Source organism: Leptodactylus fuscus, chromosome 9 (assembly GCF_031893055.1).
Source record: "Leptodactylus fuscus isolate aLepFus1 chromosome 9, aLepFus1.hap2, whole genome shotgun sequence".
Lineage (NCBI taxonomy): Eukaryota > Metazoa > Chordata > Amphibia > Anura > Leptodactylidae > Leptodactylus > Leptodactylus fuscus.
In genome coordinates, this window is record NC_134273.1 from 63,124,492 (window position 1) to 63,194,268 (window position 69,777).

General features: G+C 43.6%; 2 protein-coding genes across 5 annotated transcripts; one reads left to right on the plus strand and one right to left on the minus strand.

Annotated features, from left to right (window-relative positions):
• Positions 1–706: 706 nt before the first annotated feature.
• Positions 707–27,484, plus strand: CLCC1 (chloride channel CLIC like 1). Of its 2 annotated transcripts, XM_075286735.1 has the most exons (13): positions 707–801; positions 4,068–4,205; positions 6,991–7,098; positions 8,589–8,699; positions 10,029–10,253; positions 12,189–12,329; positions 12,770–12,863; positions 13,184–13,281; positions 14,512–14,658; positions 22,870–23,127; positions 24,330–24,759; positions 25,467–25,510; positions 25,998–27,484. In XM_075286735.1, the coding sequence occupies exons 2-13, from the start codon at positions 4,077–4,079 to the stop codon at positions 26,034–26,036; spliced, it is 1,824 nt and encodes a 607-aa protein (XP_075142836.1). In that variant the 5' UTR covers positions 707–801; positions 4,068–4,076; the 3' UTR covers positions 26,037–27,484. The 2 variants fall into 2 exon arrangements, with proteins under 2 accessions (XP_075142836.1, XP_075142835.1); XM_075286734.1 differs by lacking the exon at positions 25,998–27,484 and having other exon boundaries at positions 25,467–25,783.
• A 3,152-nt stretch (positions 27,485–30,636) lies between these two features.
• GPSM2 (G protein signaling modulator 2) lies at positions 30,637–65,919 on the minus strand. 3 transcript variants are annotated; one of them, XM_075286731.1, is made up of 16 exons: positions 65,840–65,919; positions 57,602–57,648; positions 50,208–50,473; positions 45,862–46,083; positions 44,772–44,907; positions 44,050–44,192; positions 42,713–42,836; positions 39,694–39,809; positions 37,911–38,066; positions 37,163–37,271; positions 36,045–36,174; positions 35,221–35,291; positions 34,769–34,948; positions 32,945–33,107; positions 32,107–32,324; positions 30,637–31,510 (listed from the first exon to the last, which is right to left on the minus strand). In XM_075286731.1, exons 3-16 carry the CDS (start codon positions 50,267–50,269, stop codon positions 31,343–31,345), a joined length of 1,998 nt encoding a protein of 665 aa, XP_075142832.1. In that variant the 5' UTR covers positions 50,270–50,473; positions 57,602–57,648; positions 65,840–65,919; the 3' UTR covers positions 30,637–31,342. The 3 variants fall into 3 exon arrangements, with proteins under 3 accessions (XP_075142832.1, XP_075142834.1, XP_075142833.1); XM_075286733.1 differs by lacking the exon at positions 50,208–50,473; XM_075286732.1 differs by lacking the exons at positions 50,208–50,473; positions 57,602–57,648; positions 65,840–65,919 and adding an exon at positions 46,693–46,892.
• Positions 65,920–69,777: the final 3,858 nt, after the last annotated feature.

Genomic DNA, 69,777 nt, shown 5'->3' on the forward strand with positions numbered 1-69,777 from the left:
TTCCTGAGGAATTTCTTATTTCCTCCATATGTAAATGACTTTCCAGACAGCACAGGGCAAAGGGTAACGCCCCCTGTGCTGTCTGAAAACTCCAGTGACGCCTGTCTTCTTCTCCGAACCGTCTCTTCGCCGGGGTCATGGGCGCATCTTCAGCCAAAAGCACCGACTGCGCATGTCCATCAGGCATTTTCCTGTGGCCTCTTACACGAGCTCCCATTCGCCAGACCGAAGAAGACAGAGGCGTCGCTGGAGAGTTTTCGGACAGTACAGGGAACGCCCCCTGCGCCGTCTGACAGCTCATTTACCTATGGAAGAAAGAAGAAATTCTTCAGGAACGACGGCGTGGATCAGAAAAAGAAATGTAAGAGAAGAATAGCTGTGTGGTTATAAAAAGGGATTCTATTGATTGAATCCCTTTAAGGTTGGGGGGGGGGGGGCTGAAGGATCCAGACATGTCCTGTATAAACAATTCAATACAGCCAAAAACGTCCCTGCTCAAAGGAGCCTTAGTGAGTGTTTCCTCCTGTAGTACGTGCATGCTGTATGGTCTTGTTACACCTCTATATGGGGGGTTGGTTATGAGCAGTATACATGCACAAGACGTCCTCTAGCGGCCGCAGACTGCATATACACCCACACCAGCGCCGCTTCTTCTTCCCTGTTGGCTGCTGCTGGTCTCGGTGGTGGGCGGGGCTTTGGTAACGCCTATGACGAGATGAAAAGGGCGCCCAAACCCCGAATTGTTTCCTGACATTACTGAGGGGAGAATCCCGTGAGGCGGATCCGCCGAGTGCACAGCAGGTGACCGCACAGCATTAACTCTTTCTGCATTGTTGTCATGTAGGCCCATGAGCTGCCGTGGGCAGTGTGTGTGCACAGCACAGGAGAGGGCAGGGCTTCTGCTACTCACGCTACAGGAATTTACAAGTCTCTATTGTCTTCTTACAGCTTTAAAATGTTTGCAATTCTTTCTTACGCATAGTTCACACCTGCAGCCGATGTCTGTGCGTCTGGTATGTCAGAGGATCAGAAAAACGGACAAACTGCTAAAATTGCAGACAGTTGGCGCCTGTTGACTATAATGGGAACCATCAGATACCTTGGAAGTTGGTCTTGCAAGACTTTTCATCTAGATGCACACCGGGTGCAAATGTGAACACAAATTTGGGCTTTATTCACATCTGCGTTCCGGTTTGCGTTTGTGGAGTCTGCTTAGGCACCCCCTATAACGCATACCAGCAGTTTACCTGGGTACGCCTGCAGACTCCGTATTCTATAATGGGGTCCGTGTGGTTTCTGCACGAAACGTGCAGAGAGAAAAGCTTTGCTTGCATCTCCTGTTTTGCACACTGTACTCTGCTCTGTTCACTTTTCGGCAGTCATTTCATCATCATAGTCTTTACGCTTTTATTATAGTGGCTTCCGTGTCTCTGCACATGTCTAGGAACGCCCTGAGTAAACAATAAGTCATATCCTGACTGCTCACTGTTTCTGGCCCATTGACTATATACATCTGGGCAGTTCACGCTTAACCCTATAAGGAAGTATAAATCGGTCCTTGCATGGTTAAAGGGGTCGGCCACTTTCAGACCAATATTGAGCAACAAATCTTATTGGTTGTAAAATAAAAAGTTATACAAATTTCCAAATGTCTGTATTAATTCCTTACAGTTTTCTAGATCTCTGCTTGCTTTCATTGATTCTGCTGACTTCCTCTGAATAAAAATCAGTCCATGATCATGTGATCAACACAAGCGCATGGCTTGTTATAGTCATTGCACCGTAATCAGATATGACTGTAACGAGCTGCACACCTCTGTCCATCACATGACCACGGACTGTCACATGACCACGGACTGTCTGTCACATGACCACGGACTGTCTGTCACATGACCACGGACTGTCTGTCACATGACCACGGACTGTCTGTCACATGACCACGGACTGTCTGTCACATGACCACGGACTGTCTGTCACATGACCACGGACTGTCTGTCACATGACCACGGACTGTCTGTCACATGACCACGGACTGATTCTTATCTACTGAAAGTAAACTGAACTGCAGCAAGCAGAGATCTTGAAAGCAGGGAGTTGGTACAGAAAGTATATTGGAAAATTGTAGCACTTTCTGTTACAAACAATAACATTGGTCTCTCGATATTGTTCTGAAAGTGGCCGACCCCTTTTCGCAGCTGCATGAGATTGTACAGCTGTAAGATTAGGAGCATTGCTGCTGGGTATTTGTTGTGTTAATCACAGACCTGGTGGTTATGTTCCCTCCACCCCTGAGTAGCTGTGGTTCACATCTGTGTTTGGGGGATTCCCTTCCCCTTTCTGCATGAAAAATATGAAGAGAAAAGCGCTGCAAGCAGTACTTTTTCTCTCTGCATTTTTTGCACGGAAACGGAGTGGAAACCACGCGGAGCCCATTATAGTCTATGGGGTCTGTGGGTTTCCTCAGGTAACCGCTAAATTAGGGGATTCATGTCCTTGTTGTTTGAGCAATGCGCGGTATGTTTGTGCTTACAGGGGTTGTCCGGGATAACTAGAAATCCCTACACTAGATTAAACACCCTCCCCCCTCCTACTTTCTAAATAACTTTATTAATCAAAAATGTATAGTTACCCATATCCTTGGGACGGTCATGTGACCGCCCCAGAGACTTTTTCTGATTACCGGGTGACGATCTGTTTCCTCATTTCCAGAAATGGATCGTCACTACTCCCCCACCCCCATCCACCCCATTATACTACAATCCAGGTAATTCTTCTGGTGAGACGGCTCCTGCCTCTGTAATGAGGCTGTCTGTGCGCGCTCTTCTCCACCGTGTGCGCCGCTGCCAGTAAATCCACCTCTACTGGGCATTCACGCATGTGCAGTAGAGGTGGATCATTGCTGGAGGAGGACTGAGTCAGTACAGGAAGAGGAGGAGCCGACTCACAGGAAGAAGCATGGAGGGGGAAGTATTAAAGGGGTTTTTTTTTGGGCAAAAAATGTTTGGTTTTTAAAGTGTCTATTGGGGCTACTAATGGGTTAATAAATGTATCCATATACTTTTTAGTGTGTTTTGTCTGATTTCTGGTTGTCTCTGGGGGCCCTGGTGTCTCCTACTTTTGTTTACATTACAGATGAGCGAAAACTATTTGAAACGGCAGTTTCGAATAGCAGGCTCCCATAGGAATGAATGGACGCAGCCGGCATGCAGGGGGTTAAGTGGCCAGGCGCCGGCTGTGTCCATTCATTCCTATGGGAGCGTGCTATTCGAAACTGCCATTTCGAATAGTATTTGCTCCTCTCTAGTTTACATCCTTCTGTTTCCTGCTATGTAACTAATCCCTCTCACCTCTTGAAGGATGTATTAATGTGTTCCTTGGCTGTTCAGATGGTGAGACGTATTTATTTTCCTTCCTGCATAGGACCTGCCTAGAGGCTTTGTAAGGGCTCGTTCAGATCAGAATCCGCCCCCTCACAATAGAGGTCTATGTAGACTGCTAGCTTACTTTTTTCTGTGAGTGGTATGTTCCCGCTCACGGGAAAAAGAAGCGAGCTGCCCTTTCTTCAGGCGGATTCCACAGCTGATTCATCCCCGGCGTCCGCCTCATGGCAGCACCCTCCAGACTAGGCCAATTCATTTGGGCCTTCTCCAGAGCGGGGAGCCGCGACTGTTGGAAACTGTCCGACAGTCGTGGCAGACACATTTTGGCCCTATTGTGACGTGGCTTCCGGCGTCACAGTCAGGACCAAAATCTGCCAATCCGCACCCCATGTGAACTAACCCTTACTTGAATTCGCTGTCATATGTTACATTGGGACTAAACATCGATAAGTCAGTCTGGCAGTAGAGGTAGTCTCTAACATTGTTCATGACAGTGTTGGTACTATCTAAACTGTAGAGATCTCTTTAGTCAATGCTTTGGCACACGCTGGTGCTGATGGTATAGGATGTGACTGCACTATAGGTAAAAGTAGTATTGTATTTTGAGAATAGATTTTTTAGCCTGTCTTAAACATATTTAGTTTTTACTAGACCTCATTTAAAGATATTCTATTTGTTTTTTTACAGGTCTGTAAAATGTACATGCTCCTTCTGTTACCCCTGTGTGTGACACTTTGCTGTGGGCACCAAGACAATGAAGACTGGACTGATCCCACAGACATGTTCAATTATGATGCAGCTACTGGCAAAATGATTAAAGAGAAGGTATATATATTCCAGCTCCCATATACAAAGTGCTAACCGCTTATAGATGTTTGTTGTCTATGAAATATGTGTTTGATTAATGGGAAATAGAATGACGGTAATTCAGTTTTGCCTGGCATCAGATACTTTATCCTATTCTTCCAACATACTGGGTGTAGTTCTTATATAGTCACTAGAGATGGGTGAGTACTATTTGAAACTGCCTTTTCGAATAGCACGCTCCCATAGGAATGAATGGACGCAGCCTGTGTCCGGCCACTTAACCCCAACTGCGTCCATTCATTTCTATGGGAGCGTGCTATTCGAAACGGCAGTTTCAAATAGTACTCGCTCATCTCTAATAGTGACCACAGTAACTTTACACATTGCTACGATGAATCCTATTTTGTTGCAACCATAGCACAATTTAAAAAAAAAAATACTGCCCTAAGCAACAAAAGAATTAGTTTTCTTAACTCTTTGATATTATAAGTACAGGGTGACATGGATCCTACACTCTGCAATGTTTCAACAGCAGTTAGCAGCAGCAGATACTGAAGCCCATTGATGGACAGTAATGTGTGAATTTCCTGAGCCCAGTAGACTGCGTCTGTATCTGCCAGGCTCCCTGACATATTACGTGCAATAGGGATACCTTGTTCGGGTCACATCACAAAAAAAAAAGACCAGCACTTTTTGTGTTCTTCCTCTCAAAAGAGTGGGGTCTTAGTTAAAGGAGAATGGGCATTCAAAACTTTGTGCAATTCTTCTTATTAATAAAATCTATTGGACCTGTGAGCGCCGTCCTGCCCTTTTCCTCTGCTGTTTCCCCGGTTGACACAACTGGTGCCTTAGAGACGTGCTGCTCCCCATACCTGGTATCATATACACCTTAGTACGGAGTTGTGAACGCTGTCACAACCAAACCAGGTGAGAAGCCACCAGGTCTGATACATTCATTACAATTATCCAAAAAGGTGAATCGACTATCTACACTATAAAGTGTGCTCGGTGTTTTTCTATCTTTTGCAATTAAAGGAGATCAAAGACTCGCAAGAAATGGTTAGTCAAGCCTTTAGCAGAATTGCATTTAGAGTTAAGGGCATAGGATACATTCACACTATGTTCGGTGTATGCAAACGCAGACCAATCCATGGGGCTTCAGTCACCTGGCAGATGTCAATAGTTGAATAAAAGGCCCAATAGATGTCAGGCCCGGTTCACATCTGCGTTTAGGTTTCGGCTTGGGGACCTCCTGAACGGAAACATGTACACATAAAAAAGCAATTACCTAAGGAAACCTGCGGACCTCATAGACTATAATGGGTTCCGTTTGGTTAACAAAGTTAACATGCGGAGAGAAAAGTGCTGCTTCCAGGACTTTTCTCTCCGCATGTTTCGTGTGGAAACCACATGGACCACATTATAGTCTATGGGGTCTGCAGGTTTCCTAGGTAACTGCTTCTTTATGCATATAGGTTTCCGTTTGGGGGATTCCCAAGTGGATTCCCCAAATGGAAGCCTGATCGCAGACGTGAACTGGGCGTTAAGAGGAAACATAAAAATATAAAAGACTGAAAGCTGAATAAGGTTCATTGTCCAGAAGGGCGTTCCTAACAGTTTAGCTGGGAACGCCCCTCTTGACAGTACTGTAGCGTTATACTGTCAGGGGGGGGGGTGTTCCTCACCGACAGCCTTTTTTTTTTTTTTTTTTTTTTTTTTTCTCCTATCAGTATGTCTTTTTATAGAATGGGAGGAAATCCACGCAAACACGGGAAGAACATACAAACTCCTTGCAGATGTTATTCCTGGCAGGATTTGAACCAAGGACTCCAGCGCTGCAAGGCTGCAGTGCTAACCACCGGGCCACCGTGTTGCCCCATATTTTAATATTTTTATGTTATGTGCTATACCTGAGGAGAGGCTTTAAAAAACAGTGGTTTGCATATACTAGGTGTAATGGTAAGGCACTATGGCTCAGACCACACTGACCCTGTGCTCTATTTCTTGCATCGAATCTTCTGCGTTAACGTTTCACATCTGTGTGGAAGTCCGGCACTACACATCTCAAAAACATTACCCCCACGGTAGCTACCATGAGTAACGTCTCACTTAGATGAGTCATTTTTGCAGGTAAACCTTGGCAGGCTATCCAGTGCTATTGTAGACTGCAGTAAAGTGCAAAGTTCACCCTAAAGTTATCTGCATCTGGTAAGGTCCAAAGTTTACTGTAGAGTGGCTGAACTTTATCCAGCATAAGATACTGAGTAGACTGAATCTGACCTGCCATTATGTACCTTCTAACCTCAGGGAGCCTTTGATGTTTGACAAAAGCTATTCTAAAGCTGCGTACTAGATGCATGAACCCCTCCCCATAATGCAGTCATGTATGTTCTGTAAATGAGTTGTATGTTCTTAGCATTTCTTATCACTTGTCTATACTGTCTGGCTTTTTTTCAAGAGCCTTAAACGTGGAGACAAAACAATAACCAAGAGACGCAGTGTTGAGTTATGAGCAGGGTTCATACCCCCAACAACCTAGGAACTACAAGGACGTGGTCACTTTTCATATTTCAAGAGTTTGCTACTTTGATCAACATAGTAGGGGGTAACCAGGGTTCTGGAGTCAGACGACTAAACTACCAACTCCAACTACTTTACTTTCTACATCCCGACACTAAACTGCCGACTCCTTCATAAATGGAAAATATCAGTCTTGGCATTTTTTGTCTTTTTAATTCAGGTTAATGCTGCTTTTTTTAACTGCACTTAAAGGTAAAATCTGAATGTTGAATTATTTTCTCAGCACAACATGGAAGAAAAAGTAGAAGGAGTTTGTGAGAAAGAAGGCGAGGACGCCTGCCTGGCCAGCAATAGTGCACTAGTGATGGAAATAGAAAGAGCCAAACAAGCGGTAAGAATCCTACTAATATTATCAATGTGAAAGTTTGCGTGTTTGTTACTCTTTTCACGCAAAAAAGGCTGAATGGATTTGGATGAAATTTTGCACATAGATAGTTTGTAACCCGGATTATCCCAGTAAATAACATGGCTTCACGACTGTTATGAATTTATGTACATATACTATATTACATCGCTCTTGCTGCCAGAACTATCAGCTAATTGCACTTTGCTGATAAAGCCAGGTCTGTTATCGCTCTATGTAAACACATACATAACACAGAGTCCATTGTGAACAAGTATTTGCATATTATCTGATCTGCTCCAATGCGGTCACAATGACATGGGAAAATCCCTTTAATCCAAATTGGACAATTTTAAACATGCTGGGGAAAAAAAATCTAATTTGTGGCAAAATTCTAAAACAACGAGAGCTATGAAGGTAGCCAGAAGTCACAGAGTTCTCCTCAAGCGGAGCTCAGGGAGATTATGCAAGCTAGGTGTCAAGTGGGTCTTAGAGCAGCTGAAACGCTGGAGCAGGCGGATCATCAACGCCAACAACACACTCAATATATGGCATCCCAACGAGCTGCTGATATGCCGTAACAATCACAGGCATGGTGCGAGAAACAAGTTCAGCGGCAGGCTGGCTTGAGAGCTTCAAAAATGCTGGAGTAGGCGGATTATCGATACCAACAACTCTCATTATATGGCGTCCCAGCCAGCTGCTGAGATGCCAAAACAATCATGGGCACAGTGCGAGGATTGAGTTCAGCGGTAGGCCAGCTTGACAGTTGCCGAAACGCCGGAGCAGGCAGATCATCGATGTGAGGAATTTGCTGAATATAGGCGGATCATCGACACCAACAACACGCAGACGAAGTCGCGGGCAGAGGTTAGTTTAGAATATTTTTGGCTAATATGTTAAACTATTGTAAAGTTCTTGAGTATGTACATATTCAGAAATAATACACATTAAAAAATAATAATTCCAGCAATCCCTACAGTTTCCAACTAAATTGTAATCATGACTGAGAAAAAGAAAATGTGTATATATATCATGTCTGTCTCTAAGACAGCTGGCAGCAGCAGAAGCCTAACCCATTTTTGTCTGTAAGCCAGCCTCGCTCCCTCAGCCATCTGCTAGGCAAAAGTGAAAGAGATTACGGCTTCTACAAGACTGTTTTAGCAACATGTAGAAAATCCAACAGACTGACAAATCGCAACGTTGATCTCCCATTTACTTTTATCGTACACTTGGAGGTTTAGTTCCTTTGGTTGAGAATGAGATACATTGGACATTGCAGGAAACACTGCTCCCTTCTGCTGACTTCTTCCACGAGTCATATCCTTATCTGGGGGTCATTTCTTTGAAATTTTTGTGCACTTCGTGCGTACGTGTGGATCTGCCCGGCTACATTTCACATTCTAAAAACCAATACCTCTGGATTATTGCACCTGTAATGACTTTGTATCATGTATCATGTTCATGTTTTCTTTCAGATTGAGGTCCAGAAACATAAAGAGGACTTAAAACCACCGGAGCGTAACTGTAACCCAGTTTTCAGACGTTACTTGCGCAAGATGCTGTATGAGGCTGAACGTTTTGGGCTCGTAAGAACTTTCTGCTTGTGCATATATTCATATCTGTAACATCTTTCTACTTTTATTAGGAAGATGTCTCAGCAATAATAGATCGCTCGCTCACACTGAAGCAGCTGCAGGGGAGGGGGGTGCAGGATCTCGATTTGAGCCTTCTCAACAAGAAGTCAGAACTTTTCTGTTGCCATTGTCTGCTGTGCTGGTTGAAGCCAATTGACTATGAACAAGAGGCTGTGATTTTTTTTTTTTAGGCACCCCAAACCCTTGATGTATGGCCAGCTTTAGGTTAGGTAATCGGTATGAAATTAGTGCGGGTCCAACCCCAAGCCTCCCATGATCACCAAAACAAAAGGGTCACAGCTCTTTCAAAGTGCAGTCAGTTGGGTCCAGAAGTTTGTAAACTGTTGCATAATTCTTATAATTGAGCTTTTGTACACTTGAGACAAAACCATCAATCTCCAAGAAAAAAGAGGGGTACAGGGCAGCACCCTACTACAGCTCAGGATGGGTGCATGTTCGCCTAGGGAACTGACCAAACTCCCAAAATTGTAGTTTCAGAAAAAAGTTTTGTGACAGCACTTCAAAATTGTATCTGCCAAGTGTTTTATTAAGAAAGTCACATGAAATACGATGTGGTGACCCACCAATGACTTATCGCCTGCTTCCAAAGACCTCGTACTGCTGAAACTTTTTTTCTAAAACCATCAAGATGTTATGGTTCTTCTAGGTTGCTGCTGTTGAGGTTACAGTACCAGCAGCCACATAGAAGTGAATGGAGCATCAGTCACATTGGCACACTGGTGATTCATTAACAAGGAGGCTTTAGGGGGACTCTCGGTTCCCCCTCCTCTTGTTCACTGAAGGATCCTGTGTCCTGTAAATGGAGAATAAGCGTCTATATTGGGACAACCCCTTTAAGACTGCTATTACACAAGTGTTAGCCACCCTTTGCATTAGATCAGATGTAATGGGCAGTTGACTGCTCCTGTATATTTTGCAATTGATGTAGCAAAATTTAGATGCAATCTAAGACCTCATGCACACGACTGAGTGCATAGGCCAAGTGCGTGCTGATTTTTTTTTTTTTTTCAAAGAAGACACTAGGATCACACTGAGATGACATGCAAGTGTCTTCCATGCTTCATTCACTTCTATGCCGGACTCCATCTTATTTGGATTTGATTTTCATTGATCGGGATAGGACCTGCTGTATAATTATCCGGTTAGAACAGAGCATCGGAGCCCTCCTTTGGACCGCAAATTTGGTCTTGTACATGGGGCCTTAGACTGGACCAGAAAAATTTCACTTTTTTTGTACTGAACAACTCTTCTATTCTCCAGCCAGAAGACTCCAGTTCTGAAGTCTATTATAATGCTGAGATGGTTCTTACAAAACAGATGGTTGTTGAGATTAAGAAATTCATTGACGATGAAGACTGGAATCTGGGGGCTCTTGAAGACTCTTTGATCAGGACATTGGTGCAATTCAGGTTTCATAATGTGAAAGAATGGTGGTCAAGAATGTTTGAAGATTATATTGGAATTGATTTCGGCACCACTTTTAAGGTAACAGCAATGGAATCCTGTTCATGAATAAAATACAAGAGCTTATATAAAATATTATCATCCTGTAAGTAATAGGGCAGTCATGGTTGTCAAGGAATTCACTGACACTGCTGTTGCTGAAGTTTCCATTGTGACATGGATTGCAACATGGTTTGTATAGTTTTTGGAGATTTCAGAACTACATGTAAAAAAAGATTCCATAGAAGCTTTCCAGAAACTGCTATCAATACGAATAAAGACGAAGTATTTATATTCTAGCCTTAATGGCCATGTAAATCTTTCACTGAATCTTGCTAGATGATGATCTACACTCACCGGCCACTTTATTAGGTACACCATGCTAGTAACGGGTTGGACCCCCTTTTGCCTTCAGAACTGCCTCAATTCTTCGTGGCATAGATTCAACAAGGTGCTGGAAGCATTCCTCAGAGATTTTGGTCCATATTGACATGATGGCATCACACAGTTGCCGCAGATTTGTCGGCTGCACATCCATGATGCGAATCTCCCGTTCCACCACATCCCAAAGATGCTCTATTGGATTGAGATCTGGTGACTGTGGAGGCCATTGGAGTACAGTGAACTCATTGTCATGTTCAAGAAACCAGTCTGAGATGATTCCAGCTTTATGACATGGCGCATTATCCTGCTGAAAGTAGCCATCAGATGTTGGGTACATTGTGGTCATAAAGGGATGGACATGGTCAGCAACAATACTCAGGTAGGCTTTGGCGTTGCAACGATGCTCAATTGGTACCAAGGGGCCCAAAGAGTGCCAAGAAAATATTCCCCACACCATGACACCACCACCACCAGCCTGAACCGTTGATACAAGGCAGGATGGATCCATGCTTTCATGTTGTTGACGCCAAATTCTGACCCTACCATCCGAATGTCGCAGCAGAAATCAAGACTCATCAGACCAGGCAACGTTTTTCCAATCTTCAATTGTCCAATTTCGATGAGCTTGTGCAAATTGTAGCTTCAGTTTCCTGTTCTTAGCTGAAAGGAGTGGCACCCGGTGTGGTCTTCTGCTGCTGTAGCCCATCTGCCTCAAAGTTCGACGTACTGTGCATTCAGAGATGCTCTTCTGGCTACCTTGGTTGTAACGGGTGGCTATTTGAGTCACTGTTGCCTTTCTATCAGCTCGAACCAGTCTGGCCATTCTCCTCTGTCCTCTGGCATCAACAACGCATTTCCGCCCACAGAACTGCCGCTCACTGGATGTTTTTTCTTTTTCGGACCATTCTCTGTAAACCCTAGAGATGGTTATGCGTGAAAATCCCAGTAGATCAGCAGTTTCTGAAATACTCAGACCAGCCCTTCTGGCACCAACAACCATGCCACGTTCAAAGGCACTCAAATCACCTTTCTTCCCCATACTGATGCTCGGTTTGAACTGCAGGAGATTGTCTTGACCATGTCTACATGCCTAAATGCACTGAGTTGCCGCCATGTGATTGGCTGATTAGAAATTAAGTGTTAACGAGCAGTTGGACAGGTGTACCTAATAAAGTGGCCGGTGAGTGTATATTAGTATGAGATGAAATAAAAGAAGCAACTGATTTGGAAATGAGCCTGTACGTAGTTTACTGTTGCCAAATAACTTAGTAACAACTTTATTGTGAAGTTGTATGCTTCCCTTTGGAGCACTGACCTCCTCTCTGGTGAAGTTATATGCTTCCTTTTGGAGCACTGACTTCCTCTCTGGTGAAGTTGTATGCTTCCCTTTGGAGCACTGACCTCCTCTCTGGTGAAGTTATATGCTTCCTTTTGGAGCACTGACTTCCTCTCTGGTGAAGTTATATGCTTCCCTTTGGAGCACTGACCTCCTCTCTGCTCCTCTGATTCACAGAGTAGTATTTCTTGTATGAAAAGGGGGACAAACTATCATTGCAGGTATTTGACCTTTTTTGTAACCCTACTTCTCTTCAGATTCTCCTGTGCTGTATGTGCGTTGTATCCATTATAGCAACAGAGTTTTGGTCAAGTATTGGATGGTTTACCCAAATAAGGAGACTCTTTGTACTAAGCTTTATTGTCAGTGTGGCTTGGAACTGGATGTACTTGTATAAGGTAAGCCCAAAAATTCATAAAGGGGTTACAGTATTTGTGCAACACTGAAAATCACTTAACTCTTTCTCTGCCAAAGCCTTATGTAAATCATGATGACTATAAATGATTGTTCCATAAGCAAATTTTCAGGTGGGAACAAAAGCAAAGATCAGTCTGTTACTGTCAACTCTGCAGTATAGCATTTAGGTTGGTGGGGGGGTCTTACTAAAGAAGTGAGAATAGGCGTATCATTATGGCTCCATGTTGCAGATAGCTGTAATAGGACTGCTATAGAGGTTCATGGGGCTGCAGGTTCTGCACACTGGGTTATATCATATGGACAAGGGCAATTTTTCTGAATTTGATCACCTGCATGAATTGCCACGTAATATTCCAGGGTCATGGCAATTGATGTAGAAAGTATTCCATAATGGATTACTAGGTTTTACTTTCATTTTCAGGTTGCTTTTGCAGAACGGCAGGCGGAATTGGCAAAGCTGCAGAAGTTTGATATCAGCTGTGGTGAGAAGATAAGCTGGTCGGAAAGTCTATTTGGTGAGACATGGCAATGCTGGCTCGTGAATCTCTGAACTACAGAATTGCAAATATGCTTATTAATTTCATTAAGTTTCAGTAGAATTAAATTTTCTGACTTGCAGACAATACATTAATTACATATAACACAGAACTGAAACTTGCTCTCACTACCCACACAGTAGTAAAGTTCTATGGCGAACTAAACTACGGTAAATCATATGCTGAGCTAACCAAAGCTCACTGCTAATGTAATTGGTGAGACTAAGTATATGGGAAAGTTCTGTATGTTCCTGCTTCCTCAGGAGGTCATATGTATAAATCTTTTTATTCTGTGTCAGAATGGTTGAAGGGAGCGTCTACTTTCCAAAACGATCCCTGTGAAGAATATTATAAATCTCTGATGATAAATCCAGCACTCATGGTCCCACCTACAAAGGTGAGTATTGTGGGAGTCGGCTTTGCATTTACACTCTTACATTCAACTACGTGTAAATAATTCATTTTCTTCTTAGAAAGCCTCTGAGGCGCGGGTTCACACCAGAGCCTGATCCCTGTTTTGCAAGTTTCTGTTTCCTGCCTGAGAAACTGGGCAGGAGATGGAAAGCGGCAGGCAGTTTCCAAACCCATTCATTTGAATGAGTTTGAAGTGTCTGCCAGTGAGCGCCCATGAGGGTCTTCTGCCTCTCTGCAGTGAAACCAGTTTTTTTTTGTTTTTTTTTAACCGGACACAATGTCGGACATGCAGGACTTTGTGTCCGGTTAACAAAAACCAGTTTTGCAACGGAGAGCAGAAGACGTTCACGGGTGCTCACTGACGGACAGTGAATGCCCGTTTCCGTCTTCTGCTAACAGAAAACGGAAACCTGCATAACTGAGATCGGGCGCTGGTGTGAACCCTAAATATGGTGAATTGTTACAGAGATCATCTTTGTAATTCTTGTAAAAGATATAGAGAAAGTGAGAAACTTAGTAGGCTACCGGTTGATGTGTAGAGGTCAGAAGAAGCCTCCATTTGATACCACAAAGTTTGCGCTAAAAAAAATAAAAATTAAACACCCATTTATGAACTTTTTGGAATTTTTTTATTAAAAAAATATTTATAAAAACAAATCTCCTTAATAGAAAGAAGGCTTCTTTGCTTTAGATGAATTGTAAAAAATTTTGTGTTCAGATTTGCATTGTGGCTTTGGTTTACAATAGAAGCCATAATGCTTTACCAAATGCATTGCATAACTAACTGATGACTAGACCCAATATTACATTAACGACCAATGACCTGTATGTACGTCATTGGATGCCGCAGGCAGTATGGCGCAAGCTCTAGATTTGAATCTGTTCCACACCCATTTGTGGCTTTTGACACCCACCACTAGTTGCCACAATCGGCAATAGCATCAGTCATGGCCATCTAACCCCATAGACACTGCAGTCAATATCAATTGCAGGATCTAAGCTATAAGAGTGTATGGGAGCCAGTCGGCTATCTTAGAAGCAGGCAATCTATTGAAGGCTCCAAGGCTTGCCGTAACGGTAGTTCTATTACACAACATGAAAAATGGCAGTGGCATGAAGCTGAAAAAGATGGAACAAAAAATTAGTTGTATACACCTTATATTTTAATATGCATGTCTGACTAGTGTCTTTTGTCTTTATCTTCTGTGTGCAGGCGCTGGCTCTTACATTTACAGACTTTATAACAGAACCATTAAAACATGTGGGAAAAGCACTTGGAGAGTTTCTGAATGGTTTGCTTGCAGAGATCCCTGTTTTCTATCAATTGCTAGTACTTATACTTATAGCAGTTATTATCATGGTAAGTGTATTGTTTTCTGTTACCTTTGCTTTGTTTTGTAGAGAACTTGTTTGTTTTTGTTTTGGTTTTTTTTGCTGCCATAAAAAGGGATTTGTGGGACCTAATGTTTCCTTCCCATTGAAATGCACTCACCACTTGCAGACACTGCTCTATGAAAACCAGCTAGAGGTACTAGACTCCTACAGAAAAAGAAAATGGGGAAAGAACATCCAATAGCATGGAAGCAAGGGGACAACCAGAGAGGAGAAAGAGGATGGCGTGAGAAGGAGAGAACAGGAAAGGAGGAAAAGGAAAGGGAGAGAGGGAAAACTTACTGGGAGAAGGGCGAGGATGGGCCTCTTAAGTTGACAGCATGATAGACTTGTATTCATCAGTCTTGATAGAACCAATAAAAACAAGAACATCAAACTCTCCTACCAGTGGAGTCATTCTGAAATCGATTTCCTGAATATCCAATTACAGGTCAACTCTGATGGCAGCCTCCATTCTGATTTATTCCGTAAAAAGACTGTAACCTATTCCCTTCTTCATTCATCTTCTGCACATCCAACTGGCCTCATTAAGGGGATTCCAGCCGGCCAGTTTCTGAGAATGCGTTACCTGTTCTACAGACCAAACCTTGGAACGGTCAGCAAGAGAACTTGGCCATCGATTTCAACAGAGAGGCTTCTGGAAAACGGGATACAGATAAGCTACTACGAGCTCAATCTACTAATTCACATGACCTATTGAAAACGAAGGGGGCGTTCACACTATCGTTGGTGTCCGCTCAGCAGTGTCCGTGGCTATTGTCCATACAAGATTTTAGCAACGGATACGGGCTGGTTTGTTTGCAATTTCCATTCATTTCAATGGGATTTTATCTTGTGCCCGTTTACAACCATGTCTGTTTTTTCAAGCGGACAAAAAAATCCTACGTGTCCGTTATTTTTTTTAACATTGAGGTCTATGGGCAACAGACATATAATGGACATGAACTGATCGCCATCAGTCATTATCCGTTATTTTGTGTCCATTTATTTTCTGCACATGCTCAGAAAGCCTAAACAGCAGAGAAACCCCAAAAAACGGAATGTATAAAAAAAATGGACACTAATTAAACTACCGTTTTTTTTAACTGATCCATTAAATGTGGGTTTGACTACCCATGAACTATGTCGTTACATTAGAGAACACGTCCTAGGGATATTGAATGCTGGAGATGTAATGGAGACTGATAACCAAAGTAAAATTTCAGGTCATTTTAGAATTCCAACGCATCCCTACTTCGTGACTAAAAGTCCTTGTGGTTCAAGAGCGGGCAACTGGAAAAAAACGTTTGGCCCAAAAAGAAAGTACGGTAGGTGGATTTTTACTTTGAACACTGTTTATTGTTCCCTGTTAGCTTAATGAGAACATTAGTTTTGCCTTTCTTATAAACTGTATCTGTAACCACATTGGAATATATATTTGCCTCCTTTTTTCTTTTCGCTTTGCTTTTGTCGTTATTTTAATTAAAAAATATATACTGCTCAAAAAATGTGGAACAAAAGGGAACACCAAACTATCATATCCTGGGTATCAATGAATTCAGTATTCTAGTTGCAAATCTTTATTCATTGCATAGTGTAATGCGTTGAGAACAATAAAACCTAAAAATGATCAGGGTAAATCTAAATTTCATATCCCTTGGAGGTCTGCATTTACAGTGATAAAGTGGAAAATCAAATTACGTACTTGCAGATCCGATTTCAGTGGAAATGCCTTGAGACAAGAAAATGAGGCTCAGTAGTGTATGTAGCCTCCACGTGTCTGGAGGACCTCCCTACAATGCCTGTCTTGTTCACCCAGTTTTGGTTTTGTTTCTTCTTCTTTTTTTCTTCGCCACAGTAACATACACATATAAAATATATATATATATATATATATATATATATATATATATATATATATATATTTGTAAGCCGATGGCTGGTCAGGTAATGGAGGGGGTGTACATCTCACCCAGACTACTCAGGTGGGTGAGAAGAGAAAACTCCAGGATTGTTTGTTCTCAGCAGACAACTTTCGTCTGCTGAGCATTTTGGTAAATGCTCAGTACTGGGCTGGATTTTTAGCAATGACAGGATTGGTAGTGCGACCTGTCATTCCACCCCCCTCTAGTTCACACTTTGGGGATGTTCCGGCAACGACTCGGCTGCAGAGAGTCTCCTCGTCAAGGAGGCTTAAGAAGCCAGCTCCAGCAGCAACACTTTGGCAGAGCTTGGCTGGAGAGCTGACAGAGAGGTCATATTTTTTGAGCTGTGTACTGAGTGACTCTACTGGCTTTTGGATTTCTGTTATTCTAGGTGAAGTAACCTATTCTATGTTTAGTTAGAGCCTAGCCGGGCAGGGATTTATTTTTGTATTGTTTCCTTTGTTGCCGCACTACCTGTTGTGAGTGAAAATAAATTCTACCTTTTGTTTTGGACTAAAAGAAACTGGACTTGTGTGTCTATGCCACCCCATCTAGCAACCCCAGACCCTGACAAAATATATATACACTAGCCTCTGCCTGCGACATCATCTGCGTGTGTCAATGATCTGCCTATATTCAGCAAGTTGCTACTGTCGATGGTTTTCCTGCTCTGGTGTTTCGGCAGCTCTCAAGCTGTCCTGCTGCTGATCTTTTTCCTCGCACCGTGCCTGTGATTGTTCTGGCATCTCAGCAGCTCGCTGAGACGCCATATAAAGAGCATGTTGTTGGCGTCAATGATCCCCTGAGCTCCGCTTGAGGGAGAATTCTGTGAACCTCTGACTACCTTCATAGCTCTCGTTTTTTGAGAATTTTGCAACAAATTAGATTTTTGTTTTTCCAGGCTTGTTTAAAATTGGCAAACTGTCAATTTGGATTAAAGTTGTTTTCCCGTGTCAGTGTCTCAGCACTGGAGCCAATCAGATAATACATAGATGCTTGTACACAATGTACTCAGTGTTATCTGTGTGTTTACATATACAGACCAAGCTTTATCAGCAAACTCCAATTAGCCGAGATACTACTGCTGGCAAGAGCAGTGTAATATAGTACATGAACATAAATTCCTAACAGTTGTGAAGCCATGTCACTTACCAGGATAAAAAATTTCATCCACATCCGTTCATCCGTTTTTGTGTGATTGTAACACAAAGTAATGGAGGCGGTGTATGAGGATGGGCGAGATGAGGAAAAGTCCAGGAGTGATTGTTCTCAGCAGACAACTTTTGTCTGCTGATAATTTTGCTACATGCTCAGTATTGGGCTTGATTTTTTTTTTGATTTTTTTTTTTTTTTAGGAATGGCAGGTAGGTTGGTAGTGGGACCTGTCATTCCATCCCCCTCTTCAGTCCACACATTGTGGATGTTTCTGCAGCGTGTCAGCTGCTGAGTATTGTCCTCATGAAGGCTTAAGAGGTCAGCTCAGCTGCTGTCCATGGTTCGCCTAATCTGACGTTTCGGCATCTGTCAAGCTGTCCTGTTGCTGAACTTGTTCCTCGCGCTATACCTGTGATTGTTCCGGCAGCTCGCTGGGACGCCATATAATAAGCGTGTTGTTGGCGTCGATGATCCATCTGTTCCAGCGTTTCGGCAGCTCTCAAGCTGGCCTGCTGCTAAATTTGTTCCTCGGACCGTGCCTGGGATTGTTCTGGCATCTCAGCAGCTTGCTGTGACGCCATATAATGACTAAGTTGTTGGCGTCAATGATCCGCCTGCTCCGGCATTTCAGCGGGTCTTACAACCGCGTGACGCCTAGCTTGCTCAATCCTCCTCGGCTCCGCTTGAGGAGAAGTCTGTGACTTATGGCTACTTTCATAGCGCTCGTTTTTTGAGAATTTGCGGTATGTCACTTATTTTTAGTATCCATGTGTTATGTTATCTAATCACCAGTGGCTTGTGGATTGAAGTGTGTACTGGTTGTGCACCGTGCACATTTATTTTATATACCTAGTAGCGGTTTATTTTGTGCAGGCGAGCTTGCCATGCACTATACTTGATCTATTATTGGACCAGCCTGTGTGAGTCTCCCTTTCTGAGCGGCGTTTGCGTTCCTTTGGCACCGCCCCCTCAGTGATGCACACGCTTTACATTGCCGGAACTGATGTTGAACCGGCGGGGGTGTCTCTGCGTGTGCCTATCTACTATTTTTGGGGGGTTTATTTATTTGTATAAAAAATAAATTGTCTTTTGAGAGAGCTTCCATATTGGACTGAAACATCAATACTTGGAATAAAGACATATACTTTTTGCTTTTTGAAATCCATGGAGTGCTGCTGTTTTTTCTTCTCTGTGTGAACATTGGATGTGGCCATCTTACTAGGTCCTGCACCCAGGTTACATTATTGGCTGTGCTGCTTTGGACTTTATTTCTAGATTGACTGATAAATATTTCACAGATGTGAATGAATAGACAGGATAGATATGACAAATAGAGATGGCTAGATTGTTCAATTAAATTGACACGTTGTGACTGGCGCTATAGACGTAGGAATAAGCAATGGGTCTACCTGGAGGCTACACTTACTTCCTCACATCTTCCTTCCATCCCTTGGATACCTTCGAACCTGCGTCCGGCTTCCGTCCGTCCCTCCCAGTTGGCTTCTCACTTCCTATCGATATGGGATAGCCTCTGCCATTCAGCCGCCTTGGCGAGGGTCCCCTGAGCCCCTTGTTTACAAACCCTATGTTCCCACCGGGTGTCTCTGCTCGTTGTTTTCTGGGATGGGGTGCTTCTGTGTATGTCTGCCTGGGTTCCATTTCGGGCTTCTCCCCTCTCTCCCTTCATTCACCCAATTGTAATCTGCTAGCCCGGACCTCACTCTTTCTTGGCTTGAATATCACCAGCTCTCTGATTTCTGGCGCAAGTACTCAGTACACTCTGTCCTCTCCTCTCCCCTCACATCCCTGGAGAATCTGTTAAAGGTGTCTACTCCCGTCCCTCATGCTCTTTCCCTTCTATACGATATCCTGTTGACTGCCGCTGCCCCAGGCCCACCCTCTATATTAGAGCCTGGGAGTCTGACTTAGGAACAGGGCTGCCTGCCACTGATTGGGATCTTTGTTTTCTCCTCTCGCACAAGCTGCCCTTACCCTGTAGCGCTCAGGAGAAAAAATTTAAATTGCTGACCCGATGGTATCGCTGCCCCACCCTCCTCCATAAAATTTACCCTGCGGTCTCTGACCGGTGTTGGCGCTGTGGTGCTGCGGAGGGTCCTCTCTTGCATATTTGGTGGGATTGTGGAGAGATTCAGCCCTTTTGGATGTCCGTGTTTTCACTGTGCGAAAAGGTCTCCGGCCGCTCTCTAACCCCCTCCCTGCAAGTGGCTCTCCTCTCCCTTATCCCTGGCAAACTTTCTAGTGTTAAGGGCGATCTCCTACGCCACTTCCTCACGGCCGCCAGAACGGTTATCCCCCGCCATTGGCGCAGCTCCACCCCTCCCACTCTGTTGGAATGGTTGCAGGAGTTACTCCTTATTCGTAGAATGGAGTATCTGGTGGCGATGGATCTGCCCGACTCCTCCAAGTTTGAAACCCTCTGGCGGCCGTGGGTGGTGTTCCAGGAGTCCTTGGACTTCTCTGCCCTGTTCGCCTGATCTTATCATGTCTTCTCCCTGCTGTCCAATGTTTGTCCGCCTGTGACTGTACCTTACCCTTGTCTCTCCCCCTTCCTACTTATGTGTGTCCAGTGTCTCTTTCCCCCCTCATTGTCCCTAGTACGTGGGTCTTGCTTTGTCTAGCTCTCTCTCCCCTTTTTTTTTTTTTTTTTTTTTCTTCCACGCTTTCTTTCCTTTTCCTTTTCTTGTTTTGTCTTTATTTGAGTTGTTAGGTTTTTGTTGTCTCCATGAGGACTACGTTTTGCCTACTTTACATTGGGGCCCTGTGTGGCCCCCCCTGTTTCCTTTTGGGATTGTTATACCCTCATCACTTGTTTGACCTTTTTATTTCTATGTTTATTTCTTGTTTGAAAAATTCACAATAAAAATTGATTACACCTAAATTGGCAAGTTGTGGGTTTTGTTTTTACTTGTTTTTAACATATTTTGGAATACCATGTGCCTGATGGTGACACCCCTTCCCTTCAGGGTCCAGACAACGCAGCATTTTCTTTTCTCCGCTCTAACTAGAGTTGCGCCGACTAGCACAATCTTATCAGTTGAGCAGCTTTTAGGGCAAGTCTTGGCTTCCATCAGCTCTAAATATACTACACTCCGGAGCAACGTGAACTTTTTAATTGTTTATTTTTCTATAAGATAGGGAATCCTTCTGTGTTTTTTGTTCCAGCATTGCCATTTCGACTGGCCACCTCATATTAATTTTGAGAGGTACATAAAAATGTATAATCTCCATACATATGAATACTCAAGAATCACATATGTTTGTTCAGAAGATAGCGAATCTTTATGCTTGGAAATGCATAAAGATTACATGCCATACTGGATCCCGAGGGACTTCATTGACAATAACTGGATCTGTCGGGTATCTGTTGTTTTGTTATTTCACTAGCTCAGAAAGGCATGCCTGCAGGGCTTATTTTTATTGCTACTTTAAATGAATGATATGTTGGCGGTTCAGAATAGAGACACGGATGTGAACATAGTCCAAATGTGTATGTTAATGTCAAATATGTGTTATTTACATAAATGCAAATATATAGCATATCTATACACAACCACACATACTATATGAATAGACGTGTATGGCTGCACACCCTGTTTTGTTTTACTATGTATAATGTGTTGATTTGTTCACAGTTCAGATATATATGGGCAGTGGCGTAACTAGGAATTTTTATACAAACATAAATAAACACTGTTACTTACCTCTCCTTGGCTCTGATGCACTCCCAGCTGATATCGACCATCTTCAATGATGGAAGAGACGTCAGTTGAGCTGGGCTTGCGTCGTGACCTAGTAGGCCCGAAGCCTGCCAGAGCCCAGGAGCGGTAAGTAACAGTGTTTTTTATGTTTCCTCACCTCTCCTAGCCCTCCGATCATTATATTTGGGGCTCTGAAAAGACACCCGAACATAATAATAGTAGTCTTTGTGGGGTTTAGACAGTGTATAAAATGCATAGGATGACAATCATCTAAAAGATGGAGCATTAACCAAATGACGTGAAAGTGTCCTTGAGCTACTGTTTCAGGTCAGATTTAAGTGTTTGAAGGAGGAAAGTAAAGTTCGTCTGGAATAGGGCCGAAAGTTTTGTTAACTGAACCCCTAGGTAACTTACAATGGACGAGGACCAGCAGAATAGAATTGTCTTCTCTACCAAGGACTGAGGAGGAGAAAAATGAAGGGACTTGATTTTTGTAGATTGATCAGATTGACAGTAGTTAAATAATGGATAACTGAAAGCAAAGCTAGAGACATACGTGGGCTGGAGACCAAGAGAGAGAGGTCATCTACATATACCACATAGCAAAATTCTCACCTGAGCCGCTCATATGGCAGGGTTCCACAGAAGTTGTCTTAGTGGCTCTCGAGCTGATCAAGGGGGACAAGGCAGCCCTGCCTCGTCCCGTTGTTAATTTAAAAGGATTCAAAATGCTCATCGCTAACCTGTACCATGGCCAAGGGGTCAGAGTAAAGACTTTGTTTGTTTGTTTGTTTGTTTGTTTGTGGACTCAATCCGATGTAGGCCAGGGTCCGGGATCGGAACCCTCAGTCCACCTGGTTAGGGGTCTATTCCACATCTGTAGGGAGAAGAGCATTAAGGGAGACGCAATGTAAATTATTGAGAACATGAATTGGTGACACCTCCCCTCTCTTTTTGACACTTAGGGGGTTTATGGATTTACTTACTTATGTGAATTTTATTGCGCTTTTTAAAAAAAATTTGGCTTGATGGAGTCACCTTCTTTTAAAGCATCTATTTTTTCCTATATGAGTCCTTGCTGATATATTCTGTGGACATATTTGTGGTTGTGGCTAGAGATGAGCGAGTACTGTTTGGATCAGCCGATCCGAACAGCACGCTCGCATAGAAATGAAGGGACGTAGCCGGCACGCGGGGGGGTTAAGCGTCCGGCCGCCATCAAAGCGGAAGTACCAGGTGCATCCATTCATTTCTATGGAGCATGCTGTTCGGATCGGCTGATCCGAACAGTACTCGCTCATCTCTAGTTGTGGCCCATTGGTCTTTGTATACGATTGCTTATCACTGTTTACATCTTACTGTTCATTTTTCATAACTTAAATTTTTTTATTTTTATCGCAGGTTTCATGCTATGGCGCAAGCACAACTATTAGTCAAGCACTTATGCACAGAAACAATCGAAATTTCCCCCAGGATAGATTACCACCTGCAGAGCCACAGAGACCACAGTATGGAAATGTTATTGAGGGATGGCAGCCCCCGCCCTACCATATGGGACCACAATATGTGCCAATTTACAGGTATCCTCAAAATCAGAGACCAGAGAGCCTGCAAGCAATGGATGTTTCAGAGGACAGAAATAATTTGCGTTTGCCAAGTGTAAGTTCTTATATTTATTGTCTTTTACTGCTTTAAACCCAGAGTTTCCTATGTTGTCTTCCATGAGTATGTGGTTATTTTATTATTTGTCAAAGTAAAGAGGCGTTTTGTCGAAATTTATGCTTTGGGTTGCTGCAACTAAGCAGCATAAACTAAGGATGGGAGAAAGTTTGTTTTATATCAGAATTGTCAATTTTTTTCCTGACATTCACCATACTAGTCTTGTGGACACCGGGACTTTGTGTGATTATTGAGGCCTTCTGTAGTATGCTTCAATAGTTATACCGGTATATTACCATAGACCGCAATACAGCTCTATTGCAGTCTGTTACAAGCAATCTAACAATCCCAGGTTCAAGTACCTGGATGGGAGGGGAGGACTGAAGGAAAAAAAATAAATAAAATAAAATTGTTGAAAAATATATTTAGAAAATGTGAAGACTCAAATCATCCCCCCACATACACACAATAAGGGAGCCTTCACACGGAGTTACGCTGCACTCATTCTGATCGTAAAAACACGTTCAGAATGAGCGCGTAAAAAGCAGATCCCATTGACTTGAATGGGAGCCGGCATACGCGCGCTCCCCATTGAAATCAATGAGAGGCTTTTTTTCCCTATTGCTTTCAATGTATTACGCGCGTGTTTTTACGATCAGAATGAGCACAGTGTAACTCCGTGTGAAGGCTCCCTAATACATATACAAGTATATAAATGAAAATAAAAACACATTTGGCATCCATACTAAACAAAATGCCATTTTTTCCTTTTATTGATTTATTACCTCATTCTGTGCACTCACAGCCTCCATAGGAATAGCCTTAAGAAAGGCTATTCTTCTACCTTTAGAAGTCTTCTCCGCGCCGCCATTTGGTATAAATCCTGGTTTTTGTCAGTATGCAAATGAGTTCTCTTGCAGCACTGGGGGCGGGCCCCAGCGCTCAAACAGCACTGGGGTCGTCCCCAATGCTGCAAGAGAACTCTCCAGCGCCGCCTTCATCTTCTTCAGGAATGGCCTCTCTTCGCCTCTTCAAACTTGTAGGCCTAGGGCAAAGCCTACTGCACGTGCCCGCTGGCCACAAGAAAATGGCTGCTTACACAGTATTACACTCTGTATACACTCTGTATCATCAGCTCAGAGAAAACTGAAAGGTTATGTACACTGTACTGTAAGCTCTCAAGGCATTAACATGTTTTGCAGTTTGCAGATGGAGGCTTTTTTCCTTTGAAAGATAGCCATGATGGACGAGAACACAGGAAGGAAGAGTTTGTGGAGGGGAGCATGCGGAAAACTGCAAAACCTGAAGAACTAAAGGAGAAACCTAATAGTCCACAGCACAGAAAAGATGTGCTAAGACTGGAAAGTTCTAGTCAACCACAAAGGAAAGAAGATCCAGCAGAGCAGAAATCTGCTAGGAAGCCTATACAAGAAATAACTAACAGTACACAAGAAAGTAAAGCAGAGCCTGTACATGAGCAGTCTCCTAGCCAAGAACACATGGAAGTGAAGCCTGCGGACCAGGAAGCGTATAGTGACCATGGAAGTGAGGAGGAACCTGTACAGGAAAGATCTCCCGGTCACCAGCAAAGGAGAGAGATCTCAGTGGAAGAAATATCTCATGAGCTGAAAGGTAAAGAATCAAATTGGAGCATTGAAGTGAGGTTTTCCTATAATGTAACGGTAGAGGTTTGTATTCTGTCTCTCTCCATCTATATGGCTGCAAGGTGCAAGATATAATAGTTACAGAGGGAAAGCCGTAGCAAGTGCCACAATCTGTTGTACAATGATCATGTGTGACATGTCATTGCGCTTTGTCTTTTCACACTCCCATTGCTGATCTGTGTACAGTTATTTGAAGCAGCCCCAGCACAAAACACATATACAAAAGCCTGCAACAAATATCCATCCACTTACCAGAAAATGACCCACATATTATATATATTATATAACCTGTACAATATGTTGTGGATTGATGAAGGCCCCTCGACAAGTGAGAGTCTCTCTCCATCTAGGATCTCTTTTTTCCTTTGCAGTAGTGAGTAGTGTCCCATATAGGGCTCAGTCTAAGTTCTCTATCAGTATGTCCTTGCTGTATGGGGCAAACCCCCCATATGGGGAGAGCAGGTTATCTTTGTTTCCCTTTGGACCAGTTTTGGTACATCTCCCATATATATGTGTTTTATCTTCTTCCCAGGGCTCTGACACACAATTTGTGTGGTGCGTAATGTACCGCCACAGTGTGGCGCTCTCTCGTCCCCCCTTTCTTACTGTTGGTTAGCTCTGCTTGTCCTAAATAGGTTGGGACCCAAAAGATTCATGTGTTGCTTGGTTTTCAAGGTGCCGTGAAAAGGGATTCTCCAGAACCGAGGATTAACCAAGAAGTGAGTAATAGTTGGTCATTTTTCAATACTTGGTTTTCATCTGAGATGGGGATCTGAGCGGCCTTGGTAGCAGTATATGGGACTCCTTATTGTACGGTTTCATAAATGGATGTTACAATCTCGTGTGAAGTATTTTTTTACATGTGCTTAATACTTCTGGTATATTATTAGCCACTGATATCTCAGGTTGAAGGGTTATTTCCCATAAAAATCGGTAAACGAAGCAGAACTGTATTAGGATGGGATTACATGGTAAAGTTCTGCTCAAAATATGCATGCATTTTTTTTTATTTATTTATTTTTTTGCACAAAAATTCACTGAGCCTTGCACTAAGGCTCCACCTGCCAGGAATGGAGATAACTTTGATTCCACCAAACATTATAATATGGTATAATAAGAAATGGGGGGTCCCTGAGTGTCCCATGAGACGGGAACTACTCGGCCTCATATAAAACAAGCAGGTATTACTTTATATTCTCTTTGCAGGAATTATTGACAGGTTGTGAAGCAGCATTGAGCAGCTGAGATACATGCAGCCTTTACTTACAGCCATCACAATCCTGTGTGTACGAGACAGCGACTACTTCTCTGTAATGATATGAAGCCGCACTGGGATGGATGGGAGCAGGAGCTTTGCTAGAATTGTAGTATTCTGCGCTTTACAGCCTCTTTGTACACCTCTGATATTCTACACGACACTTACTTGAATCTCACAAAGTGAAAATATATTCCGGCCGATGACCGCACATTCAACAAGATCCATCTGCCAGTCGTCTTATGAATCTGCCATAACACGAGAACTAGGAGCTAATAAGAACTCATGGACATCACCAGAAAGGTCTCCACCTGGAGATTTCCAAAAGGTTTGGACTCTTTGTATGTAGTCCTGGGCTCCACAGAGACTGAGGATGAGACGGGGGTCGTGTGTTGGAAGTTTTCATTGCGTGTGCTTAGAGCTACGTACTTTTTTTTTTTTTTAATAAATTACTTTCTAAATTACATAATTAATCAAAAATGTATATTTGCCCATATCTCTGGGGTGGTCATGTGACCGCTTCTTGACAGTAGCCCAAATGTGCCAGGGTCATGGCTTTGCACTGAAGCCAGCACCCCATCTCTATTGTGCAAGCATGGGGGCCTGTGCAATAGAGATGTAGTGAAGGCTACCATATAGTGCCAGGACTGCTGCAGGTTGACAACCACAAAAGAGGAGAAGCTGTTCCTGCAGAAGGAAGCCTGGACAAGAAGAAGACAGGTAAAGTATAATGAGGTAGGGTGTGGGCTGAGTGAGTTGGGTAGGGCTAGTAGTGGGCGGGATAGCTAGGGAGACAGGGAGGGGGTGTTAGAGAGGGAGTGAGAGGAAGATGCAAGAGCCTACAACTACCAGAATGCATTGCATCAGCTAAGGCAGCAGGAAGCTACACCTCTAAACAAAGGCAGAAGATATTAGGCGTTCCCAGAGAAACCCAGAAATCACTCAAAACACTGCTAAATGTATATGGCTGCACTTACTAACCCATTCATAGCACTAACACACCTTTTTTAAAAAAAATATATATATTTTTCCCTGGAAAACCCCTTTAAGTATTAGTATAATGTATTATATAATATGTAATATGTTTTGTAAATATATAAAAAAAATTAATTTTGAGACCCAAATCTATATCTCTTCTCAGACGTTATTGTTGGCACCCAATTTATTCCTAAAAAAATAAATAGGAATTGTAGCCTATTTTTAAAAAAAAAAAAATTGGTTGAGGAGAATGTATTGTTTGGTTTAGTTTGTACTTAGGGGTGAATCTGTGCTGGCCAGCTTATCCTCTCTCCTCCTTACCTTCCATCAGTCTCCGCTCCCAGCAGCTCGCTCTTCCTGTGTAACCCCAACCACACTGTCCTGTAGTATCCAGAATAGCTCCGCCCACGCGAGAGTCTGATCACTTGATCACGACGTCATCAAAGGTCTTTTAGCCCTCTGGCCTTGGCCTACCATTTAGCCTTTACCCTACACGGGCAGAGGGCCAGATGCCCGGGTCTGTATAACAGGGCAATTGAGATCACTTATGCTTGACTGGATTTGCTGTGACTTGTTTCTTATTGCAGAGGCCTGGCACCTGTACTTTGTATAGTTGTCCATATATGCACTGAGGGCCACATACGGCCCCTTGGCTTCTGATGTAGGGGGTTTCCTTTGCAGTTGTCAGCTGGTAGTGAATCTGGTAGCGCCAGTATTAGCAGACATGGTGGTTTCCGTTTTCTTTGTTGCATATATTCCTATGTGTTCAGTGAATAGAATTTTGGGGAATTGATATTAGTAGGCCTATGATTGACGGGAGCGTTGTGTTATTCTGCTGGGTTGGAGGAGAGACCAGGAGGCAACTCCGTCTTTTTCCCTTGGCCTGAAGAAAGTTTTGAAGCCATACGGACGTGACTGCTGCCAGAAGTTGGGAGCAAACTGAAATGACATTTGTTCTATGATTTGGTTAATAAAGTTTTGGCCACTCCTACTTTACCTTAAGGTGCGATTGTCTTGATTTACATTGGAGTATTGTATATAAAGAAAGCGCCAGGGACTGCAAGATGTTGTATTGCCTTAGGAGGAGGACAGACCTGAGACTGGAGGCGGCTGGCTTGCAAAAAAACATCAGTGTTGTTTTAATTTACGTTCAGGACAACAATTGATATTTCACGCTATATTCACACGGACAAAACAGATGTGAAAAGGGACACTTTTCACATCTATTTTGCATGAATCTCATATTTGAATCTATTGAGGGATCCATGCTCTATATCGGTCTCTCTAGCAGCCCCAAAACTATACATGACATATGCTGCACCTAGTACTGACTTGTATTGATGTGAATAAAGTGCTTTGGTTGTGATGGACAGTTTCTATACAGCTCCAGCACCAGCCTAAATGCGGTCTTTCCTTTTTTTTTTCTTCTGTTTCCTGTGCAATCATCCCCCTTTCCTCTCCATAGACTTCTATAGAGATGAGTAATTGAGTCATATGACCTGCCGATGAAACTGTATGGACTGTTCCACATGGACTTTCCATGGGGGGGGGGGGGGGGGGGGGAGACTAAAGCCCCTATACCAATTACTGCTAATGATTGGTTATAATAAAGACTATGGCAGTGCTGCCTTCTTGACTCTCTATTTATGGTCTATCTGGATTTTTAGGAGAATATAAAGAGCAGCATCATTGGCGCACCTTCTATATAGGAAAACCACACTGAAGTTATGGGATCTGTGCTGGATAGAGGGCCGGTTGTAGGGTTTATTCTCCTGCTGCCTGTCGGAATTAACGTTTTCAGACAGACACCAGTAGGGGGAGCTTGAAGCTTTTTTTTAGTGATGCGATGAATTGTGCACTGGAGGATTTTATCTGTATGTTTTTGCCTATTCTCTGGCATAAATACATTGAAAAATAGGTTACTCAGACTGAAGTGGTGCCCCACTTTCTGAATTTTGCCATCCAGCCACATGGATTCTGTGTAAACTCCTGCAAAGGTTATTTATACTGCCACCTAGCAGGCAGAGATGGTACTGTCTCTGGCTGCCCAGATGATGCTGGGATAGATATGGTGTATAATTAGAGTAGAGGTTAAAATCCAGGGATATGACTACAATATGATAGATAATAGTGCAGTGTGGGGTGCAGACATAAAAAAAAAATGGCCTCAGGTATGACAATAACTAGATGAAGCAACAAACTGATTCCTGCTATAGTGCCATCTACTGGCCAATATGATGGTATTTAGAGATGAGCGAGTACTATTCGAAATGGTAGTTTCGAATAGCACGCTCCCATAGGAATGAATGGATACAGCTGGGGCTGGCCTCCTGCTGCTTAACCCCCTGTGTGTCGGCCGCTCCCGTTCATTCCTATGGGAGCATGCTATTCGAAACTACTGTTTAGAATAGTACTCGCTCATCTCTAATGGTATTATAAAGTAAACCTGATAACAGATAGCCGTTGCAGTTATGACACTGTTGACAAACAAAAGAGTCCAAACTGGATTAGTGTTCTAAACTAGGATTTTATTCCTGGTCCACTTCACATGGTTTGGAAAAACGTACATAAAAAACATTAGTGGTGTAGAAAAATCAAGATTTATTTTTTTTCTCTATTATCCTTCCCCCACCCATCTCAATATTGCTTGAACACATTATTACACAACCAAAACTTAGAAGAGACCAGGCCGAACACTGACAGTACCATCATTTCCCTACATTAAAATAACTCTTCAAGACGGTTACGCTATAAAATGGACGTGTCACTGAATGGAATTGGGCATTAGAGTCCAGAATGTGGAGCTTATTCCAGAGATTTGGGATACACCACAGTCTATGGGATAGATCTATGAGCATCCTAACATTACTTCCTATGTCTGGACAGATCTGCAGGAACTCTCTGCAGACAATGAAAACATTAGCTTGCTTTATCTTCTAGTTATTTTTTCTTTGCATGTCTTGTGTTTTAGATATCTGAGAAAACTGATGCTGTGAGTACATTAAGTCTGGAATTTGGAGGTGGCCCTGTACATTGGGCAGCGGACCAGCTTGGTCTGACCACTACACAGTGCTTGGAGCTTTCTGCTTTCACCACCTGGGCGGAATACTGTTTGCTATTATCTACAGTTTCCAATATCCCCATGCATATCATACTCTTCCTCGGATAGTATCGGTTATTCATTTGTATTTCAGCAGAAGATAAATGACAGCAAAGGTGTCTGGCGGTTGCTTTTCTTACCAACTCCCCCTCCCCCCTCTTCTCATATTGAAGCAGCATCCACAACACAAACTACCTGAGTAAGGGTTAGTTCACATCTGCTTTTGTATTCCTTCCTGGAAGAGACCCCCTGAATGGAATGCAAACGCAAGCTACGCTGTAAAAGCACATGGACCCCATAGACTATAATGGGGTCCGTGTGCTTGCCGCACAGTGCTTGCTCGAATGATTAGTATGGGCAGTGTGCGGCAAGCACATGGACCCCATTACAGTCTATGGGGGTCTGTGTGCTTTTACAGCACAGCACTTGCTACTGCGTTTGTATTCCATTTGGGGGGGGGTCTTCATGCAGACTCTCCCTGGACGGAATACAAAAGCAGATGTGAACAGGGCATAAGTCTATGAGGCAAACAATGAGTGAATCTGCTTTGTCCACTTCTATAGGTTTCCCGGAGTGAGTTCATCCTCCCATAGTACCATAGTCTTGCCATAAGAGGCTCCTACTGGGCACAGCACAGCAGGTTACAAGCAAGTAAAAGAATAAAACTACCAGTTAATACCAGGTAAGAATATTTACAGAACAATCATTTAGTGCTTTAGAATACCGTCTACATTTACCAGTAAGTGCTCTGGCTATGCCAGTCCTGACCCCCGCTGAGCCAAACCCCCTTTTTGTAAAAGGCATAGTTTATAAAAAATAAAATAAAAAAAATACAGACACACACATATATACATGTACAAATACAAGTTTCCACACAGAAAGGCTGCACATCACCTAGCAGACACTTTCTCCTCAGGTTCTCTGTGCCATAGCAGATGCTTTGTGTCCACCTACAATAATATCACCCTGCAGGCCCCGCTATTGTTCGAGAAGCTCGCCAATCCATGCCATGTGACCGTCGGCTTACTCAGTGGCAGTGTATGATGTTCTGGAGGGAAGTAGAACACTGCTAATGGCCACACACAATATATACATGTGCCTGGCAAGTACTTTACAGAAGAATAGAAAAATACAGTACTATGAAAACCCTGATCATTAGCTTTATCCTCTAGCAATAGCAGATTGCAGGAAAGGGCACAGCATGACCTCACGCTCTCCCTAACTTGAGTTTGGTCTCTTTAGATGTGAGGATAATGTCACCCTCTGTTCATCCATTCTCTTGGCCTGTGCACGCAGAATAAGACTGAAGAAGTCTTCGTCTGGGACGGTGGGACCTTTTTTAGGTGGGGGAGGTGGAGCACAGCGCTGGTCATCTAACCGTGATCCCTGAGATAAGAAGCAAAAGGAGAACATTTTAGACGCATGGACACGTAATTAAGCTGTGTATATTCAGAATGTGGTCAACTTCTACATGGTTCGTACAGTAAAGCTCCAGTGAGGAGTGGATATCTTATTACATAGTCTATGACTGTGATGGTGAACCTATGGCACGGGTACCAGAGGTGGCACCCAGAGCCCTCTTTGGGCACCCATCATTTGGGAACAGATTATACTGTGGGGGGGGGGGGGATGCACCGTGGAGCAAATTATACTGTGTGGGGGCCACTGTGAAGGAAATTGGACTGTGTGGGGACCACTGTGCAGCAGATTATACTGTGCGGGGGTCACTGTGGAGCAGATTGGACTGTGTGTGGGGGTCACAGTGGAGCAGAAAGCTCTATAAAGCCCCATTTGTATGACCATATTTTGCAGGTCTGTAATTGTATGCAATTGTGGATCCGCAGATTATTAAGGTTAAATTGCCGTGTTGGCACTTTGTGATAAATTAGTAGGTTTTGGATTGTAGTTTGGGCAATCAGTCTCTAAAACGTTTGCCATCACTGGTCTATGATAATGACATTTAGCTGTATGTTATATCTTACCTGACATTTCACTAACATATCAAAGAAATCATCATCCGGCTCACGGTTCTCGGTGGCCATCAAGTGGCCCAAGACAGAGTTACTGTGCTGTTGGTTGATTCTCAGTCCAGGCAGATTGCTGAAACTGGCCCTCTGGTCATCCAACCTCCGACTCTGAGAGCTGGCTATGAGGTCTAGAAACTCATCGGTATGAGGGGAGACGGCAGAGGCAGATAAGGCTGGAAAGGAGATCAGTCACATCAGCAAACGGATTAGAATTTGGCAGACAGAATAGTCGAAACCTGATATATTTTTATCACTGACATCAACTTCCTTGTTCAGCCTTAACACAAGGCCTCTCCTTCTTTTCATTAGGATAAGTCTTTAATTAAATGTGTTAAGAGCAAACGTATAAACACTACATAGTTGAGGTTGGATAAAGACATTAGTCCATCAAGTCCAACCTATATCCTTACAATAGTGTGAACAGAGATTGACAGAGACACCTAGACAAATGCCTGACTAGGAAACACAGAAAACCTGAATGCATAGCTGCCATATGTGTACACTAGCATCTGCCCGCGACTTTCTGTGGGTTGGTGTTGGCTCTGTTAGCCAGTTGCTGTTGTGTATGATCCGCAGCGTGCGCCCCCGTGTGTACCCACACTTCCCCCGCGGCCCCCCCACACCTACCGCTTGGCCCTGGCCCCCCCTGTCCCTCTGCGCCCAAGATATGTTAAACTTTCTCATAATCGTGACATTTGTTGAAACAACATTGTGTATAGAAGGTATCACAGTCCTCGTATCTTCCAGCAGACCTGAGTGGTGTAATGTTAAGAACTCCTTAGAAGTAACGTACATTTTCTCATGGACTTCGGAGGTGTGGACGATGTCCCACTTGTCACACTCAGGAGGTTTTTGCCCTGCAGACTGCACCTCTGATCATCCATTCGGTTGCTTTGAAATCGACTCAAAAGGTCAAAGAATCCTTCATCTCCAATACTGTCTGGAATGGTGGATTTCTGAAAATGAGGGAGCAGAGCAGTTAGTGCAACCCACCCATATCTCTGTATATATAGACAACTGCTGCAAAACATAATGTGAACTGAACTCTAAAACCCACCACCTACAAACTCTGGAGTTGTTCACTTCAGTTATTCTTAGATTGCCATCTGGTTATGCAGTAATACAGGAAATAAGGAATAAACTGATACATATCAAGGCAAGTTAGACTGTCAGGAGCGCCCTTGTGACAGTAGGCAGAGATCGGCGCTGTTATTACATCAAGGATATCGCCAGCCCCCGGGCACATAATGGGAAAGCCTGAATTCAGCGCACTGTCTGCTTTCTAGCGGTATATAAAGCCTCGTGCAGGAGAACATGAAAGGTCCTCTTTACGTTCTAGTGATTTGCACCGATCAACACTCTTCTAGTGAAGCTTTTATGGCTGTGTAACATTTAGACCTAGGCTGCGAGAAATATGTCAATGTGATGTATTCACTTAACTTCCTGAGCCGTGTGTACTCACACATACGTCTGAAATTTAGTGTATCTAACATATTTACTAGAAAAGAACGATTGATTCAGCATATTCTACCAGCAGCCACTAAACCTGATTATAAGGCAAGCAATAGAAATATGTACATTATATGTATCTACAAGAAAGCCCAAACTAACCATGTGGACACTAAATACATCACTATTTCTATAATGTCCCAATGGGTTCTCTCTGCTCAGTCCTCTGATCTTACATAATTCCACATTATATTGCTATTGTGTGCTGGAAACTAGTGCCGACTTTGTGTATTATGAAATTGCACTATGTATTATCCACCACTATGTATACAACTAGCATGCTATACAACCCACGCTTACTATAGTGCTGTGTGGCGCCATCATAACACTAGGCAAGAAGCTGAGAAACTGAATTGGTAGAAATCCCACATTATGCAGTAAAGTCTTCTGGGAAAGTCGGGCATGATGTTCAGGGTGCTTCCTATAGAGGGCGGCATAACAGAGGTACTGTCTCCCTATTTACATCTTGGGAGACAGATTTGCATATTCCTGCCATGATCCCTTGCATTGGAGTGACTATGGCTGTATAAGTCTCCACACACCTGATAGGTGGTTTCTCCTTAAGGAGTGACATTATCCCCATAATCTAGGCAATAAGCATGATATATCATCACTATCTCTCCATGGCACCCCATGTAAATCTGATATGGCATGTGAGGGTTTAAGAGCCCCCCAAGACTGAGTAAGGGGTAAGTTGTAGTTAATAACTTCTGCCATACCATTGCTTACTAAGACCTTTTCATACTACGCTTTTGTTTTTTGCTCACTGTATGCTCCGGGAAAATTCTCAGGACATATTATGTGATCCACATTAACCCAATCACATGGTATAGACTTATGTATACATTTTGGGAGTGGGAGTCCCCAATACCCTTGTGTGAAAGGAATGACTGATAGAGTGCTGTAATCTGAGTGTGCTCTCCGTCATTCCCATAGAACTTCATGGAGTATTGGGCATTCATACACACTATAGCACTCCATTCACAGCAGACTCAGATACCATGTTGTTATTGCTGGGGTCCCAGTAGTTAGATCTCTAACAAACAGAAATGCATCCTGTCCTATGTTTTATAGGCAGTAAAATCAACCTTAAAACAATAAAACATACCCGCTGGGAGTTTGACATCTTCCTGTTGGCATCTGAAGAGTTACTGGAGTCCTGCAGTACTTTGGATGCGCTGTTCTTAAACTTCTTACCCTTTAGTCTGTTGACAAACATGAGCTTGGCAGAAGGTTTGGAGAGAAGAGATTTCTGCTTGGCCAGGATCTCGCTGTTCCAGTTCTGCACCTGAAGGTAATAGCGAGGTAGAGAGGAATTATGTATTTCTACAGTAGTAGGCGCGAGAGATCAGAGCAGGCCTGAGGCTGGCAAGATGAGGTAAAGAACATACAAACATACTTTGTGGTTTATGACTAGGGGATATTTTAGGACTATACAGCTCATAAGAAACAGAATACGGAACTGGTTTGTTATCTGGTCAGAGTACAGTTTACTGTAAAGCACATGGATCTGAGCACACAACATTACCACATGGCAGATCATACATTACGTCCAGTCACCTTATCTGGCGTTAGCTTCACAAGTTCAAGGTTCTCCATGCTGTGCCGTCTGCTCAAACGTGGCCGTGCACCTGCAAACAATACGGAAAGTATGAGGACTGTGCAAGTCTTATAAAACCAAGAATACTACACAAGATGGTGAATAGCACAGTCTATAACTGAAGAGGCTCTGTCATGTGATCAGAGACCACCCGGGAGCAGGACTAGCAGAGTGGAGGAGAAAAAAAAAAACATTTAGAATAAGACAGAGGAGCGGTCTCCTCTCCTGATAAGTCTGTGTTAGACTGAGTTCACACAGGGTATTTTGGTCAGGATTTTGAGGCCGAATCTGCCTCAAAATCCTGACCAAAAAAACGGCTCCCGTTAAAATCAATAGGAGTCGGTCAGTTCTTTTTTCCGGGAGCCGTTTGTTCCGGCTACCAGAAAAAAGAAGCAACGCGACACTCCCGACTAGGGCCATTCATTGGGTCTAATCCGGAGTGGATTGTGCGTCAAATTTTGGTCCAAAATACCCCGTTTGAACCCGACCTTAGTCCAGAAGTATATCCTTTGTAATCTAACAATCCTGGAGCATCTCCTAGATCTTTACAAGGAATAAACAGAAGACCAAAGACTTACAATAAAAGATAGTCCAGAATTGTTACTTCAGGGGGAATACTAGTATGAAACAGACATGTCATGGGGAAGGGGATAAATCTCATAACAGAATGGATAACCTAAAATGCAATTGGATCCTTGTTTCCCAACCATAACTGCCATGAGGAGACTACCAGCCCAAGTAAATGACCAAGAATCAGGAAAGAAGGAAATGTGATTTTTCTTACCAAGTAAACTGCTTTCTGAATCTGGTACCTCAGACAGGACTGAAGTATTGGTGCTATAGCTTAGTCCCAGCACCATCTGTAGGTCCGACAGGTTCAGTTGTGCCGTCAGTTCCCCATTACGATCCCCCAACTGTCAAGACATAGGAGAAGGATTGGTAAAGATCATCGTAGACAATTTATTATTTTAGAGCAGGGGTCCTCAAACTTTTTATACAGGGGGCCAGTTCACTGTCCCTCGGACCATTGGAGGGCCGAAATATAGTTTAAAGGGATCCTATCATTAAAACACAATTTTTTGTGACTAACACGTAGGAATAGCCTTCAGAAAGCCTATTCTTCTTCTAACTTTAGAGGTCTTCTCCGCACTGCCATTCGGCACAAATCCCGGTTTTCATCTACACAGTAAGTAAGCGGCCATTTTCTTGTGGCCTGTGAGCATGCGCAGTCGGCTCTGCCCGAGGCCTAGAAGTTTGAACCCCAGCGCCGGAAGAAGACGCGCAGAGAGGCCGTTCCTGAAGAAGATAGAGGCGGTGCTGGAGAGTTCTCTCGCAGCATTGGGGACACCCCCAGTGCTGTTTGAGCACTTGGGCCTGCCCCCAGTGCTGCGACGGAACTCATTTGCATACTGATGAAAACCGGGATTTATACCGAACAGCAGCGCAGAGAAGACATCTAAAGGTAGGAGACGAATAGCCTTTCTTAAGGCTATTCCAACATGTGATCGACATAAAAAATGTGTTTTTAATGATGGAATCCCTTTAAATTCCTCTGCTGTGTGAGCATGGCTTAACGTTAGATTCACAGGAAGAAATTTGGGGCGGATATTGAGGCAGATTCCACCCCCCACTGTTTTCAAAGCTGTCATAGACACTTTCTTTCAGCAGCTAATTCTCATAATGGAAAGTTTATTCCTTGTGAATCGGTGAAGAGACAAAACTCTCTATCATCTGTACTGGCTGCACATGAGCCATGGAGCTCAGCTATGGAGCAATGTGTCTCATACTAACTACAAGTTATTGCAGTTATAACATTGGTATTACTATCATGATGCTGAAACACTAGAAGTAACAGGAAACACAAGCAACGTCACAACAGTTTACCATAAAAGCCTTCATTACCTCTCTTGAGATATCCAGATGTCTCTCTGCAAAATGCATGGCTTGGTCATGGTTTCCTAAGGCAGTGTAGGCATTCCCCAGACTCCAACATGCCCGACCTTCCCCCACCCTACAACACAGAGATTTGCATCTTACTATAGCAAGTATATAAGGATGGAAGCAATATGAAAAAATGTCCTGTAAAAAGTTACCAGAACTAAAAAGACAATCTTTGTATATAAACTAGTTAATAGGAAACTTCTCCATCGGCAGTTTCTCAATGTTTTTATTACTAGTATTACATCCATAAAGAAATCCACTGATGACATTTTCTGATATAGAGAGCAGTTGTGCGGAATTAGGATATTTTTTTTCAGATAACCATTATGCATTCTTTTTCTTTTAAAATATTATTTTTACGTTTTTTGGGGTTTTTTTGAGCCATAGCTGTCCAACACTGCATGAGAAATACGATTACTGTCTAGTGAGCCCAGGTTCATGGGAAAATTAATCAGACCATTATAGTGGTGGACACCTAAAGAAAACATTATGCAACCTATCGGTCTCTGAAATCCTAATATATGTTCCAGTACACGATGTAAGAATGGGTTATTAATTTGAATGTGGTCTGACTGTGTGTTATTACTACTCAATGCCAATAGGAGGCACAATTGCTAATTTATACTTGTGAACCATCAGCTGCCCCCATAACATACTGTGACAAGCTGTTGCTGAACAGGCTAATAAACCAATGCACACAAGCTGTTACCTGTCACTCAGTTCCTTTGCGATGACAAGATGCTTGAGATGATAGTCAATGGCTTTCTCATAGTCCTGCAGTAAGGTGTATGTATTGCCCAAGCTATAACAGCTCTGCGCTTCTACAGCCCTGTCCTTCAATTGCCGAGCCAGCTGAAGAGTCCGTCTGCAGAAAAGAAATCACACTAAAATATGGTCCCTCCAGCATGGTGTAATCTCACGTATAGTGACCCTGGTGTGTGTGTGTGTGTGTATATATATATATATATATATATATATATATATATATATATATATATATATATATATATATTCATGGGAAAGGAGGATGAGAGCTTGTGCCAATATTACTTAACCTGTATTAGATACATAAATAAAAACGGAATTCCCAAACACTACCATATGTCAGAATAAAAAGTCAGATCGTGACACTACGTGTATGAGAAGATAATCCAGCAATCATGGATGTGTTTCAGGGTATAGAAAGTTCCTGCATTCATCGAAAACTGATCAAGACAACAGACTGTCATCATGAAAAAGATCAGAGAAAATCCTTCAAATATTTATTTGCAAAAACTTTTACTGGCTTACAAATATGGGAATGGCCTGTAATGACTGCACTAGGAGACATTATAGAACTTTCTTATGTATGTGATTTAGTTCATTAGTATTGTCAGTGCTCTACACTGTATGTGTAGTATTAGGCACAGCCGTTATACCGTGTACAGAGCTGTGCCCTTGCCTGAGTCCGACAGGGAATAAGCCATCAATTCCTAGAAACCTCCCCTTAAGGCTGGGAGCACACGGGAAGTGACGCAGGGGCTTAGCAGTGGGTAACATGCGGTGGTATACGGTAGCAGCCTAGCAGATAAGGTTTGTACAAGACTGTGACCTGCCCTGTGGGTTTAACACATGTCAATTATTGCTACAAGTTTCACCCGTAGGAATTCCTGCTCGTGTGTCATAGGACAAAAAATTTCTGATGGATTTTACTCTGCCAGCTTTCATGAAACTTCAGCTACACGTCTCCTAAGTCTGAAGCAGTTATACATCCGTAATGCAGCATTAGGGCTCGTTCACACGGGACAAGAGGGCGTGGATTTTGATGCCGATTCCACCTCAAAATCCGCCCCCTCACAATAGAGCTGTGACTGTCAGAAGTTTCGGCAGGCGCATTTTGGTCCTATTCTGACACAGCTTCCTGCGTCAAAATCAGGACTAAAATACACGGTCCCTAGCCCCGTGTGAACCTTATAGATCCCCATCATGTTGGAAGTTTGGGTCCCATGGCAAGGACAGAACATCCAGAAAATCCAGACACATTATGTTAAGGTTTTCAGTGGTGTCAGTAAGCTTATACTGCTTTCTAGAACATAAAAATGGCAGCCAAGAGCGCAGAAACACCTTCTTATCAACTATTTTTATCACTGAATATTCCAGATACAAAAAAAGAAAAAAAAATGGAAGAAACTGTTCCTTAATGTGAACAGCCCTTTGTATAAAAGGTTGGGACAGAATTCTAGTAGCCAAAAGCTTTGGCAGAACCAATTGGGCTTTGGGTGGTGTATGACGCGGGACAGAGGTCTGAGCTTCACCAATGGGATCTGAAGAACACTTTTGGACAGTTAACCCTTTTAAAGTCAGACTTATTTAACAACTAAAGTATCTGGTACAGGGAAGATCTACTCTACAGTGAGCGCCAATAAACGATAATCTTACACAGCCTATAATCCTCACTAGCACACCAAACCAAAAAAAACCCCGAAACTAGGTCTGAGCTGCTAATATCTTACTTATAGTACTCCGCTGCCATCTCAAATTCACCCAGGAAGATAAAGGCATTGCCAAGATTACTGTACGCTCTTCTTTCTGCAGATCTGTCGCCAAACTCCCTGGCAATTAATAGTCTCTGTATATAAAAGAAGAAGAAGAAAGGGAATTACTAGTCACCGTATATTGAATAAAACCCATAAGGATAGAATTACCTCGCCCATGAACAGTTTCTGCCCCAAAAACATCATGTCTGACATGAATCAGAGAACACATTGGGTTGATATGTAAGGTAGACCTGCGTTCAGGTCTGATGCCCCAAAATCATTCTTAATTTTTTTTTTATTTTTATTTCTTGTAGATTGTGAGCCCCATATAAGGATCACAATGTACATTTTTTTTCCCTATCAGTATGTCTTTGTAGAATGGGAGGAAATCCACACAAACACAGGGAGAACATACAGACTCCTTGCAGATGTTGTTCCTGGCAGGGTTCGAACCCAGGACTCCAGTGCTGCAATGCTAACCACTGAGCCACCGTGTTGCCCCATTCTTAATAATTTGAGTGCACTGAAGGATTTGTGCCAGAATCGGAAATCCATGCCAGCCAGGAGCTGGGCTACATTTCAGCTATAATTTGCACCAATTTACCAGGGCAAATTCTAATACATTTGCTGGGCCACAGTGGCCCCACTTAGCCCGCTTTATTTTTACAAAATGGCATTAAAAAAATGACACCGTTTCTTCTGCTGCTTACATCACTTGTCATTTATCATATCTCTGTCTATTCTGGCCAATAGGTAGGACAGCTCTATCTGTATCCGTGATCATATGGGACAAAGCTGACAATCACTGAATGAGACCGCCCACTGGACTCCGAAGCCTAGCATGAACAGGGATTTCACTTACAAGTTCTACTGAATGTTTTCCCATAATAAGAGACTATATATATGAATCTGCTCAGCTGCCCCTGCTCTATGCCATAGTGCTGGTAGACTGGGCTGCACTTACATAGTGACAGGGGGCTTTGAAAGCCATAAAGTGAGGAGTTGCTGTAGACCCTACATAGCCATATTTATTACTACTGTATTTTAAGAATCCAGGCTTCTGCTGGATCCATTCTGAACAGAAAAACAGAAGCATAATAGGTCCTTATAAATCTTTCTTACTTTGATGGGATCCTTTAGGTTTCTATTTTTCTATCGGCACAATACCATAGCAGGACATTAACATGAGCATTTCCCTACGTTTTACCATAAAACTAGCAGGGCAGATCAAAAGAGCAAAATAACAGTATAATAAAAGCCCAAGTAGTTGCCTTTATCCTCACTGGTACCATATTCTGCCCATAGAGATGAATAGTCCCAAAATTAAAAAAAAAAAAAAAAAAGTTCTACATTTTCCAAATATACCTCTTACGCTAGGTTCTGCGTGCAAGACGACGGAAACCAAAGACCGGGTCCGGCCGTGAGCGGTGGTGAGCGTTTTATGCTCTCCGCCGCGAAACCGTTTTTTTTTTTTCAAATCGGACACAGAGCACTGCATGTCCGATTCTGTGTCCGGATTTAAAAAAAAACTGTTTCGCGGCGGAGAGCATAAAACACTCACCGCCACTCACGGCCGGACAGCTTTCAAACCCATTCAAATGAATGGGTGAGAAAGAGTCCTGCAGGTTTCCGTCTCCTGCCTCTGTTTTGTGCAGGAAACGGAAACCTGCAGAATGGAGACCGGGCGCAGATGTGAACGAGCCCTTATTCAGCTTTGGAGCCCCATTTCGTAAGTTGTTGTTTTATTCATATGTAGAATAAGGGGAAATTCTTTGGTCTCAGTTCTAGATTCTCAGGCAAAGCACTTTCATCTTTTTTGTCATTAATAAAATGTCGATTTTATTAGGGTAAACAATTAACAATTGTATCCTGTGTATTCTATGGCCAAGAGAAGGGTATCTTAAAAATTCAGGAAGTTGTGTGCAAAAGTTCCAACCATAGCCCAGATTGTAACTGGGAGAAATAACACTGGTGTCCGTTCATAAGTATAGCAGATTCCTCAGGAATGGCATCTTGTGGTTTTCACATCATGGAGAGTTAGAATTCATTAGATTTTAATATATTGTCTGTCTATGAGGCATACAAGTTTTTTTTTTTTTTCATACAGTTAAAAGTTCTATTCTAAAGCTATGTTCACACAGGTCAGATTTCCTGCTGAAATTTCTGCTACTGAAAATCAGTTCCATTTATCTCAATGGGGTTGTTTTTGCAGCTGTTGCATAGATTTAAGGAAACCCAATTTGTAATAATTCCCGTAGGTGACCCATTCCACAAATCTGTCGTGTGTAAACTTATCCTTAGGTCACTTTTACACGTTCAGTATTTTCCATCAGTATTTGTAAACACCAAAAACGGAGCCTATAGACATAGAATAATGTAGAATTGAAAGGTTTGTGTTTAAGGCTACGTTCAGACGGAGTATTTTGGACCGGAATCTAAGGCGGAGGCCGCCTCAGGTTATGGACCAAAATACGGGGTAACCGCGACTGGATGCCGGTACAGTGCACTGTGATCCGGATTAGGCCCAAATGAATGGGGCTAGTCGGGAGTGTCTTCTGGTGGATTCATGAGGTGTAATCTGCCTGAGGAATAAGCATGTCCATTCTTTTTTTCTGGGAACCGGAACAAACGGCTCCTGGAAAAAAAAAACGACCGGCTCCCACTGAAATCAATGGGAACCGTCTTTTTGGTCAGGATTTTGAGGCGATTTCGGCCTCAAAATCCTGACCAAAAAACTCTGTGTGAGCTCAGCCTTAGCTTACAAATACTGATGCACAATCCTGATCAGACAGGTAACCTAAGAGTTAATACACATGCAGCACATTTGTTACAGCGGCTGTCTGATTCATCTGAATGGGGTTTGCAGAAAACCATGGACTTGCTTTGGAAACAACCCCATGCAGACAAATTCAGTTTTCACCTGGGATGGTTCTGCCGTGTGAATTCACCCCAATAGTATCTAAGTAGCAAGGACAGAACATTGGTATCACAGTACCTGCTCATGGGACATGACAGCTTTTCGAAAATTTCCAAGTAAATAGTGAGTATTTCCCAGGTTTCCATATGCACGTCCTTGAGCGGCTCGGTCCCCAAGCTCGGTTACAATTAATAAGTTTGCCCTGGTTATGGAGAAAACAAATGACCATTGTTATTTACTGTACACTTATCTGCCTGAAGCAAATGCCCTGTGACGCTGACGTGTACACTTTATGAAAAGAAAGCTTAAAAAGCGTAACTTGCTGGTATAGTATATTGCATCACTTAATGATCAGCGGGGGATCAGATCTCTGCCTCCCCCAGCAATACAAATAGTAAAAGAGCTGCCGTGCAGATTCAGGGCTGGAGCTCTTTTACTGTATTTTTGCACAGGGTGACACCCTGGCCGCCCAGTCATACAGGAAGAATGCAAGCAGCTCATTTAATTCAATGGATCTTTGCTTCAGTTTCCCTGCACAAAGGAGAGGTCAATGAGTATCCCAGAGGTTCGATCCCTATCCATCATGCCATCACCTTATGAGAAGGGAATACCCCTTTAACGGGAGTTTGTCGCCAGAACCCAGCATATCGCCCCCTGCCCAGTATATACACAGACTAGTGTCTACTCTATTCAGCTGCTGAGATGTCGCTGTTTTGCCAATATGTAAATGAGCTCTTTGGAGCAATGACAACACCCTAATTGCTCCAAAGATTGCATTTTCATATCGATAAAACCAGTGAAATCTTGGCAACAGAGGCCGCAATTTACAAGGGGAAAACACTGTTTGATTCAGGTGAGCCTAACCTATCTATCTGGGTTGACATGCGAACTTCTGGTGACAGGTTCCCTTTATTGCAGCATGAAAAGTTCTGTAACTTTCTGATATCATGTATTAATCCATGAATGAAATATAATCTGTAGGATAAAAACCTGCTCAGCCCTAGTAAATCTCAGCGCAGCGCGTTGGATACAGTTGTATATATAACATGTAGTTCTCCACACCAATGAATACAGCATGGATTAAATCTGGGTGTAGAGGCAATGGGGCAGTCAGCTAATGCTTTTCTTCTGATTTATTGTGTGACCGGTAACACACCATGAGGCTGTGTCTGCTGTTGTTTCTCAAGGAATAGTTGTGTAACATTAAAGCATGACACCTACCTAGGCATGAACCTTTCCATCGCCTTAAATTGCCGATGACAGCATTTTTAGGATGACAATCTTAGAACAGAACTGGTATATGGGATCATTTATCATTCAGCCTCAGCACTTTAGTCAGCGACTACCGAAGTAAATATTCACTGAAGGTGATGTATCACTACATGAAAATGCTGGACAGGACACTTCAGACTTACTCATAATAATCCACCGCCTTCTGTAGAGCGACTTTAACCTCCTCTGGAAACTCTCCGGGGTCTCTGGTCCCTGTGCATGCCAGGCTCTTACCCTTGGAGTGGTATACATTTCCTAGGTTATACAATGCCCTGGCCTCCCCGACCTGTATGAAGAATAAGACACAACTAGAATTGTATATACTGTAGACATATATTGGTCTGATGTTCATACAAGACTATTCTGCCGAGGTTCATGGCCTAAATATTACACTACTCCTTGTCAAATGAGCTACAAAACTGTCTAAACAGCATAGTCATGGTGGAATACGCCCTGCCCCCCTCACATACAGAATAATGGGATAATACAATACATTCAGAGACGTTCTGCAGCATTTTCACATATCAATGAATTTTTATATTCATTCCATTATAACTAGAGATGAGCGAATCCTATTCGAAACGGCCGTTTCGAATAGCTCGCTCCCATAGGCATGAATGGATGCAGCCGGCACCCGGCCGCTTAACCCCCTGCACGCCGGCTGCGTCCATTCATTCCTATGGGAGCGTGCCATTCGAAGCATCTGTTTCGAATAGTATTCGCTTATCTCTAATTATAACGTATGTGGAATCTGATCTGCCAAACATACTGATCACACAGATCGCAGGACACTGGAGATAAGACAGGTCCTATACTCTACAAGCATGTCTGGGCGTACTCTTACATGTCCTTTCATTCATCTTACCTTATCATACAACTCCCGAGAGATCTCTAAATGTCGATCACAACATAATATTGCTTCATCAAAATTTCCCAAGACTTTCAGAGTATTACCAAGATTCCCGCTAGCTTTGGCCTCTCCAAGTCGGTCACCAATAGTCCTGCAAGAAAACATCAAGGTTTAATATTACACTGTCTACCAATAAGTATTTGGACCCCTGTGGTAGAATAGAAAAACAACATTTATTCTTATCCAATAGTTGGTAGACCCCAGCAGATGCTTCCTTACGGATGGTATTGATGGACACAATACTCTCGGATGCCTGGTGACACTCCTGGTGTATGTGAGCCATCAGTTGGGTGCGGTTTCTCTGGCCAGCACTCGTCGTTCTCTATCTCCCAGTTTCGGGGATCTGCCGACTCGGGGCACATTCCGACAATCACCGTTCACCTTCCACTTCGTAATCACATAGGCCAATGTCAATTTTGGGTAATTCAGTTTGCTTGCTATGTCCCTTAAGGATCAACCATTTCTGTGGTACCCCACAATTACCCCATTCTCGAAATCGGACAACTCTGCACTATGGCATCTTGCATACGACTAATGCCAACGCTGTTTCGTATTTAACGGCAGAAGGCATGATGTACATCACGATCGCAGATATCTTTTTGCATGGGTGTCCAAATACTTGGTAGACAGTGTATTTATTAATATGGTAAAGTCTTGATTGACAAAGAATGTAAAAAAATGGCCTTTTTTGCAGTATAAATGCACTGTAATATTTATATTGTCAATCACACATTTTTAGTGTTCTTGGAGTACAATTTTAGGAAATAAATGTGAATAATGTAATAAATACTGTCAGGATATACTCACGAGCAAAATAGGATGACCGGGCTATTAGGATGTATAGTCACAGGCAAATGGTCTGAGTAAGTCTGCAGCACAAACCAACTAATACAGATGTATGGGAAGTTTTCAGATGCAGAAATGTCTGACCTAATTTGCTATGTGAATATATAGTATTTTTTTTTAACCCAGTATAGACAATATTAGCCAGATCATATCTGTGTAGCTTGAAGCCATGATAACAAGGGCACCGTCATTCCCTTACCTTGCTAGTGTTAGGTCGTGGTGATGATACTCCAACGCCTTGTTGTATTCATGCAGGTAAAAATATGCATTGCCCAGCTGACTGTATATGGCACTGAGAGTTTTCAGATCTTCTGTGCCCACCTGCACCGCCGCCTCAAAGAAGGACACTCCGGCTCGACAGTCCCCAGCTTTGCACAAGCGTTCTCCTTCCAAGGCCAGCTCCAGACAGGACGCCTCCATTCTTAGAATAGAATAGTGGTTTTTATGAGACCAGGGGAGTGAAGGCATGTTAAACAAGGCTATAACGGTATAGGCTAGTAGGCATTTCCTATAGGGCCAGCCATCAAAGGGTTAAAACCCATAGACCACTGGATTTGTGTTAGGAATTGAATGATTCATGAGGTCTCAGCTGTGAAACAGCAGGGATCTCCCCTTACAAAGGTCTCGGGCTATGAATTAATAAATAGAAGCGATCAACCTTCCGAAAAGTAGAACAGAGTATGGGGAAAGGCCTGGTACACGATGTACGCGCTCACAGCCGCTACTTCTATCTAACCTGCCCCTGTAATAATACTTCTAGGCAACCGGCTACAAGAAAACGGAAACCGACAACTCTTTGTATAGAAGACTTCCTAATCGCTAACATTGTACGATAGAAGAAACAGCCATTGCTACGTAAAACTGGAAAGACATCCAGAGACCGACACGAAGCTGCGGAGGAGGTGAACGTGGACGCAGAACTTAAATGGAAGATGTGAAGGAGATAAATATTCCACACACAAATGGACACGAGCAACCAACGCAAAAAAATTAAAAAGACATAAAACTAAAGCTATACAACATTTAATACCTTGGAGATTTTCTACAACCTAGACAGAAAGTCATGACAGACATTGTCAGCACGGCGAGGTGGAAGTCTCTTTGGAAGGGTAAATGCCAAGGATACCCAGGGATCCTAATGAATTATCCATGCCCCTCTTAGATGCCGGTCTTCAGCAGGAAAGGGAAAAGCAGATGTAGAACGCCATCCGGGCCATTTTAGTGCTCGTGCAGGAGCCGTTTTGGAAATATGCTTTGCCATTGGGAACTGGGTTAAGATTAAGAAACACAACATGGGTAATCTGGGCTAATCCCTCCTAGGCTGTCTGCTCTGACCACCACATGTTAAGTGACACGACCAATTAGTGTCACCATTCTTCATTTCCCTTATTTCTTAGCCACGGCTTACCCGGCTGCTGGAAAGGCAAATATTCTCTATTGTGGTATCTGCACAGGTCATTGGCTTTGGGATATAAGCGCTACGTCTACGTTACATATACTATGACACATGACAAGCCTTCTGCAAATCATAATAGGCTCAGACAGGTTTCATGTACAGGGTGAACTGGTGAACCCTCCGCTCTGTCACCCCAACTTCACTCACATTGAGTCCGAGCATTAGGCCTTTGGTGTCCTGGCTTAAACCAGACAGGTTAATGTCCCCATCACATACACAGCATGTAATACTAGATCTATCTATTGTGTCCAAGAATGGCCGCATACGGTATATCTTACATAGAGATTACATCACTGGAGGCAGATGCGTCACATGATGGACAAGCCATGATAGTAAATTGTGGGATAGGATGGAAGAATCCCTACCATCTATATGCCATAAAGCTACCCACTCACCGGGGTTATGGAGTCGCTAGACTAAACCTCTAATATTTTCCCAGAGCCCGACTCCAACTCTGACTCCTTCAGAGCAAAACTCTTCCAATTCACAAAACAGTGATACCGTTTTTGACATGGATTTTGGGACAGACAATGCACCAAAATCTTTGTCAAAAAGCTTAGTGTAGACATGGCTTTAGGAATACAGAAAGGGGTCAGTTTTAGGACCAAATCTTTGCTCAAACAGTAAGGACAGCCTTGTTAGACAGGTGCCATATACTTGTAATGGGTTACCTCAGATATGACAGTTCTTGTCACCACTTCACAAGACAGAGGTCTGGACATCTCCGAATGACTTCACTTATCTCATGGCTGTCATACATCTATATTATATGGACATATTACTGCCAACCTGGCCACAGATGTAATGACCCAACGTTACAGCATGGTAGGGATTTATGGCTATAATGCACAATATGGACGTATCACAGCCATCTGAATTCAGCCTATATGTTTGGATCCACTCCGGGGCGCTCTCACGTTCTCCCACCACAAGTCTCCAGCCCCCACTCTCTTTAGGCTGGGGTCACATGTATGTTATGTGTTTTTCACATGTATTCCATTTACATTTTGACAATTCTGCGATAAGCTTTGAGCCTTTTGCCTACCATTTCCCTATACATTCTGAGAGCCTTGGTTGTCACGTCATGATGGTCCCAACTCCAACCAGCTCGGGCACAGGTACAGGTTTACTTAGACCTAATGGACCTCTCCCTATCTGAGATGTACAAGGTTTTCCTGGAGATCACCATCCCTAATGCTGCAGTACTGTAAAGCAATGAATAAGACGGCCTCATACCTGCCTCATCTTATAGGATCACCTTCTAACACTATAATCTACTGCTATATCCTATACATCATTAACTATTACACTACCAGTGTATTACCTCTATGAGCTGGATGGGAAGAGAGGCCTAAAGATCAGACATATATGTATTACACACTGTATAAAGGTTCTGTTCTTGCTGACACATGTTGTAGTGTGAATAGTGCTGCAGATCGTGCCATACTTGTGCATGCCGGATATTCTCAGGGAGACTGCAGAGGAGGCATTCGCCTTAAATGTCTCTAACTCCGGAGTTTCAGGGGCTACAGACGGGATCTTGGTCTTGTTGTAAAGCCAAAGCTATTGCCTGTAGCCCACCTTCATTTTGCAATGTCACCGGTTAAAGGGGAGCTGCACATACTCACAGTTTCCCTTTAACCAGAGTGCGGGACAACATGTGCATCTGAAAGTGCAGGGACAGGAGAAGAGGTTTTTTATTATTATTATTTTCCTGTCCATGACCCTTCAGATGACCCCAGGGGAGGGGGGTACCCTGGACTTTGGATTTATGTTATCAACCCCCATTATCAGATCAGATCGCATACTTGCCATTTAACCCCCGATATGCCGCCGTACAGCTGCATTCACACAGAGTAACGCCAGGCGTCATTTGTGTGTAATTTGTGTGTCTTTTACGGCCGTCATAAAACATTTACATAGAGTTCTATAGGAAAAGACGGCCGTAATTTACTGCCGTCATTTACGGCCGTCATTACAATGACGGCCGTAAATGACGGCCGTAACTGATGGCCGTCTTTTCCTATAGAACTCTATGTAAACGTTTTATGACGGCCGTAAAAGACACACAAATTACACACAAATGACGCCTGGCGTTACTCTGTGTGAATGCAGCCTTTAATGTGACTGTTATGGGTCGGGCATCCATTGTAGTGCACGTAGGACATTTTCAGCTGCAATTTTTGGTGAAATCTGCAATGGAGAGCCTCAAACGCAGGTGTGAATATGGCCTTGTGTATAGAATAATGCCTAAAGCTTGAAGGCAATGTATATGTAATATATTAATCTGTCACTACAGTGGTAGTCTAGAAAATAGATGGTTTTAGGGAATGTGTAAAGACTGAAACTTGAAGGCAATGTATGAAATAACTACTGTCATCTGCTTACCAATCCTAACTCTGCTAAATAAGGCTGCGTTCACACGGACTGTATGGTGAGGGAGGCGTTTTTTGGAGGAGGAATTGGAGTCAGTTTCCTGACCACACTCCGTATGAACGCAGCCTAAAGACTACGATACACATGGACATCTCCTACTCCCTAACAAATAAAAGATTAAAGCAATGCTAGCTGTCAGATAATGGATTATAAAATACCTAGAGAAAATCCCTATATATTGCTAAATTATTTTTTTTTTCTTTTCATGCCTTGTAGTGATAAGCAAGTAGTAGTCGATCGAATACCTCGCCGGCATAGGTATGCGTGTAATCGGCCAAACACCAAGGGGTTAAACGCTTTGAATAGTTGATGTGTTTAACCCCTTGGTGTTCGGCCGATTACACGCATACCTATGCCGGCAAGGTATTTGATCGAACACTACTCGCTCATCACTAATGCTTTGTAATAAAAAATGCTTATCCTCCTACACCATTCCTGCACTCCACACATTGCCAGTAACACGTATACAGTTCCATTGCAGGTCACCGGCTCCCATCTGTATAAGTGGAGAGTAGAGAGCTACAAAAGCATCTATAATAATATACCGTATGTGCACCTGGCCTTTTACATGCTCTAGGCATTATTCACCCTGGCTCTCTATATACCATTAGTATCTAGGTCACTACTACTACAAAAAACAGCAATGGTCTTACCTGTAGCGCACATGAAAACTAGGGTCCTCGCGCATGCTTATTAACACGTCAGTCCCCTCCATTGCGACGCATTCTCACACTTACATTGGAAAGGTAAAGAAACAAAAGACCTCTAAAATGTCTGGTCCCCAAAGATTTGGTAGGAATATTTCCACAGAAAAAGAGTCAAGTCCGCTCTTAAATGACCCAGAATCTTCTTTTATTTATGAGAGAAATTGTGCCCGAGCAGGTTCCTGGACCTTTTCCGGATCTGTTCGGCTCCCATTCTGTAGAAGGAAGACAAGAGGCTTTGCTTGAGGTCTCACTTTAGTTTTCCCAGCAGAAGAGCAAAGCAGCACTTACAGGGTGGAAAAAGCAAAGTGATCCATGCTGACGGAGCAGTCAATGACTTAGAGAGACATGTGTCGCGCCGTAGCTATGGCGACCCAGGCAAGCGAGACGCTGGCAAGTGGGATCATTTGCTGTGAAGGTAGCATGCGGGCCAAGTTTTAAAGAGGTATCAGATTGCATCAAAGCTCTTTAGAATCACCTTAGCTGTGGATTATACAATTATCAATGATGTCATAACGTATTCAAGCGACACGCCAGCGTCATGCAAGCCGATTACCGGTACCAGAGGTGAGCAGGAGTCACAAACCTTGCATAGGGTGTGCGCGTGCGAGAAAAGATCGATTTAAGATTTCCACGTGAAAATGATTGGTATAATCGCTAGATAAGCCTCCATTCACACATATACAAAGCGCCCAGAATAGGACTTATCATATACAGAGATACTGGATTAGAATATCACCATACATGAAATGAGAGCTCGCTGCGCATTCACATTACGCCAGGTTTTACGGAGTAGAAAAGTAGACAGAAACATGATGTGACTGCATGTACTTCACGCCGGGACATCTGCTTTATTACTCAGTTATTGCCATCTGTCTGCTCAACAATTCTAAGCGCTGACAAAAACAACATTCACACTGGGTTCTCTACCTGTCGCAACGACAAATAGAGTGGACGATATATATATATATATATATATATATATATATATATATATATATATATATACATACACATACACGTATACACCTTTGTGGAGACCATGTCAGGTCATTTTTGCACACTGTCTTACTACATGAGCCAATAAGGTTTCTAAACCCTACTTAAGGGTAAGTTCATACAGAGTTTTTCGGACTGGAACCTGAAGCGGAGGCAGCCTCAGGTTCTGAGCCAAAAGCCGGGTAGCCGTGACTGAAAGCCAATGCACTGCACCCCGACATCCAGCTGCGCACTCCGCTACGGATTAGACCCAATAAATGGGCCTAGTCGGGAGGAGGGAGTGTCTTCAGGACGATTTGCGAGGCGATTCGGTTTGAACAATGAGCACCCCGCTTCTTTTTCCGGGAGGCGGAAGAAACGGCTCCTGGAAAAAGCTCCTGAGCATCTCCCATTGATTTCAATGGGAGCTGTCCTTTTGGTCAGGATTTTGAGGCGGATACGGCCTCAAAATTCTGACCAAAAAAACTACGTGTGAACTTACCCTAATGCTTTCCACTGTCTGCTGTATGTAAATCACCACAGAAGAGTCAACTGGGAGGAGACAATAAGACAGTGTCAGGCAGTCTGGGCTCCAACCCCACCCTTGGCTGCTGCTGTATTGGCTGGGAAGCATTGGTGGTTCAGTGGTAAAATTCTCACCTGCAAGGCGGAAGGCCCAGGTTTGTTTCCCGGCCATTGCAACATGCCCACCCCTGGCTGGCCTGACTGACAACTCGCTCTACTTCTCTGCACCATCCCCCAAAGGTCATGCAGGTGGTGTTGTATTGTGCGTACTTGTGCAGTGGGGGTATACTGTGTGACTTCACATGTACATGCTCAATATGGTAATAAAGATGGGCACAGTATCTCTCCCTGCCATAGAGTCAGAAGATGGTCTCCACATGCTCAGTATATCTTCCTGCACGGAGTACAAGGCAACGGTGCATGTACATGTAGTGATCTATTACAGCCTAGCATTGTTTATCCTGCCCAAATGACTATACAAATAACACAAGGGCGTCACTAGAGCAAAGGATGCAAAGCATAAGCCCCAGATCTTTTGCCTGGTGCCTTAAATGTATGTTAAATGGGAGTTTAGGGTTCCCTGGTGATCAGTCACTGTTTCCCTTATATACTTCAGGCATGGAGCCTATGAGGGAGCGAATTTCTGGCACAGGCACCGCAATGACGTCGTGTGGCATACTCTGCAGAAATGACTTGTGGCTGGAGGAAGAGTTCAAGATGGTCCACGCTGAATGAAGGGACGTCGCATCTGCGTCACTGGATGTCATAGGTATGATGGCGACTACATTTCACCTGTTTTGTCATCTCCGGGTGAATGTGTGCAGCGGGATGATTGCTATTGTGAATTCTATGCACGGGGGCTAAGGCCATGAATTTGACAACTTTTCTTTAAGTTTATCGGAGAACCAATATCACAGAAGTTCTGAGGAGAGGACATCAGTCACTGGGATATTATACCGTAGCTCATCCTAGTATGTGGTGCTGAAGGAAGCTGTCCTGAACAACCTCTAACTTTTGCCTAAATTCTGCCTACAGAGTAGCAGAGAAGTTGTATGCGGCCATTATACAGCATCCATGTATATACTGTCCCTCCAAATGACTCCTATTTCATAGAAAATCCAGTAGGAAAAATAGAATAACGCTTGCCTGCTATACCAGACACCATATTATGGAAATGTTGCTCTTAGGCTAAGTTCACACTACGGTTAATATCGGTTAGTCTCTCATAGAGTGACTGATGCAGATGGGGGTCCTCATTTTTTCCTGTCGTGTTTGTTACTTTTCTGACAGAAGGAAAATACTGGACCTTTTCTTTTGTTACAATGGTATACAAAGGTCATGGAAGACATTTACATTATTGTGTATGGGAACACCGGAGGGTCTCGTCTGTATCCATCACTGTATCCGTATTGTCATCCTAGGATGGACACCTTTTATTGGTCACTTTGCTAATAATACATAATTCAAGTTTTTCCAAAAATCATAAGAAATCCGTCACAAATCCTTCTGCAAGGATCCTTCCCCAATCTCAGACCGCGGATATGCAATAAAATGTGTCCCTATGCCGTAGTGATAATTTCCAATATGATCTGGAGGGGATAACACATATAACACAACCTAGTAGTGGTGACACTTTAGTGCCCAGAAAGACCCTGGTATAAGAACACTGTAACCCCATATAAGTACAACCTATGGCAAGATCACTCCAAATAGGTCCAAAAAGAAGAACATCACACTTCCTAGATCTCTAATGCGCAACGTACATTTATTTAAAGGGATTTCCAGGTAATCCATAAGATAGGCTATCGATATCAGATTGATGGGGCTCTGACACCAAAGCAGTCCTACCAATCTTCTGATATCAGTAGCCGTGGTGCTGGTAAAACCCAAGTGCACAGACTAGAAGCAGATGGCTCTGTCCACTGTATAGTGACAGTCAATGATTACTGGTCTTATTCATTCACATCAACAGGAACTGAGCTGCAGTTATCATTGGCTGCACCTACACAGTGGACAGAGCCATATCATTCCAGTCTGTGCACTGCGTTTTAACAGCACCGCGGCTACTGGTATCAACAGGTTAGTAAGGCGTCTAGATGTAAGACCCCCACCAATCTGATGCCGATAACCTATCACAAGGATAAGTTAACAATATAATAGGGCAATATTTGTCTAGAGAACCCCTTTTAAGGAAAAAAATTCAATTGAATGAGGACAATGGGCGTGGGTGCTATAATCAGTCCCAGATTTCTAATAAAAGTGTAATGCATCTAATGCTGTATGTCTTTTCGCATCGCTAAGGAATATACCTATTGTGTAAGAAAATGGTTAGAAATCAGTCCAGACAATCCCCTCACACTGTGTTAGCCAAGACCTATGGAAAGGTGACAAAGTGCAGAAGTCTCAGTCAGATGGTAGTATGGCCAGCTGGATGTCTGGGAAAGATTTGGGTACGGTGCCTTAAAGTATAACACAAAGGCATGCTCCATTGGTGGCCCTCATCATGGACGCCTGGGCTGTGTGTCGGTAATGTCAGTAACAGTCAGTATGTGGACAGACACATGGACAGAACACGAGACCCCACTACCCTTGATATCAAATACTCAGCCATACAGCTCTGTTTTGCTAGTGGGATATGTAGTATCATTTAGTAGGATTATTATATAGGTAGTCTGATTCTGCTCAGATAACCACTGCTAGACGTTCCTTGAGATATGACAATTTGATTTCATGATTTCATATTTTTCACCTTTTTAAGTGAAAAACCAATTTTGGGTCTGCCCAAACAATGCCAGACTATTGTAAATCCCGTAGAATGTGTACCAGAATAATGTCAATTTCATTATACCTTTTCATTTTCATTTAGATCACTACCCCAAAATATAAAAGTGAAGGCTTCTAAGGCTGAGGACACACAGGACAGCCACACTGCAAGATTTCCTTCCAGAAATATGGAAAAGTGCATTTTTCATAGTGATGGCCTAACCACAAGGTCAGTATGTGATCTATGGGGGTCTGACACCCTGACCCCACACAGACCTGCTGTCTGACAGCGTCTGGGTGCCATGAGCCATGGCCATACAGGCTCTAGTGCTCATCCACTACATAGCCGCAGCTCCAGGGACTCCTTCTACCTGCACACACTCCCCTCCACTGTTATAGCCTTGAGGCTGGACATCCCCTATATATATACATATATATAACACGTGGACTATAGCTACCAGTCCCAGTGGCTGCACAATATACCTCCCCCTATGCTTAGCATTAGGGGCTCATCTTAAATCTATCCTAACTGAATGGATTTCTTTCTGGTCACATATTCATTTTGCAGCAGCCAAATTCCTCCATATACAGAACACAATGAATTAACAAGCATTGTACACCGCTCAACCATAACATTAAAACCACTGATTACTATGCAGGTGCCGCTAGAACAGCTCTGACCCATGAAGGCATGGACTACACAAGATCTCTGAAAGGGTCCAATGGTATCTATTACCAAGACGTTAGCAGTGGCATGGTGAGGTCTATAGAGAGCGTACATGTGATGTAGGTGGTGAACATCGAAGAAACAACCAGGGGTGCCAGGACCCAAAGTGCTCTGGCAGAGGAGTGCTTATCAGACCAGGCCACCTTCTTCATTACTCCATGGTCCAGTTATTAATAATAATATTAATAATTGTATGCTCATTGTATGCACTTTTACCATTGGACAGGGGTCAGCATGCACATTGTGACGGGTCTGCAATGCATTGTGGGTTCTGACATTTTCTATCAATGCCGCCATTTTTGCTACAGAAGCCCATCTGTGAGACTAGACCAGATTGGACTAGACTTCTGGACATCACAGAGACTTGGGCAACTATGACCCTGTTATCGGGCAACAGTTATCCTTCCTTGGACTAGTTTTCCTAAAACACTAACCAGCACTTCCCATGTTAATGTTATGAAGTTCAACTGTCCGTGGTTTCAATGTTACGGCTGACTGGGGTATGTAAAAGGCGCCACAACCATGTGCAAGCAGCAATGAATCACAGCCAAGGAAAATCAGGCAAAGACGAATCAATCAAATCCAGATTTGGACATAAACAAGTCAATCACATGCCTATAATCTAAGACGCACGTCTCCAAGGCCTCTACACAGCAAATGTAGCAAAAAAAGACCAGTGATGGGAACAAAGAGATGGAAGAACTATTCCTTTAATAATATGAAATCATTATCCTATTTTCTTTTAGGGATTGTGTAGTGGCTCAACCAGGTCCTGGGCTCAAATTTGACCAGGGCCAACATCTGTATAGATCAGCGGTTCTCAACCAAAACACAGGGGTCGCCACATACCTCCCAACCGTCCCGGTCGGTGGGAGGTATGTCCCGGTTTCAACTGATCGGCGCCCGGAGGACGCCGATGAGTTGAAAACACAGGCGATTAAAGCAGGAGCTGTCACAGCCAGCTCCTGCTTTAACGCTGTGCTGCGGCTTCTGTATGTGTAGCCGCGATGTGATGACGTCACATTGCGGCTACAACTATGAGTGAGCGGTGGAGCGTTGGAAGGTGAGTGTAAGTGTTTTGGTTTTATTTAAAAATTAAGGTGGAACATAATGAGGGGGGGGGCAGCATGACACTGGGGACAGAGATGGAGGGACATGAAACTGTGGGCAGATGAAGGGGGGGATGGCATGACACTGGGGACAGAGATGGAGGGACATGAAACTGTGGACAGATGAAGGGGGGGGACGGCATGACACTGGGGGCAGAGATGGAGGGACATGAAACTGTGGACAGATGAAGGGGGGGGACGGCATGACACTGGGGGCAGAGATGGAGGGACATGAAACTGGACAGATGAAGGGGAGGGACGGCATGACACTGGGGGCAGAGATGGAGGGACATGAAACTGGACAGATGAAGGGGAGGGACGGCATGACACTGGGGGCAGAGATGGAGGGACATGAAACTGGACAGATGAAGGGGAGGGACGGCATGACACTGGGGGCAGAGATGGAGGGACATGAAACTCTGGGAAGAGTTGGGGAACATGAAACTGGGGAACAGATGGGGACATGAAACTGGGGGAAGAGATGGGGGGACATGAAACTGTGGGCAGATGAAGGGGGGTACGGCTTGACACTGGAGGCAGAGATGGGGGGACATGAAACTGGGGAAGAGATGGGGGACATGAAACTGGGGGCAGAGATGGGGAACATGAAACTGGGAGCAGAGATTGGGGGTGACATGAAACGGGGCAGATGAAGGAGTTATATGAAACTGGGGGAGAGATGGCGGGGGGACATATAATGTACGGGTGACTGTAGGAGGATTATACTGTGTGGGAGCACATGAAAAATGAATGAGAATGGGCGGAGTCAACATAAAAGTGGGTGGGGCTAAATTCGCTGCGGCAAGCTGCACGCCCTGCATGTTTTGTCCTTTTTGCTAATCTTCAAAAGTTGGGAGGTATGCCTAACGCCATCAGAAACTACATATTTCTGATGGCTTTAGCCACTGAGAAGCCACGCTATTCGGCTGGAACGCACGCCGTTATGGACGCATGTTCCAAACTGAATGGGGTCACCGCAACATGAGGAACTGTATTGCGGGGTCACGGCATTAGAAAGGCTGAGAACCCCTGGTATAGATAGTGTGGGTTTCCACCAGGTACTCCTTTCCATCCTAATACTGCACAAAAAAACCACACCAATAAGATACCCGGTCTCCAAAGAAACTTCTCACAAGGTCAGTAACTGAGCCGAGGAAACTGGCCAGAGCCCCACTATGTATAGGACTGGTACACATATAGACAAGAGGCAGACGGTAACTACAAGCACAGGGGGGTCCTACCTGTGGAACTTCTGTCTTGCTGTTTCCTCTTCAGACCACAGAACAACCTTAAATTGAATAAAAATAAAGTTACATAACATAATAACTGTAACTTGCAATTGTACTTACATAGATTGTACATACACAGTATTTACCTGCGGGTAACCTAGCCTAGCCTAGACCATCCATCATAAGGTGTGGATAGGTAATAAGGAGGAGTACTGATGGATACATTGATAATCCTTGTGACTACAAAGTACAGCTAGATATCCATCATCATGGATCGTGTAAATGTGGAACATAGGACTACAGTATATGCTGTTTACCAACAAAAACTGTAAAGGCATATAGAGAAGTCATCGCCCTAAACCAGTCTTACAGGCTTCACACCCTAAATGTCAAAATCATGCAGTCACTTCATGGGATGGGCCATATGGTAACATCAATAGATCTTCTCCCCGATGAGACATATGAAGAACAAACTAAAATAAAGTCTATACGTGGCTGTGACTTCACTGCTAGGAGGAAAAGCAACAAAGACCTGCAATAAAACTGGAAATGTGAATGTATGCATCTGCAGCAAACCTGCCAGGTAATGTCTGCTCTCCTAAGTGCATCGTATGAGAGGACAGAAGTAGAGCGGTCACATGTAGGTTTATATAATATGGAGCAGGAGCAGAGTGAATCCTGACAGGACTCCTAGGACAGACAGTGAGAGTCCTACTGACACGCCATGACATTTCAATGTCATTTTCAGCACTACAAAATCTATCAGTCAAAGTTTCTCAGTGTAGTATGGAGCGTAAACAACCGGGGGATACAACTGTACAAACATCCAACAGAATTCAATGATGTATCTGTAAAGGGGAGGCCCCTCAGAGAATACCCCAGCAGTGACGTACTGTTATCAGTGGTTCCATTCCCGGCATTGCTAGTAGTCATCAATGTCTTTGCTTGAAAAGGTCATGGCCTGCCAGGCGAATCACCAACCAACAAGAACAACTCAAAGAGAAGCGGTCACCAGGTCTGACAATACCAAGTACACCCATCATCTGATGTAAATAAGGGAATCCTCTAACTACAACCCAATCCTCTAATTCATTAAACAGCCAGTGAGGGAATTGCATACTTACGTGTCCTTGGTGCTCCAGCACAGTCCGGTCCTACAGATACATTGTAGCCCCCTGTGATCGTTGTGCCGTGCAGCAGGACCAGACTGTGCTGGGAGGACACTGAAGCACCAGGAGCAGGTGAGTAGGTTTTGGTTTTTTTTCCACCTCCCCCAAGATAATTAAAAAAAAAAATTGCAGCTTGGACAACCCTGTTTAACTATACAATATTACAAATTGTATAATACAATTAAAAATATTAATATTTGATTATTGAATCCAGAGTCAGAATTGGTAATTTTTTTCAATTTCACCCAAAATTGGCGCGACGACGACGACTCCACAGTCTTAGCTGTGGTTTCTCTGGGTGTGGAGCGCCTGTGTGCTGTATGTCATGTACTTGGCTAGTATACCCTAATCCAGACCTGGGCAATGTACAGCCCGCAGGCCACATCCGGCTCTCTGACTGGTTCTGTCCGGCCTGCATAGCTTGTGGGATGAAATGCTGAATGGGAATTTGCTAAAGGACCTGTGATGAAGTCATCACAGGTCCTTTAGCTCACTAGGATAGGTTAAGACTCGTTAGTAGGCGGAGCCACACGGAACAGTGTGGTTGCTGTTACACAGGAAGAGAAAGCTGCTGGAATGGAGACTGAAGGAAGATAAGGAGAGAAGAGAGAGTATGTGTGAGTAAGAGGAGGGAACTGGGGGCAGATGTAGGCTCAGTTAAACTGAAGGCAGATGGAGGGGGATATTAAACTGGGGCAGCTGAAGAAACATATTAATCCGTGGGGGGTAGCTGGAGAGGGACATGTCTGCCTCTATTTGCCCCCAGTTTAATGTCCCTCTCCAACAAAACCTACTGTTTAATGTCACCCTCCAGCTAGAAATACCCCTGTGCCTCACTAAGGGACCATACGGTCTCCTCCAGCACCTCACTCCACTCCTCATCCGTGAGGGGCCTGTATATCATCCCCAAATACCCCTGGCACTGGTTGGAAATCTATGTAGATGGGAATTAAGTATTGCTTGATATAAGACGGATATAAAGCCCTTAGTGTTCAACACCACATACCGTATGTACAAAAAGTTGGATTTCACTAGATGGGGGTGTATCTGTTGTGCCCTGACAAGCCCAGCTGAGCCTTACCTCTATCCCACACACAGACGGATGATAAATAAGGTGTAGCATTACGCTGGGATCACACTAGTGCCAGGCTCTCAGGAGGGGGACTATAAGAGGGTCCACCATTTTCATCCTGAAAGCAGTGGAGAGAAAAGTCCTCCATGCAGATGTTTTATTCTGCTGATTTTTGGCATTTTTTGCAGCAGAGTCTCCAACAGAGATTAGACAGACCAGTATTACATATTATATGTTGGCTTAGTTTATACCAAAGTGTTAGTGCATGGTGTCCTATTGTCCCTTTCTTTCCAAGCCATTCTCCCTTACCATACAAGGCGCAAAACTTGTCTAAAAACAATGTGATGTAAGATATGTACCCCAGTCTGAAATAAACTCTGGAACATTTTCATTAGTAAAACTTCCCCAATCTTAATGACTTCTGTGTACTACAGGACAGAAAAGCTATATATACTTACTTATCACGGGGTCCCTATCTTCTGTCTCTGTCAACGGAGCCAGTACGATCTACACAACACCTTAAGGATCTGATCTCCTGACTCCCGGGCTGCTTCTGCTGGAACTAAGCAGTTGATCAAACATATAAAAAACGTATTCCTCATGTAAATGTACTTGCCAAACTATACTAATAAAACTTATCCACCCCCTTCCCAAATCTGGGCAAGCCTACAATAATCACTAGCTAGCTACAGTTTAAGGAGTGGTGTCAGAATACAATGAACGTACCGCAGAGCTGAAAGCTATTTTATATGCAGTCTTAAAGGTTACAGCCCTATTGTCACATAATAGATGATCTAACATCTATTTATAAAAGCGTCTGAAATGAACATTTACTGCAGGAACTATAAGCACAAAGGAATAATACACTTCTATAGGAACCTCATAAATGAGCTGTGACTATTAAGCCATGCCGTATAGAAAGCCTCCCACATCAAGCCATAAGTCACATTATAACTGAGGCCCCGTTCACATCTGCGTTTGGGTTTCCATCCGGGGTTACAACTTGCGGACCCCACAGACTATAATGAGGTCCATGAAAAATCATGACCGAAAAGTAGTTAGTGTGAATGGGCCCTTATGGATAGAAAGACATTTTAATGAAGATGGACAGAATCCATCCAGCCTGTAGATGATGAGAGATCGGTATGGGGAAGGAGACAACTGCTCTGGTCCGCTGTGGTCAGTACATCAGCCTTGCTGTGCTGGGGTCCTGGGTCTGGTCTGTATGTTCTTCCTGTGTCTATTAGATTTGTCTCTAGTGTGCATGTGACCCGTATCATTTCAACAAACTTTGCATAAATGAAACTTTGTATTATGTCTTTTCAGATAAAAAAAAGCCTCTTTCAGCTCTTATCAAGCTATTCCCCTCCCTCTGCTAAAATGACTATCACTGATCTAGCCGCCTTAGCTCTTCCTACAACATACGCCATTTGTCCACGTGACCTCCTATGACTGTTATGAACCCCTGAGTCTGCGTCTAAGCTGGCGAGTTAGGCTTGCATTTACGTGAGGCATATATACTTATTGTCTTGGATCAGGCTTCAACCACATATCGAATAGAAATACAGATGAGATCCGCAGCTCTTGTTCAGACTAAAAAATTTCCTTTTTTAGCCAGATATGTAAACAACTAGCGTTTTTTTAATCACGTTTATGTTTTTCTCACTTTTTCACTTGTTCGTCATGGTTTCTGTACCATATTTTTAATGTGAAGAAATAAAGGACATTTTTTAGTCTGAACAAGAGCTGCGGATCTCATCTGTATTTATATTCGGCATTGGATTGTCTCCTTAAAGTCCAGGGGATATGGATGGTGCGCCTTGAACCCAGACCGGTGAGCTGTTATTCCCTTCTTTTCTTGTTTAAATTTTCAACCACATATGCCAAGGTGGAAGGTGCGTTATGTATGAAACCCAAGTCAGATTATAGAAGTCCATGGAGGATGGAGGTTTAACCAAATAAAAATAGAGGCTGAGACAGAGACTAGAGCTAAAAAGGAGCTTTCCATCATAACCAGAGCACTTTAGTCATCTGTATAGTCAAGACTTCTCTTTATATGTCCTGCATTGTCCTGAGTAAGGCAAAATGCACACAAATAAGGATATGCCATACTGTAAGTGCCAAAGGTCAGACTCCCATAATCACTACAATATAGATAATGGAGTCTATAATCCTGCCAAGAAAACTTTCCATCTATATGCAAATGTGCTGTTTGGTGCAACCAGAGCACCAGTTTTCACCTGTGTTCCCTGCACATTGGGACCTGTTAATCTTTATGTTAGGAGGCAGCATTGGGTGGGGACCACAAGCAAAAAATGGGCCATTTTCTCAGCAGTAATAGCTCCTACAACAGCATATAAGTAGTTCAGAGGTTTTGGTGGTGGTACACTCCTTTCAACATGACATAATTTACATTATTGTGAGAACTTCATTAAAGGTTTGTTTTTTTAGATAACAAACAGCACACCACAAATCCACAGGACAGGATACAAGTGTTAGTGTGACCACTGCTTCTTGCACGTCTATGGGACTCATGAAGCCTTGTACTTGGCCGTCTCCGTCAGTCCCGTAGAACCACTACCACTTTCATAATGGCCGGAGGTTCTAGCTATAGGACCTCAGTGATCAGATGCTTCTCCCATATCTTCCGGGAAAGGGGATAAGTGTTGTTCGTGGGAAAACGGTGCCTGTGGCTTATCCCTCACAGTACATGAAGAATGGGACAATTACTTCAAAGACTCACAGACAGTCCTGACATTCCAGCACAGTGCAAAAAAAAAAACCTCAGACTATAGATACATGAAACAACATGCAAGACATACAAATCCGCATTCTTAACTTCCTTTCTTTCTTTATTTCAGGAAAGAAAAAATACTGAGAAATATAGAAATGGAAGAGCCACCTATGTCTGCTTGGTGGACAAGAAAACGGTGGCAGCTTCTTGTGGTTGTCAGCGAATCCAAGGATCCTCTCTATTGGTGGTCTGTCTGGGTGGTCCGGAGCCCGATTGCCATGTATACGTGCCCTCAAATAACCACTGCTTCCAATACCTGCTAACAGATAACGCTGAGTTCACACCATTGTTCGGTCTCCGTTCTCAGGTTTCCGTATTCTGCAAACAGAAGACGGAAACCTGTCAGACAGTGTCCGGCCGTGAGCACCGGTGAGCGGTTTATGCTCTCCATGGCGAAACCATTATTTTTAAACCAGACACAAAGTCCTGCATGTCTGACTTTGTGTCTGGTTAAAAAAAAAACGGTTTCGCCACGGAGAGCACAAAACGCTCACCAGCGGACACTTTTCAAACCCATTCATTTGAATGGGTTTGAAAAATGCCTACAGGTTTCCGTCTCCTGTCCAGTTTCGGGCAGGAAATGGAAACCTGAAAGCGGAGACCCCGGGCGCAGATGTGAATGAGCCCTAAGTCAGAACAATGTATGTAATGCTTCTCTTAGTCTAAAGATGTGCCCTTTCTTAAAGTCTGTCAACAGGGCAAAAGATTTTCAAGTGCATTACAGAGGCACAGACAGCAGTCAACAATCTCTCACCAAGAGACACTCTACCCAAAAGTAGCCTCAGACAGCCCTTCTATAAGGCAGCAGAGGAAGTACTTGAACTGTATTATTTCATATATGCCTGAATCTGCATGCAGAGTTCTGCAGCAATCCAACATTTCTATCTGGGTGCATTATTTATATATATTATTATATAGTGTATATGGTAAACGGGGCTTTCCTTCAATAAATATGGTCTATAGTTAAGGGGATTCTACCATTAAAATCAAATTTTTTGGATTAGCCTTAAAGGGATCCTATTATTAAAACACAATTTTTTTCTGGTTGAAACGTTGGAATAGCCTTAAGAAAGGCTATTTGTCTCCTACCTTTAGATGTCTTCTCCGCCGCCGCTCCGTAGAAATCCCGGTTTTCGTCGGTATGCAAATGAGTTCTCTTACAGCACTGGGGGCGGGACCCAGCTCTCAAACAGCACTGGGGCATCCCCAATGCTGCAAGAGAACTCTCCAGCACCACCCCCATCTTCTTAAGGAACGGCCTCTTCACGCGTCTTCTTATGCTGGGGTCAAACTTGTAGGCCTCAGGCAGAGCTGACTGCGAATACCCACAGGCCACAAGAAAATGGCCGCTTACTTACTGTGTAAGTGGCCATTTTTCTTGGCCAGTTCTTGAAGAAGATGGAGGCGGCACTGGAGAGTTCTCTCGCAGCATTGGGGACGCCCTCAATGCTGCGAGAGAACTCATTTACATACCAACGAAAACCAGGATTTATACCGAACGGCAGCGCGGAGAAGACATCTAAAGGTAGGAGAAGAACAGCCTTTCTTAAGGCTATTCCTACATGTTAACGGCAAAAAATTTGATTTTAATGGTAGAATCCATTTAAAGAGATTGTCCAGGATATAGGACAAACTCAATGACGACCAGAGTGGGTGTAAAACAAAACAGAACAAAAAAAAAAAAAAAGACACAGTCGTATATCACTGGTGCTCCGTTGTCCAGTCTCAGTCCCATTTCTGTTCTGTTCCAGTCACGCCATACTGGAAACAGAGAGGCTGACATAACCGCTGAGACCAATCCCTGACCTCAGCGGTCGCTGGAGAGGGACCAGTGACTACTGAGGCCACTGATTGGTCTCAGTAGTCATGAGACAATAAATTCCGTACAACCCCTCTAATCCATCAATAAGTGATCTGACCCACAAGCACTGTGGAAAAGTAAATAGCTGGTTACTTATTTCTTATACATTCTACTGTACTGGTCAGGAATCATTAAAATTTCCTCTATGCACATACACACATGGATCGCCTTCTATGAATGAGCGCACACACACTAATCGTCCTCTAAGGGTCAGTGCACACAGAGTTTTTGGGCTCTGATTTTGATGCTGTAACGATCTCAAAATCAGCCTCCAAAAACTTTTTTGGAGGCTTATTTTGAGGCGGATTCAGTGTTAAAATCAGCTCCCAAAAACTCTGTGTGCACTGACCCTACGGCTACGTTGTAGTCTTTGTTGCATTGTGCCTCGAATCAACCATCGAAAAAGTTCTGCATGTCTGACTTTTCATCCAGCGGTTTCATCTTAAAAAAAATGGACATCCGACTGATCCCATTATAATCAATGGTGTCTGTCGGTGACCACTGGTGTTGTCTACTATTTTAGCAGTCCATCTTCTAGGAGTGCACACATGGATTGTTCTCTAGACATACGACTGTCATGGACTGTCCTCTAGAACCAGACATACGTGCATCTTCTATTAGTGTACACATGGATCGTCCTCTGTGAGTGCACATATTGATCATCCTCTATGAGTGTACACACATGTAGCGTCCTCTATGAGTGCACATATTGATCGTCCTCTGTGAGTGCACATATTGATCGTCCTCTATGAGTGCACATATTGATCGTCCTCTGTGAGTGCACATATTGATCATCCTCTATGAGTGCACATATTGATCATCCTCTATGGGTGCACATATTGATCATCCTCTATGGGTGCACATATTGATAGACCTCTATGAGTGCACATATTGATCGTCCTCTGTGAGTGCACATATTGATCGTCCTCTGTGAGTGCACATATTGATCATCCTCTATGAGTGCACATATTGATCGTCCTCTGTGAGTGCACATATTGATCATCCTCTATGAGTGCACATACTGATCATCCTCTATGAGTGTACACACATGTAGCGTCCTCTGTGAGTGCAGCCCTCAGTGCTCTGTGTAACAAGTATAGCCCTGAGTATAAGCCAAGTCCTGACTAGAGCAGACGGAAACCCTCAGTCATAGGACAGTGTCCTGCCAGCTCTCACCGCACACAGGGGCCAGTAGACTCCACCTCATCTTCTTACTGTACACTCTGGCACGCAAGGGGTTACACAGCCCGTCCACCCCCCACTCACCTCATTAGTACAACCATGGCCGGAGATACTACACTACGGCAACAACATGAAACTGCATAGAAAGTTCTTCTCCGCGGCCGCTACTCACCCCTGCCCGTTAATCTCCTCACCGTCACACGGTCCCCTCCGCCACCGTTCTCGTCCCCTCAGTCACCCGTTCTCCCAAAGCCACGCCCAATGTCGATGCTCCGCCCCCTCTCACCGCATTTCAAACTTCAACAGCCGTCCCGTAGTGAAAGGAAAGCGAGAGGAGGGCGCGACATTCGTACCAGCCAATGGCAGGGCCGGGGGAGGAGCCCAGCTCAGGCTTATACACAGACCCCGCCCCATCAGCTTTCCCTCAGTGCGGCTGTGCGCGGGTGCTGTCACCTCAGTGTATGTACTAAGTAGTGCGCTAAGGAGTGACAGCTCCGGGGGCTGCCGCTGCCGCTGCCGCTGCCGCTGCCGCTGCCGCTGCCGCTGCCGCTGCCGCTGCCGCTGCCGCTGCCGCCTTATGTGGTATCAGCCCCAGGATGCAGCTAGTAGTCAGCCCTAGGCAGTGCACAGTCCACCTGTCTGTCTGACACACCTGAGGTGACATGAAGTGTGACAGAAAATGTCTGCAGCAAAAGTTTATTCAACTTACTGAGTAAAGTGTGCAGTGAGCTGTGGATTATTTGTGCACTTCACCCTATTCATCACCAAAGCTTCATCCTTAGCAATCCCCTGTGTTAATGGAGCCATAGTGCACAGCCATGGCTACCACTCCATTCACTTCAATGGTCCCAGAGTCATGAATGGAGAGCTATGCGCATCTGTTCAGTCATTCATATGGAGAGACACAGGGGCCCTATTCTCTAGATCAGTGGGGGTCCCAGCAGTCAGGCCCCCTGCAGACAGGACATTTACCCCCCACCCTGTGGCCTGGGTGCCTATACTGTCCTGTCATGGCTTCTCTCCCTCACATGTATGTCTCCAGACCTACACAACACACTGTCTAAATTTTGGAAACAATGCGGCCATACAAGCGATGATAGGATCATGCATATGAATAAAACCATCCACAAGTGTACTGTATGCTTAGTCACAACTCCTATAGGCTAAGTTGCGGAAAAAGAAATGGTTTTTGTTGCAGATTTTGCTGCTTTTTTGAGCTAAAGTCAGGAGTGGATTAACCCTTAACTACTATCATGGTGTCTATCATACACCTCTACCATACACATATCATTAGGAGAGAAACCATGATAGTACTTAAGGGTTAAACCGAGAGAGGGCCTTGTGCCAAAGATGCATTTTCACTACCCCAGAAAACTGTGTTAATGAACTCCCCTGTAATGTCCGCAACATGTGAACCCAACCTCAAGCTCAGGTGACAGCTATTTCCCTAGACTCAAACTTTAGTAATGGGAGTAATTGGGCATTATTCCTGTTGGACATAGGTAGAAGACAGGGGCAGACAGCGCCATTCTCTGTGTAGTGATCAGACCTGGTACTGCAGATCAATTGCTGCCAAATACAGGTGATCGATGAGTTGCCATTTGTTAGACCCCGCACCAGTGGGAGGAATACAACTGATAGGGGAGTATAAAGCTTTTTTTTATTTTTCTTTATAACATAATTTGAGACACCAAACTCCCAAACCGTAAGGATCTGTGGGTGGTTTAATGTCCTAAATGACACTGACAGGTTCACTTTAAATGAGAAAATGCCCCGAGGGTCCTTCCTAGAGCTCTTGTCCAGTGTGCAATAAGACAAGCCCCAAGAAACCCTTAAGCAGCATACATTTCACTATTCTTGCTGAGACAATAAGAAGGTTGAAGGTTTCCATACCCTTGAGCAGTTGTGAAAAGATGCATATACTGTAAGTCAGTGTTCACAACACTTCACTTTAACTGCATTGTGGTGCTAAGCAGGGCCAGTTTTAGGCAAAGTGTGGCCTTGGGCAAAATTAAAAGTGGCATACCAACAACACCGTCATAGTCAGTCATTTCAGAAGTCAGGGCTGCACTTCCAGACACATTGATATAGTCTTAAAAAACCAGAAGAAATAAAAAATTTGGAAAGATATATACAGGTGTGAAACTGCTATGTGTGTACCACTATACTGGGGAGAATATATACTGTCAATTACCAAACAACACACATCATATATATAGACCAACAATACCTCTATACAAGGCTCCATATCACACTACCTTCACACTGTGACTAGCCCATTATATTGCATAGTAATGCAAAAGCAATAGTCGTGCACTACACAATACTTGTATCCTAATAAATATCAGATCAATTAAAGTGTTTTCCTGTTCCCAAGTTGATATTTTATACTGATAACCTATCCACAGGACACGTTATCAGTGTGTGATCTGTCAGGATTCGACACCTGAACCCCACACAACTCAGCTGTTCTAGCGGCTTTCAGGTGTCGGACACTGCTAGAGGACAGGATGCAGCACTGCTCCTATTCAAGTAATAGGATTGGCACTGCAATTACCCAGGACCACAACTATACAGAGGATGGGGCTGCTGTGACACTCCTATTACTTGAATAGTAGCGGTGCTGCATCCTGTCCACTAGCAGCACCCAGAGAATAAGATCACATACTGATGTCCTAACCTTTGGACAGGTCATCAGTATCAAAAATCATTTTGCGGCTGGAAAACCAGGGATCCTATCAGTCAGACACAATTTTTTGTACTATGTCGGAATAGCCTTAAGAAAGGCTATTCTTCTCCTACTTTTCGTCGTCTTCTCCGTGCCGACGTTCGCCTACAATCCCGGTTTTTCTTGGTATGTAAATTAGCTCTTTCACAGCACTGGGGGTGGCCCCCAGCGCTCAGACAGCACTGGGGGCGTCCCCAGTGCTGCGAGAGAACTCTCTCCAGCGCCACCTCCTCTTCTTCAGCAGCGTCATCTTCAGCCTCTTCTTCCGGCGGTGGCTTGTAGCTTCTAAGGCCTTGGGCTTTGGGCAGAGCAGACTGTGCATGCCCACAGGTCATGAGAAAATGGCCGGTTACAATACTGTGCAAGCGGCCATTTTCTCGTGGCCTGTGGGCATGCGCAGTTTGCTCTGCCCAAGGCCTTAGAAGTTACAAACCACCGCGCCCTGTCTTCTATGCAGTCATCTATGTCCGAGCATCTCCCTGGCATAGCACGCCAATACACTTGTAAGTAAGGCTACTTAGAAAGTTGTGTCTGGGTCATCAGACCAAACGTCTGATGGATCCCGGGGTCCATTTGGAGACGGGGACAATGGGCATTTGCCCAATTTGCCGCTCCCCCCAATGCTGGCCTTGGTGCTAAATATAATGCCACTTGATTAATAATGCACACAAAAAGGAGTTTGTTTAATAAGCAAAGCATGTGGATAACGCCTAGATTGGCGCACAGGAAAGCGCATATGGCATTATCATTAAGCAGAGGCATAGCTAGGGGTTCAGCTCAAGGAGGAAAAACATGTCCAAGCAGGCCCCCAAATCAGGTATACTGATATCACAATATGGTGACCATATAGTGGTAAGTGGTGGTTTTTAAACAGAACTCTGCAGACAATTTAGGTGAATACAGCCCAGGAAACACTTAATGACTTACGGGGTTGTTCACACTACCGCTGGCGTCCGTTACAAGATTTTAGCAATGGACATTAGTAGAACTGTCACATATCCGTTAAAAATTCCCTTCATTTCAATGGGATTTTATTTGCTGTCCATTAGTGACCATTTACACCAAATCCATGACTTGTCCGTTATTTTTTGTGGACAAAAAAATCCTGCATGCAGGACTTTTGGGTCTGTGAAAAATAATGGTTTCACGACGGACGTCAAGTGTCTGGGTTTTTTTAACGTTAAAGTCTACGTGTAACGCATGAGTATCCATTATACTGTCCCCTCTTACTGTTGTTTTTTTTTTTCTGCGCATGCTCAGAAAGTAGAAACAAAAAAAGCAAAAAAACGAACAGTAACTGATGCTAAGGTCTCCATTTTTGAACTGATCCATTAAATCCAATGGCTACCCATTGAACTCAATGGGAGGCTTTTTACCTATTG

What these genes read in the sequence shown, in the direction of transcription:
- CLCC1 (XM_075286734.1), top strand. Translation starts at nt 4,077, where the DNA reads ATGTACATGCTCCTTCTGTTACCCCTGTGTGTGACACTTTGCTGTGGG. An exon ending in TAGAAAGAGCCAAACAAGCG is followed by an intron (nt 7,099 to 8,588) that starts GTAAGAATCCTA and finishes GTTTTCTTTCAG; the next exon opens with ATTGAGGTCCAGAAACATAA. An exon ending in CTGGTCGGAAAGTCTATTTG is followed by an intron (nt 12,864 to 13,183) that starts GTGAGACATGGC and finishes ATTCTGTGTCAG; the next exon opens with AATGGTTGAAGGGAGCGTCT.
- GPSM2 (XM_075286731.1), bottom strand. Translation starts at nt 50,269, where the DNA reads ATGGAGGGGACTGACGTGTTAATAAGCATGCGCGAGGACCCTAGTTTT. An exon ending in CTCGGGAGTTGTATGATAAG is followed by an intron (nt 44,193 to 44,771) that starts GTAAGATGAATG and finishes TTCTTCATACAG; the next exon opens with GTCGGGGAGGCCAGGGCATT. An exon ending in AAGGCGGTGGATTATTATGA is followed by an intron (nt 42,837 to 44,049) that starts GTAAGTCTGAAG and finishes CTCCATAACCAG; the next exon opens with GGCAAACTTATTAATTGTAA.